The sequence below is a fragment of the Spodoptera frugiperda genome, unplaced genomic scaffold (assembly GCF_023101765.2).
Source record: "Spodoptera frugiperda isolate SF20-4 unplaced genomic scaffold, AGI-APGP_CSIRO_Sfru_2.0 tig00001987_1, whole genome shotgun sequence".
Lineage (NCBI taxonomy): Eukaryota > Metazoa > Arthropoda > Insecta > Lepidoptera > Noctuidae > Spodoptera > Spodoptera frugiperda.
This window is the reverse complement of record NW_026095741.1, coordinates 62,908-134,996: the sequence shown is the minus strand read 5'-3', so window position 1 is coordinate 134,996 and position 72,089 is coordinate 62,908. Positions and strand designations below refer to the sequence as shown.

The window sequence follows — 72,089 nt, the reverse complement described above, 5'->3', positions numbered from 1 at the left end:
CGGGAAACCTCGCTCCTACGCACCTATGCAATTTTAAATTACACTCCAGGGGTAGGATAAACAAGACTACGTGGAGTCGGTTTTGGAACTTCTGTTGCACATCATATTAAATTTTTAACCAACATGAATATATCTTCGTAAGTCATTAGGCCTACTTACGTTATGCGAATCTTTATGCCAAAACAAATTGGTCTTTAAAATTTAATATGCTGTGCAACATGTTTATATCTGTGGAGGCTTGTCATTAGCAACTTAATTATATATTTTTGTTACCTATTCTGTTATTAGTCTGTAAGCCTTCTTAAAATGAATAAAATAAAAATAAAATAAACAAAAGTTGGTGATAGAACTGAATTGCTACAAAACCGATTGAACGTAGTCTTGTTTGTCCAACCCCTAGAGTGTAATTTAAAATCGCGTAGGAGCGAGGTGGCGCACGGGCTGAGGAGCAGGAGGCTGCTAGCGAGCCACCGTGGCTGAGGCTGGCCAACAAGCCGGAAGCCCGCAGCGCCGGATCCGTGACAGAAACGTGACAGACGTGCGTGATTGCTTGCATGCTGCTTGTTTTATTACATTATCCAAGTCTTCGAAGATATTATATAAAATTGCTAGTTAATGTGATTAATTTTGTGCCATGTATCACTTTATCTAAATTGAGTAAACGTTATATATAATTGCTAGACAGTACCTATAATTATATAATATCCCACCCAAAACATAAATGTGAAAGGCGGCCAAGTTCGATAATATTGGAATGCTTCGCCTAGAAAAGAAGTGAGATCTAAATAAGTACCAAGTTCCATACACAGACCTCAGTTAAAAATGATATAACAAGTTGGCAAGTTTTCACACACTTTGTTATAAACCTACTAAACGCAATGAGTCAAGTATATAATTTTCTATTAAAACTTGCCAAGTTATATCATTTTTAACTGAGGTCTGTGTATGGAACTTGGTACTTATTTAGATCTCACTTCTTTTATAGGCCAAGCATTCCAATATTATCGAACTTGGCCGCCTTTCACATTTATGTTTTGGGTGGGATTTCATTTATTTTTGTATGGTCTATTTTCTTTTTTTCTTATTTTACTTTACTTTGATTAAATACAAACCTTCGTAACGAATTTTAGGTCGGTACGACCATTGGAAGATATAGATAGTTTTTTGTTTTAGTTCCTTAGGGGTATGAATTTACACCTTCATTATTTTTAAAACCGACTCACACTTGGCCATTTTCAGATTTTTTCCTTTACCTTGACCTGAAGACCTACCTCCATGCCAATTTTCAAGTCAATACGAACATTGGAAGTGGTCTAGGTTTTTGATGAGTGAGTGAGTGAGTCAGTCAGTCAGTCAGTGAGTGTATAGTAAAAATAGCTATTTTCTAACGTCAATATCTTAAGACCTACAATAGGTACATTAATGAAATTTTGTATTTTAGATAAGTAAGTAGATCTCGACAGATACTAGAAATTTCATATGCGTAGATAAAATAGATTTTGAGTTATAGGTGGGTCGAACTTGGCCCGAAATGGCACATGTAATATAACCCACGGCCGGTGTGTCGGTTTTTTTGCTCGAACTTGGCGGACACACTGCCGTGTGTCTAGATCAAGATTTATTACTTTGGCTGATCATAGCGAACCGCTTATTCCGTCGTTTTTACCGCTCATTCGATTACTCAATTATTTTTATAATTGACATTGTATGATAAAATAACCCAACTATTTGTTTTTTTATTAGGTACTAACCATGTTTTACTGTCGCAATAATTAATTAACGGCCATTCAATTAAATAACTGCTCAATATGTTTTTCAACTGATCATAATAATATCTCGAATATTTAAAAATAAGCTCAAAAAATTAGTTCCCATATTTAAATATCGAACAATAGCTAGCTCGTGTTCTAGTTTCCGAATGTACGTTACTCGCAGCTTAGACACAAAGTGACTGGAATGGGAAGTGACGTATGCATAGTTAGGTGGTTTTCACACGTTGAGTCTAGTAAGGCATGTGTGCCTTTGTCCGTACGAGCTAACTACAAATACCTATGTGTGTGCTTTCGTGTCTTTTGTTCATTGTAGTATACGTAGAGATGTATACGTCTAGTTCAGGAGCATAACAATGTTGGAAACAGTCGTCTCGGTCGACTATCGCTTAAATATTATTTGGCTTGTAGCACAGGCTACAGATTACAGATAAAGAATTAATTTATTACTTGTTACCTGCCTGTTGCTACATGCTAACGCGAGCTCAACAGCAGTAGCTCAACAGAGGGATCTCCTTAATTATTATGGCCGTATTTGGGTCCAATAGATATATTTATAAGATGTCATTGCCAGAGTTACTCAAAATGGAGAAGTAAAACATCCACGCGAAGATCGACATCCGCGCGGACGAAGTCGCGGGCGGAAGCTAGAAGGTAATAATTACTTTCGGGCATAATTGATATATTATGAACACAAACCTAACAGATCCTTATTATATATTATGCGGAGAAATATAAAATTCTATTATTCCATTAGATATGACAAGTTTCAAAAAACACGCAATTTCTTTAGCCGACTCAGGAACCGAACCTGAGACCCGTTACCTACTCAGCAGTTACAATTACGAACTTCGCGTGAGTTGAGCACTTTTGATTCTTCATGCTTTAAAAATAGGTAAATATTATATTGTACTCCATTTAGGTTTATCTCTGTCGTAATAATAAATAAATATCCTTATTTACATTCATAGATCTGTACATAAATACAGAGTTTATTGACTGCACCATTTATTGAATAGTGAGTGGGCAAGTATTCACGGTCTCTGATTGGCTGGAGCTTTCTCCACCCGGCAGTAGAAATAAATTGCAGAATTTTTATTTGTTATTCACAAACTATGTATTTGTATCAATCGCTTACATATATGTATAAACGTATATATCTTTATTTGAAGTGGTCAGTTCCAAACTGCCTAAACCGACTTTTGAGTAGTTTATGCTTGTACCATGGGTAATTGTTGGGGAGCTCTTTTCAATTAAACACTTTCCCACACGGGCTGCAACATCTTTGTATAGGTACCTCTAGAACTGTAGTGTACGAGACGGTGTCCGCTTACCGCTTGTGTATCAGACAAGCCGTAGACTTTAGACATAGAAAATCTTCGTAATTATTACGTTCTGACAGTCTGTCAGGTAATCCTTTTTTCAGGAGGCAGGGGGGAAAATTATCCAATGACTTCTCTCGCCAGGGCAAGGCGAAAAGGAGTGTCAGACTCTTACTGACTAAAAACCACCCCGTTCCTCTCCTGCTTGTCGAGCCCCCCGGTAAACCCGCTAGGTAGTCCGCAGCTCTAGGCTGCGGCATGTTTAGTGGTAACTAAACATATAAACAGAAGCATCCCAATATTTTAAAGTATCAACTTTCCAATGAGTCACATGTTAGGTCATTTATCTGACACGTCAACCAGACCAGGGTCTGGTTCTCGTAAAATATAACTAATGGGTAATTGGCTTGTAACTTGTTAAATATTCTTAAGGGTAAAGTAACGCACAACACAATACGACACGCCACATCTGGTTGCCCGGATTGCAAGGGGCTCTGGCGAGGAGATGTGAATAATGTTATGTAAACGATAGGGGACTTACTCTTGGACTGCGGAGTCGGAAGGTTGTCTGACTAGAATTGGTTCCTTTGAACCCAGTTGTACTAAGTAAATTCAGTGTGTAGTGTGGAATTTTGGTGAGTAGCAGTGTGAAAGTAAGAAAAAGTGTACGTGAATATGGTTTTATTACAAGCTAAGGCCTTTATCCTATCTTCTTATTTGTGTCCCAGTGCCCTGCACCGTACTTGTTGTACGCGCATCTCCAGGGAGCGGGGGTAGGCTTCACCAAGTATCTTGGAGATTCTCCATACATTTGTTAGCTATGTTCGAATGGAGCACTAGGATCAAAACACGTGTGTCTCGTCAACATCCACACCCGCCATAGGAGGTATGTATATCTATACTAAAAAATTCTACGGTTGACGAAACATGTACTGTCGAAACGGGGTTCTATTAAGGAGGTGAAATGATGTGTAGGTCTGAATGGCCACTTCGGTGTACACAAGTGCATCTGTAACGGTAATCTTCCACGTAGCTTACACCCTTCTCTTTGCTCGCTCCCTTTTATTTTATGAGTAAATGTAAATAAATTAGAATATATCCCTTTAATATATCGATTCCTCATGAATTCCCATTTAACCTATCAGTAACAAGATGAACAAGTTAATAAAGTAAGTTATGTTATTTATTGGGAATTCATTAATTATCCCGTGAAACGTCAGAAAAACGATGGGAGAGTGACCAGTGACCCTGAACGAGCTCTACAGAAATGAGCGAATGGAGGGGTGAGCCACTCCATTCGTTCATTTCTCTAGAAAGGATAAGCCACCCTAAGACAGGCTAGAAACAATGTCACAATGTTTAAGATCTTTTTTTTTTCCGACCAATGGTTTTGCATATATAATGGGTAAAGTCGAGTCACCTGACTGTGCAGTATGCAATATAGTAGAAGATGTCCACCATATTCTGTCGGAAAGTGTTCGGGGCGAAGTTGAAAGAAAACAAATATTTCCTAAACTTAATTATGATGTTGGCAAATTTAGCAGTGTTTTGTCTCCACCATTATCAGACAAAGCTAGAAAATTATATTTACATACTTGTTAAAAATATTTTTATTGATAGATATTAAGTTCTTTTATCTTTATATTTTGTTAAGGTTCCTATGAGAGTAACATAGTCACTGTGTGATTAAACCCTCAATATATTTATTAAAGGTTAAAAAAAAGTAAAATTTATTACCTTTCAAAGAATTACAGTTTTACATTAGGATATTCATGAACCAGCAAAAATAGTCAAATTTCAAAAATGTAAAATCGACTAATGAAAGATTGATTAGTTTTTAATGTTTTACATACATACGGAGGTAAGCAGAGACTATGGAATGCCAATTTTTAATATTTTATACTATTGAAAATTCGAAGCAATTGGTTTTAAACTGAGACTATTGTTAAATTTCACAATAAACGTCTCGAGTCCTTAGTGAAACAAAACTGTTTGTAAATAACTCGTGAATATTAATGTTTAAGACCATTTCGTATGGTTCCTAAGCTCCATATAAAGTAAGAAGTAACGGTAAGTACTCGAATCTTACAGAGTTCTTTAAGTACCTAGACGGAAACTTGAACAATATTAAAGTTTTCGCAATATTAACCGTCACTACCGGAAAATATCTTAGAACACTTTATTGTTTGTCTTTCCAGTATTCTTTAGTTCTTATGACAAACTTGAAAGACTTAGTTGTTGTCTTGTGTACCAAGTAGTAGTATTGCTCATTTCAAATAGTATTTTATGAACACTACTTTGATTTATCTTGTTTATTACTTATTCAAGAATGGACTGTTTATTTGTATTCTTATACGGTACATATTTCCTTACATTTCTTACTTGTTTTATTACAATTAATCATGTTGTACTTTATATTGTTCTTATGTGATATCTCTTTCAAATCTTTGCTTAACTTAGCTAGAGCCCATTATGAAAAATAACTATCAGGAGGTGATTTGTTAGCGGATTTAAACACTGAGCGTTTAACTTCTTTTTTAATCGAGTTATACCTCTAACAGTATGGTATATGAGTATATTTATCACGATGCAAACATTACGTTTGGTTCCATTAATTTGTATTGAAATTATTAAGAAATTTGTGTCTCTGTAGTCGGAGTGTTAGATACGAAACAATATGGTGTCCGTTATCCGAACCAGATGATGTCAAATGTGGTCATTTCAATCTTACAGATTTTTAGTTCTCCAGCTACTATAATTGTGCCGCACATTTTTAAATTTGTGCGCCATACAGTTTTTTTAGATATTTCAGAAAAACACTTCCTGCTGTGGTAACGTTATATATCTTTATAGTATTATAGTTTTTTTAGAAAAATCTAAAAAACTATAAGGGGCACCAATTTAAAAATGTGCGGCACAATTACAGAAGCTGGAGAACTAAAAATCTGTAAGATTGAAATGGCCACATTTGAAAACATCTGGCTCGGATAACGGACACAACAAAAAGTCTCATAATCTATTCCAGCCCTCGCATTTATGTAACGTATAATGCCATCATAAGCCAAACGCAATTTCGATCTAAAGCTGATTTACGATTTATGCTGAAAATTGATAGACTCACCAATGAATGTGAAACTAAATAGGCGTGTAATATTTTGTAGAAATTAATTTATTTGGAAACTGGTTACTGAATTGATCGACATAGGTTTGAAGATTTTGATGATTGATACAGTTTGATGCGTATGTGTAGCTGAATAAATATATGAAAGGAACAAAACTTATCGACTTTGGGATATTGAAACTAACAGTCATAATATGAACTATGAAGTGCACGTAATATGACAATTCTATTGTCAATATATGAAACAGAATTATGGAGTTTGCTGATAGATACTTATTTTGTTATTCTGGTCAGAATAGTACCTAATTACATGGTCGAAATTTGACTTTGGTTTCATCTATGTTACTTGCTTGTATTTTAGATCAAATGATACTCACTGATGTTGTTCGAGTTTTCCATTAATATCGCTCTCGTGGTCTCGCAGGCTCGCAGCAAACTCGGGGTGACGAGTATGGTCAGTCTTTCGCATCGCATGAATTGATACACTTTGTTTACCTATCGTTTCAATATCTGTCTCAAATTATTCCTCTCTCTCACTACTTCGTAGTAGGTATTCTATTTTTTACTTTAGGTTGTAGAAATTATTTGTGCATGAAATTATATGGTTTTCATGAAAAAATTAACATGATCATCTCGACGGCCCCTACGTAAACTATCGAAACTACAAAAAAGCCATTTTCATTTTATTGCACTAATAGTATGTGGAGATAAAGATCTATTATTATATATATAAATTATGTTCCAATTGTATACCTACAACTATTTTTCAATCGAACAGAATCGTAACTGCATAAAATGAACACATTAAAACATCGAACCTGCCGTTTTCGATGATATACGCGGTCAGCGCTGCGCGAGCGAGACACGAAACTGCCTGTTTCGTCAGTGTTCCCCGAAATGTGAGTGAGGACTCACGTGTATTTTGAGGTTAGGATTACGTTAGTGTTTTTTTTACTTTTAATTCAAAATGAATAGGAGAGGTATACACATGGTAAATATAATATACTATCGAAAGTGGTAGATTCGATACTGTTCTAGTACAAAGAGCAAATTTGTACTGTCGAATCTACCACATTCGATAGTATTCCTTGGTATTTGTACTGAGCAATTTATCGAAAGTGACACATTCGATACTTTTCTCTGCTATGAACACGTCGAATGTACCACTTTCGATACTTTACTACGGCAAAGTAATAGATTGTCCTACAATTTCGATAGATATAATATGTTTGTCTTGGATTTTCAGCATCTCCTGTGCGATGTCAATTCACCGACGAAATATTTAAATGATATTTACAAAGAAACTGATGCGGTTGACGGGGATTTTCTGTATAACGATTCTGAAATCGTTCCATCTCCTAAATCTGTCCAAGATTTTTATTGTCCAACAAACCAAACCTTTTTTTTACATTTGATGGGTAGACGTTTAGCCGCTATCTCACCTGATGGTAAGTGATGATGCGGCCTACGGTGGAGCACGTCTGCCCATAAGCAACCTATTCACTCGGGCCTTGAAGACACCCAGGTCATACCCATCAGAAACAGACTCCGGCAAGGAGTTCCACTCCCTAGCAGTTCGCACAAGGAAGCTTGAAGCGAAGCGCTTTATGCGAGTGGGTGGGATATCTACCATGAAGCGGTGACGCCTCGCCGATTGTTTTGTGGTTCGATGATGAAAAGGACTAGGGGGAATCAAGTTGTGCAATTCCTCCGCACACTCTCCGAAATGTATCCGGTAATAAACGGAAAGGCTTGCAACCTTACACCTGTGTTCGAGGCTTTGAAGCCGGGCCTCCACAAGCGCATCATCGTTGATAAGCTTCTTGGCACGCCTTTCGATTTGTTCTGGCGCATCGACCTGGCATTTAGCCGAGCCGTCCCAAAGGTGAGAACAGTACTCCATACAAGACCGAACCTGCGCTTGGTACAGGCTCAGTAGCTGTTCCGATGTGAAATACCGTCTCACCCTCCAGAGGATGCCCAACTTCCTGCCAGCCAGATGCGCCTTCGACTTTATACAACGTGTAACAAAAAGGGGGTATACATATCAATTGCACGGTTTCTAGATAACATAACAAACGATACGGGAAGGGTTTTTAAACTCATGTTTTCATGGTACCATGTTATGAATTTTTCCAATCGCGCCGACGCGCGAATCAAAATTAGGTAGACAGGTACTAGGTGATCAGATTGACAGAAAAAATGTTTCGTAATATTAGCGAGTGATCCCTGCAGGGTTGTGACACGTTTGTATGATTTGAAATCAAGAACTATGCGATACCAAGTATTTGGTACTAATTTTTTTTAAACATATTTTTTGCTGAAACTTTGTCTAGAGATTCTATTCAACCTGTATTCATCAGGGCTTCTTGATGTATATGGGTATTTTGTTACACCTTGTATACGAGCCGAAGTTAGTTCGTAGGGTAGGCGATAGAGTTACGCCCAGAAGCTCAAGATGATCCGATATTGGAACGGATACATCTCGGAAAGTAGGAGTCAGCGGAAATTGGCTCCGTTTGGCAGAGAATAGACACGCCTGGGTTTTGGTAGCATTGAACTTGACCAAGTTGGCGTCACCCCAATCGGAGACCGCCTTCAAGGAGGAGTTCAACCATTCGACCATGGATTCTCTTAGAGACTGGATCTGTGTTCCGCTAGTCCGCGCATCGGACACATACCTTTCAACAACTGTGCTGTCATCTGCATACCCAAATTCGTCGTTGATATGCAGCAAAAAGAGCGTTGCTGAAAGTACTGTCCCCTGAGGACTCCGGCGTTGATGCTAAATTGGTCAGACGAGCAGCCATCAATGACTACTCGGATTGACCGATCCCTCAGGAAGTCTGCAATCCATCTGCACAGATCAGCGGGAAGTCCATATGCAGGAAGCTTGCCGATAAGGCTGTCGTGCCAAACCCTGTCAAAGGCCTTCGATATATCGAGTGAGACCGCTAATGCCTCCCCGTGCTTCTCGATGGCCTCGCTCCAAATGTGGGTGGCATACGCAAGAAGGGGACCTTCTGTGGATCGGTTGCGGCGAAACCCATACTGCTGATCGCTGAGGAGGTCGTTACCTTCAAGGTATGCCAGAAGCCTGTTGTTAAGTACACGTTCCGACGTGACTGAGATTGGTCGGTACTTGTTAGGGTCGGCACGACTACCTTTTTTGGGCACAGGCTGCACGTTGGCCTGCTTCCATGCAACCGGCACTTGACCAGTCTCAGGCGCACAGGTTTTTAAAACCACGGCTGAGATTCCGTCGGGTCCACTGGCCTTGTTCACGTCAAGATTACGCAACGTCTTATATACCTCCTTCTATCGGATGCGAATTTTTGACATATTCGTCTCGCAAACTCTATGGAGAGAAGGAGGCAAAGCGCCACCAGTATCAAGACGTGAAGATTCCGCAAATAGAGAAGCAAACAGGTTTGTTTTCTCTATAGCCCCAGGAGAGGTGGGACTGAAGGGCGGCAGAAGTTCGATTCAACTTTAGTGCAAAACCGTGCAATTACTACGTTTTTAAGTTCTTTATTTTTTAATACAAATTGCTTGATTAACAATATTTGATTGATTTTCTTCATTTGTCACTAATTCCCCAGAAAAAATAGCAGTAAAAGCTTGACATAAATAAATAGTTGGAAGGTATCTCATATCGAAACTAGTCTTATGTTACCTAGACTTGAGCAATGTAACAATGAATACAATCGAAAGTACCACATTCAATAGTTTACTAGAGATACTTGTCGTGGAAAAGTATCGAAACGGGCACATTCGATAGTAGATTAAAAATTTTTGTCATACAACACTATCGAAACTGGCACATTCGATAAAAAAGTAACCAGAAGTAACCAAGAAAAGTATCGAGTGTGTAATATTAGAAAAAGTATGATAATTATGAAAAACTACAGTAGATAGTATAAAACACTAATATTTTCCACGTTAGATATACTGGTAATATTGAATATACGAATTTCATGTTTAACAAAAATCTAAATCGAAACTTAAAATCGCTCTCCTGTAAAGTAGAGGTTTTGCAGTTTCGATAGTTTACGTAGGGGCCGTCGATCTATGTTACATTACGAATGTTACCTATTGCGAAAAGGGGTAGGCAAATTATATCATTTAATTTATAACTTTGAATATCACTTCTCGTTGTAAATTACATTATGAACGAAAGCTAGTTGTTATATTTTGCAACCAAAATGTTGTTGGTCCCGGGGTTCGAACCCAGGATTTGTATTTCGGTTAAACCTAATGACGAAGCTGTTGCATAATAGAGGGTCTTCTAACATTGTGAAAATGAAATAAAACTACAATGTGTAATGGTTTGCATATTATTTTGATTAAAATAAAAGAACTCATTCAAAGAAAGAAAAATGAAAACAAAGCAATAAAAGTACTCAATAACACTTTTTATTAAAATTTTTCTTACTTAAATGAAAAACTATACCTAGTGTTACATAACTTTAGTAGTAAAAGTACATGTACACACGTAGACAGACATACAAACACACAACACCTTTCATGGGTAAAACATACAGGGTCATGCACACATACTATAATTAAGCGTGGTGTCTAGCGAAGAGAAACGAATAAGCCGCCTTTTTCCATGTAACTCGAAACAGGCAAAAAATGGGAATGATCGACCCTGTTTGATCGATTTCGTCATAAAATAGAAGAAAAGGATGGGAACAAAAATATAGAACTTAGAATATTGAGACAGTGCATGATATCAAGATAACAAAAGAGTTTGTGAACCAAAAACAGATTGTGGTCTTGACATCAATGAAATAAAAAATATTTTTTTCGAAGAGTTCTCGCATTGAGGTTACATGGAAATTAGCGCTCAGAAATTACTATAATCTTAATCTAACCTAACCTAACACGATTCTATTTAATAAATTGTCTAAGCTAAATATTCACCAAATTTAATGAAAGCATAACTTCCTTAGATTTAGTAACTACATTAAATAGTTATCTATTTTAGGAATTAAAATACATAACCTATAATTTATTGTTATTTAAATATACATTATAGTTAGAAAACAATTTAGTTATTTAACAATAACGTTTAAATCTACAATTTGCACCATAACTATCACTAGAGTTGGAACATCACCTAAAGACATCTAAGAGCCACCAGTTATAACCTTGATTATTTGTGGTGCTCTTGCTGATTATGAACTTTACAATAAACATTTGAAATCAGAACTTGTACATGACATCTTCCACCTATTTACTTAGGGCCTGTTTCACAATATCTGGATAGCCGCTATGTCCCAGATAAATTTGAATTAAGAACGTAATTTGTATGAACTATCTGTCACATAAGTTTATCAGATACTTATATGAAGGTGGTGAAACAGGCGCTTAATAAGGTATATAATTATGTAGAACTTATAGCTAAAAAAACAGATAAAAAATAGGAGACTGTAGTAACCAGTAAGCCAATTAGGTACCTGTCCCCTGTGCCAAAGTAAATAATGTATGCATGTGAGTACAAAAATGGAAATAAATATCAATTATATTATTACTTTTAATTTGATGGAAGTGACAGAGATGTGATAAAAAAGCATAAAAACTAAAGACAACTTGAAAAATGAGTGAAATTATGGTTAAATTGACTTTTATTATGAATCATATTTCCTCTCATAAAATATTTATTACTGTAGAATCTGCTTGGGACCACAATTATTAATATTTATTTCTATAATTATAGTCAAATATTTTTAATAAATGTACTCACCACACTGCCAATAAAAATTTTGTTTGTCTATAATCAAAATTGCATTGATTCATTTCGAAAATTTTGTTTCGTCTGTAAATATTTTTTATCTGTTAAATATATTATGTAAAATTTTCATAATATAATTATACTAGATTAAAAGACATCACATACGCGAACATTTTCCGTAATAAATGGCTTTAAACAACTTTAAAACTAATTAATAATTTTAAATAAAACAATTACTTTTGAGGTACTTTAAATATCCTCCTGCGGCTTCGCCCGCGTGGATTTTAAAAGATTCCTCTTCATTTTCTCCTATTGTCTCATTCTTTGTATTTGGTCCTGCAGTAGAGCCTACGCAATAAAAACAGAGAAACGTTAATTTTTCCTGTTTATAATATTATAATAGATAGTAGTCATTTATTTAGAGACACTCAACACATAGGTATTTAGCATTTATCAAACATCATCGAATCATTCTTGACATCAACTTTCAAACGTGCCAATTAACAGTTGGCAGGGGTCAGAGCCAATGTATGATATGTTTTTGATAATTTGAGCCAATTAGAAAATATTGTTCGAGAAAATTTCTTGAATTACAATTTTCAGTACATACTTTGACTGAATCTTTATAATATATTCCAGGTAAATTTATATTACGAAATGTAATATAATTCTACCTGAAACAACATGAAATTACATCATTAATTACCAAATGGATAAACAGGGAAGGCAATATAACTCCCGAGACAGGTAAGAAAAAATCAAAAAGTAAGGAAATTATCCTTACTTTAAAGTTACTGCACGGACCAAGTCTTGTAGGTGGAGAAAAAATTATAAATAAAAGGAAAGAGGAATAATAAGAGATGAATCTTAATCACGTAGTGTCATTGTTACTGGATCTGTCTTATTATCGAAGGTTATGTGTTTGTTATTCGAACCAAGACCGGCAAACCACCCGCGTCCCTAACTCACGTTGAGACGGCGACGAAAAATTACCTAACAAACAACTTTTATTATTTTCTTAACGAAACCTTCTATAAGTTCGTTAAATGCAAAATCTTATTTATTTACCTATATTTCTTGTCTTTTTGATTGAACACTGTGTCGTTTCATCTAAACTTATCCAAATCTGCTCAATAGTTTTTACATGAAAATGTTATAAACAGGTCTGCCTGTAGTCGTAAACAACTACCAAACAAGACAATTAATGTCTCAACATCAAAAAAGATCACGTCCCTACTAATTATAATTAAATAAATATTTAACTAATATAACTAAAGGACCAAATATACCACGTGGCACTGACGTATTTCATCAAATGACCTTGTTTCCAATCAGATGCGGTGATCTTGACAATGAACCTGTCTAATAACAACAGATAATACGACTAACATTAATGGAGCTAGACTCGCCGCGACTTCCTAGAAATCCAACCGTATTTCCGAAACCAGCTTACGGTAATAGTACTACATTGAAAATGCAGAGCCAGACAGAAATACTAGTTTATTAGTGAATGAAATAGTTCCATGAAAACTAGAACACGTGTTTTGTAATTTACCTAATGGATACATTATAACGGTTGGATGTTATACTTTCGATTAATTGATTTGGATCTCTAACGCATCATTTAAAATAACAAGATATGTATTTGTGCATACACAGTTTCATTTACTTTTTAAGATAGTTAATTAAGAAGGAGATTATTTTAGTTTATCTATCCACATAATATTTTTTTCAGTTAAGCCTTACTTCTATATTACAACATATTGAAATGATTTGTACACAATTAAACAACGTGTTCATAATAACCGAATGGTACAACAATATTTTTCTATCAATGAATTTTGTATCGAAAACAAAGACTGACAGAACGGAATCGAAACCAAAAAAAATGTACAGGAATGAAACTCATATTTTGCGCTCGTCAAAATTGGCAAAAAATGTTTGCGACATTTTTTATTTTCACAGATTTCAGGGTCGTGGCACCGATAAAAAGTGCACGCTATGAAAGTGAATTCGGTATTTTTAAAAGGTGAGTGACGTCAAAAGCGTCGTGGGACGGCCCGTAGTAATCACAGCTGGCCTGAAACCTTTCAAAAGGCTTTTATCGAAACGGACTCGAATATTAGTCGTAGTTAGCAAGTTTACAAACAACACGATAATAAAGTGCACCTATCTGCACATACTCGTTTGTAATGAACCGAATGTATTTTCAATTTGCCGCCATTCATTCAAATATCGTTTGTTTGTTTATTAATGAATGAATGGGTGGAATCGCGACATACATCAGCTGTCGGAAAATATTAAAGGCTCTTTCACGAGAAATACTGTGTTTGTAAACAATTTATAAATGTCGTAGTGGCCAATGTGAAGCTCGGTATTGTATGTAAACAAAAATATTGAGTTTCCATTTTATTATTAATATTACGATTTCTCTCTCGTAACAGTGAAATGTAGTAAACCATGGAGGTTTTTGTACTAGTTTAATTTGGTTCTAGGGGGGTGCTTGTAATATTGATCGTCCTCGTCTCTGTATTGATAAGTATAAGTTTTATTACTATGATTTTTCTACTGTAGTTTACAAATAAGGTGGAACTTTTGCCAATGAATAATTTATTACAGAATGTTTTTGTTATTTCAGATTGTGAAGTGTATTTGATATCTAAATCTTAAAAGGTTTGATGTCGTGTTTAGTTTAGATTACTTTAAATAATATTATTGTTTAGTACATTCATTGTTTTTATAGATTATTTATGTTTTTTATACATAAGAGTAACTGTTTATTACGTAAAACTGACGTTGTTATTAAGAAGTAGCGCGGGAATATTGTTTTTTTATATGAGACTAAGTATTTGCATTTTGGGGTTTTTTTTTCATGTATTTTCATAAAAAATATAGTAAAAATTATTATATTTTACTTTTACGAAATATTTTTATGTAATCCGTGAAAATGTGTAGTAAACTACCTATTGCAATCATTATTTGATGTTAAACTTTGTTTTTGTAACTTTTATAGACGAATTCTATGTCCGTAACTCGCGCTGTTTTCGTACGCAGAAAATCGCGATTTCTCCGTTGTTAAGCTATTTATCTACTTTTTTTGTTACGTAATATGTTAATAGCGATGCAAAGATGTGGATTCTTGTGAATTAATGATGTTTGTATGATTACTTTGGTAAACATCGTGTTTATCATGAATTACTCGTTAGTTAACAATAATTTTTAAGATTCTCGTTCTATACATGACTAGGCTAACCATAATTTCAGCCTTCTGACTGTTGGTTCTCACTTAACTACGCTGTAATCTGTTTTGTAGCATCTATATGTTTGAGTGACAGTGTTCAATCTTAAGATTACTTCCAAGCGTTTGTGCCCTATTAAGTTAAAAACTGTTTTGTATTATAAACTCGGTGCGTTTCTAGCCAACTATTATTGATGTTTTGTCTTGGAATGTTAGTCGTTAGTCGCCAGCGATTTTAGAGGTACAGTGAATGTGTCGTATTTGTTTATACTCTTCCTGACACCCGATTAACTCTCTACATGTCCTGTTTCGGAACATTTCAACTTTAACTATTCTCTGTTATTTGCGCGGCCGTTTAATTTCTCTAACAAAAGACTTCAACGCGCGAGGTTCATATTAATTGTGTCAGTTATTCTGTTCGATTTCTTTATTAGTCGGACGGATTAGACGGATGGTTGCACCTCACAGTGTTTTATTATCGCTAGCATTTTACTACTATTGCGGTGCTGTGAGGTGCGTTATATTGCTTTTTGGGAACGTTCCCCCGAAGACTTGTTCCTATTGTGCATTTATGATTCATGTTATGTCTCCGGTGATATTGCGGTCACAAAACATGCATTACCATTCGCTTCGCTACAAACATGCTGAGCTTAAATCGCAAAAACGCTTCGCAGAGCCTTAATTCTAAGTCATTGAGATATGGTGAAGTATGTCAGGATAATGAAAGGGACTTCAGAGGACTTCTATCTACCTCACGAGTGCCGTAACTTTCAGATGTTGTTTTTTATATTATTTGATTCAATTTTGTATGTTATATTTTGTCATTGCCTCTGGTCCCTGTGGACTTTGAAAGTTGAAGATGTAATATACTTACTCTATTTCTAATAATTAATTATCTGCTCTCTGGGAAATTACTGCAAAAGAATGCCTGCACGCTGCCCCAGCCGAGTCCTACATAAATGAAGGCACGTACCTGGTCGTAGGCAGTATGCAGAATGCACGGCGTGCAGCCGGTGTGCGCGGGCAGCAAAGTCGCGATTAACTGCAGAACATCTCCAGCCGGCCTATCGGGGTCAATGGGACAGTGGGTGGGATACACATGGGGTGCGAGCGAGTCCGGGCGGCGCGCCGCTAGGCGTCAATGAGCGAGTGTATCGCGAGCCTGCCGAGCGCGGCCGCGACACTCGCGCGTTTAATCCAACTCGTCTCTTTTCGGTCGATGCGGTAGAGAAGAGGACACGCGCATGACTAGGTCGACGTGCGGACGGCCTGGTGGCTACAGAACAATGCGCAGCGCGGAACAAGCGCGCAATAATCGATAGAAAGGGGCGTGGACTGCGGTGCCTAGATCCAACCCCTCGCGGACATATGACACCCTTTATTTATATGATGACGTTCGAAATCGACGTCATAACGAAAATTGAGCGGGCGCTTTTGGGCAGAACGCGCGAGGAAGCCGACAGGCGCGGGAGCGGCCGCGCGGCCTTCGCGCTCGCCGGAGGAACGTACGCGCAGCCTTACTGCGCCGCCGCGCAACTCTAAAACAGAAGGTCAACTGCGAATTGTCAATTGTAAAATTAAAACAGTTTCTATTTGATTACAGTTTTTTTCATAAAACTAACTCTTTTGAAGCAATTTAAAACAACATAAGCATGAATATTTTTATTTCCAATATGTTATACACTATTCTAATATCAGTTATTAATGTAAACGACAATGTAGTTTCTTCTCATTGTTGACATGATAGTTAGCAAGTTAAAATTATCTTACGTGATCAAGTTGAGTGAAGGCTGGCTCCTTGTCATTCAAACGGCGACCCCACACATGATATAGGTTATATCTTGTCGCTTAAACCAGGACGCATTTACGTGTGACCTTCGAATGTATTATTGAAATGACTGGGGTTTGAGTAATGGCAGGTGCGGACGTCCCACCTCGCGGAAATACGTCTGTCTCACTCAGTGCGCGGCGGCTGCAGTGCGCAGACGCGAGCTGGCCCCCGCCTCGCTTTCACACTTACGCTACTTTTTAACTAGTATTAACTTTCGTTACAGATAGTAAACTCTTTAAAAGTCGTGTGCTAACTTTTCGGCATCCTGTACATCAGTAATTTACACTCTAACTAGTAATATATTAGCGCGCTGGTACAATTTAATTTAAATCTAGTTTGTGGGTGTGATTTGTAGGCGGAAACTTTAGTGGTGGGCAAGTGTCATATCATGTGTATTCATTCTATCTAGTACTATCGGTGCATCACGTGCAGTTTGCTGTTCTGTTCGATAGGTTTTTCAATTTTGTAAAACTTTGCAAGTTTTTATTGAGCAGTGGTTATTGATAGGACCGTGATATAATATATTGCTACCGGTTCTTAGAAATAGACTACAATGAAAAGTTGGAAACTTTACATTTGATTAATAGTTTATACTTTTTATACAAAAACTTTTTGATTGTGATACATATTAGAAATAACCTGAAATAATTAATTGCATAAAACAGCACTTTGAAAACATCTTCAGGTTTTTAGAACTCGAAAACAAGGCTTGCAAACAACTTTTACTTTTGAAAAATGTACAGCTATATATATCAACAAGTGAACGACTATGCTCTCCGGCGGACGTGACCCAGTATCATCGAATTCGTTTCTGAGCACAAAAATAGTGAGGCTGGGTAAAATTAGAATGTTCGAGTGACGCTGTGTTCACATTTAGATGAACTGTCGCTGAATCTTTGTTTGTAAACATCGCGCTCCATGTTGTCAGATATATGTATTGGTTAGCAAAAACTTACATCAATCATCATATTTATAATTTATATTCTTGATATTGTTTGTTTATGATACATTTTTAAACGATCTCTCTTTAATAATTTTCCATTTACAAATTCCATACCTAATTGAAATACTGTCGTGGTAAGTGTTAACTCCATGTTTAGTGGTGGAAGTCCTATGGAGGATGATGATGAGTTTTATCTGTATTTGTTTATGCTTATGGATAAACTTTGTTCCTATTCTGACTGCACTACTTTCACAAGTGTGCTACCGTTGAATGGCATAATTTTATGAGTCTTATAAAATGCAATATGGAAATATAGTGACAATGCAAAAATAAATAAAACCTAGGTTAGTCGTTTCACAGCCCATCAACAGCCAGCTGAGCAAAGGCCTCACACGAAGAAAGCATTTTATTATTACAGCGTTGCCCGTAGACACTAGGATTTTCACGCGGGTCGTGGGTGTGTTTAAAAACATACAGAGGGCCTACTCCGGTTCTCGAATCCGAAGTTTCGTGTAAACTTCGGCCGTGGGTTTTATTGATTTACTAATAAAATTACTTAACATAACGTTTTATTTTTAATTTCAAATCAAAACCTATTTATTTATCTTCATTTCATTCGTTCATTTTTGTTGACAAAAGTTTGCAATAAATGGAATTGTAGGACGAAATATGCTAAGTTTCGTACGAAACTTCGTTTTTCGTTGAATTAGAGTAGACCCCCAGTTCACATACACATGACACCCAGACCCGAAACAAATTTTAAAATTCCCAAAATTCACATTAGTACTTACTTGCTAAGTTTCAAACCCGCACGCCGTGCATTACAAGTGGCCGCCGGGACTTCCACACGCCGTGACCTAGTATGGCCACGGTAAGTCGTTTAGTCGGGCAACAATTAGGACTTCTGTATACGATGTGTTGTACTGTTGATTATTTATTGTTTCGCATGTAATTTAGAATTCAATTCCAGAACGTAAAAGAAGAGTAATCTTTGAAATATTTCTTATATAATGGAGTTATAAACGACGTGACCTATAGTTATTTTATAATCAAAATGATACAAAGTTGTTTCGTTTGTGAATGTTGGCATATATTACCATCGCCTAGCATGTCCATTATCGTACCTAAAAACTCATTGTTATTAGGCATTCCGCATAAAAAGACTAAAATTACGTTTTTTAAAATATCATTAATATGTCATCGTATCAATCATCGACTGAAACCCAGAAAAGCTGAACATTGGGCCGGCAGACACCGTCATGCCGTTCGTTTGCTCACCTCAAGCCCTGCGGGAATTTACCAAATGAAATCGGTAAGGGGTATAGCCCGTCACACACCTAGCTATAATATACAGAAAGTACCTGGTTGACCGAGCTTCGCTCCGTAGCGATTTTTGAAAATTGATAAAAATGTAGATGGCGTTAGGTTTGCTAATGGTTCTTCTATTCATCAATAGATGGCGTTAGTCGTCGATTATGAAGAAAATTTATTATTAACTTATTGGCTGTATCTTAGGAACCGAGCTTTTCTTGGACCTGGAACCTAAATAAATCGACATCATACATCAAATATTTTCTTCTACTTCATCTATCTGTATAATAGGTGAAGTATTGGAACAACTATTTCCCCACACGCCTCGCCTCTTCTTTGGCTAGCATGACTGCTATGCAGAAAGAGGCGGTAGAATCCCAGTTCTATTCGCTCCGCACCAAGACACCAATCACATCCACGAGGGAGGACAACGGCGGTGCTCATCATACAGGGTATACAACCACCGTATGCTCCACTACGTGCTTCAGGTAGTCCTCGCAGTGACGACAACCGGTTGTTTCCTCCTGCATAGTTAGGAACAGGTACTTCCAGAAACTTCCATGTCCGGTGACCACCTGGGTAAGGCTGCTGACGTCTCTGCTGCTGCTGCTGCGACGGGACTTGCACCTGCAATAAAAACGAGCTCATTAATATCAATGTAAAAGTCCGTGATATTATTTATATTTCACTATTACAGTTATGCTACATTTTCATTTAAAAATAGTAGCATTTTAGGTAAACATTGCAATTTATAGTTTAAAAAACAATATCTCATATCGATCTTATTACTTCATTCACTGTAACTCTAAAAGAGGTTTAATAGTTTTGAATGCTCCAGGCACTCCACTAAGTAAGTGAGTAACCGTAAGTGCGAGCCTGCGGACGGCGAGCAAGGCTAGCTCACCGCCCGACCAGAACCAGACCCGTGCGTGCGGCGCGTCGCGTTTCGCGCGCGCCTCAAAGAGCCATCAGACCACCACAGATGGGGCCCAGCAGGGCTGATGCCTGATCCGGAGCTGCGGACTAGCGGGTTTACCGGGGCTCCGGCTCGAAAAGCAGGAGAAGGAACGGGGTGGTTTTTAGTCAGTAAGAGTCTGACACTCCCTCTCGCCTCGCCCAAGGCGGGAGAAGTCATTGGATGATTTTCCCCCCTCAAAAAAAAGGCACTCCACTACTAATAGACAGTTTATCTCGAGGCATGATTTCAAACTGAAACAATTGTTGTCCTAAAGTATAGTTGATTAAGGTTTGTTATTATTTTGTGGTTAGTTTAATACCAATATTGTAGTTTTTGGCTTATTCGCGTAACTGTTAGAACTTACCTCGAATCCGAAGTTTCGTTTAATTTTCGGCCGCAGGTTTTATTGATTTACTAATGAAATGACAATGCCAGAATAGAGCTTTGCCCCACCAAAAATATAGTTTACAGGCATGCCAAATGTAGCATTCTATTGCCGCTCTATTAGTGATAACTAAAAACATGATTAAAAGCCTTTAGAACTTGCGGTTTCTATATAAATCTAAGAACAAAATATTACATTTAGGTTAGGTACCAGTTTATGTAAATTGCAGTTATAATGGTAGAAATAATTAAATTAAGTGCTTTATATTATTTCAATGCTATCCTAGGGTGTTTAGCTATGAAAGGAAGGAATGTCATCACCAATATCAACTTTAGTAATACTTTTAATTCATAGTCATAACAAAACAACAAAGAACAGATAGAGCGAATGTTAAATTAATAATGACTTTTTGACATAACTGACGCACGCACGCCAATGACGTTTCGTTACATCTAGTCACTAACGTTCACGAAATAATAATTAGAATATGCATTCATTATAATATAATATTATAAAAGAAAATTAAATTACCCTTACACATACATTAATAAATAAAATCCGTACACATTACATTAATAAATCTTTTTTTATTGAATGACTCGTTTTGTTCCTTGTGCAAGCGGACAAAGAAACGCAAATGGTCGCGATAAATACAGGAAGTAGGCCTTTGGTATTTTTAATTCTTTTTTCCCTAATTTTTATCTGCAAGTTTATAAGAATAATAATTAAGTAACCAAGGGTCTTATTTTCATTGCATAATTTTGATTAATTTACATTTCTTGTACATTGATGAAATTGAGTGGGGCAGGATCTGGCATTGTCATTTCTTAAAATAACGTTTTATTTTTAATTTCAAATCAAAACCTATTTATTTATCTTCATTTTATTCGTTCATTTTTGTTCACAAAGGTTCGCAATAAATTGTATTACGAAATTTGCGAAGTTTCTGACGAAATTTCGTTTTTCGTTGTATTAGAGTAGAACGCTACGTGGCGAGCGATGCCGCCAACCAGTTCGTAGTTCGAATGACAACGAAATCACTTGGCGACCAACTGGCAGTAGGTGACCATGTCGCCATGGCGTGCCGATCTCGAGCTCGACATGAGGCTCATACTCATGAGCAGCATTCCGTTCCTCTTCATTCGAGTTCCTCATTACACGCACAGTTAGTGGCAAAAGTATTGTAAATATAACTCAAATGATTGTATTACTATTTGTTTTGGTCGACATACTATGAAGATGTGTGATGTAATTTTTCATTCAATCGAGAGTTAGGTCAAACCGGAGCGATCAGGATTTTAGGGTACAAAATGTTTTTATACTTACAGTAGTAAAATAATATACAAGAAATATCTATATACTTACTTTACGACTATAGACGACAAACAGAAAACATGCCAGAAAATAAGAATTTTGTGTGAAACTGACATCTAATTTATAAATAAATTAAAATAGCAATAAGTGGAATTCAATGCAATGTTTTGTGATTTCAATTTCCTAGTCAGGCAAAGTGAACATTAGATCCATGAACAAGAACGTTACCGGTTTTTTTTTTCGACCTCGACCTGCGTCTGTTAGCCATACTCAGACTGGAGTGAAACACAAAGGTTAATTATTTCTATTAAATTCTGACAAATGTCGAAAACTCAATGAAAAAAAATTACAGATTGAAGTAAGTCTACTACTATGTAGGTCTACATAATATCTTGAACGACAAATATGTTATTAACATTTTGTATACAAGCATTCCTTAAATTAAAGTATCCTTTTTTTCGAATTTTCGACCCTTTCTCACGCGGAACAGGGAAAAAGAAATCACAAAATATAAAATCGTGAGCTACAAGGCGAAATGACGATTTTATTGTTTTGAGATTGTACTCGTAAGTAAGTCCACGTTTACGATTCGGGTGCCAATTTTTTTTTTTTTGATGCTGGAAAATCATCCAATTTCTTCTCCCGCCTTGGGCGAAGGCAAGAGGGAGTGTCAGACTTCTACTGACTAACCACCACCCCGTTCCTTCTCTTGCTTTTCGAGCCGGAGCCCCGGTAAACCCGCTAGGTAGTCCGCAGCTCCGGATCAGGCATCAGCCCTACTGGGCCCCATCAATGGTGGTCTGATGGCTGTTTGAGTCGGGTCTGGTTCGGGCGGAGAGCTGCCCTTGCTCGCCGTCCGCAGACCCGCACATACGGTGGCCGGAGATCGTCCCGCGATCCCCGACGCCCGGAGTGTCTTTCGAGACGGCTGGGGCGTGAGGAGGTTTGTTCTCTCACGCGCCCCGCCTCCTCCTTATCTAGCATGACTGCTTCGCAGAAGGAGAAGACCGCATCCCAGTCCCCCTCGCTCCGCACCATGGCCTGAACCAGTGCCGGGCGCGAGAGGTCGCCGTCGCCAACAACATCCCTGAAGACTTGGCGGTGCTCAGCCCATGCAGGGCATACCGCCACCGTATGTTCCACCGTGTCCTCCGGGCGGTCCTCGCAGTGATGATTCCCGAGTGTTTTTTCCGCCCAATAAGGAACAGAAACTTACCGAAACTCCCATGTCCGGTAAGCACCTGCGTTAGGCGGTAGGTGAGGACGCCGTGGCGCCTCACTAGCCACTCCTCAAAGAGGGGACTTACCGCTGCAATGACAGCGAGCCCAACCCTCGGTTGCGACAGTCGTTGCTGCCATTCCACCATGAGATCGCGCCGGAGCTATCTGTACCAATGTTTACGGTCACATGATATAATAATTATTAATGTAGATGCAATAATTATTGTACAACACTAGCAAACCCCGGCGAACTCCGTTTCGCCACCAGATGGGCTTTTCTCTTGTTTTTTTTTACTATACCTAAACCTCACGGAGCGCTAGACCTTTCTAAATTGGGTTGTGCGTTCCGAAGTTATAGCGTCAGGAAGGAAACCCCAACTTATTTTTATATAATAGATAATATCATCGATCTATTTGAAAGAGTAAATGCAGGTTACCTAATGATGTAGGTACCTTCATCCTGGGTCAGAAGTTTCTTAGACACTATTAGAGAGTATAATAATACTAGCTACTTCCGCGCGGTTTCACCCGCTCTGCTTGGCTCCTATTGGTCATAGCGTGATGTTTTATAGCCTATAGCCTTCCTCGATAAATGCACTATTCAACACAAAAAGAATTATTCAAATCGGACCAGTAGTTTCGGAGATTAGCGCGTTCAAACAAACAAACAAACAAACAAACAATCAAACAAACAAACAAACAATCAAACAAACAATCAAACAAACAAACTCTTCAGCTTTATAATATTAGTATAGATTAGTATAGATAGGTCTGAAAAAGTCATGTTGCCACACACTTGCCAAACGACCGCTCATGTTAGCCTGTCTTAACCTCTGAGCCACAACGATACGTTACTTAAATAAAAAAAACATCAGGGCAGGCACGGGCATCGAATCCGCGACATGTCGCATAGCATTCAGTAGTTTAGCTACTGCGCTAACCAAATAAGTAAGTATTTCCCAAGCCAAACTAATATTTGTCTAGTGTTCTATGTGACCTAGATTGTAGTGCGCTGCTCTTTCCTAGAATTGTGAATTCAATTTCAGAACATTCTCCAATAACTGAATGCAGGCTCTGTGATTGGCTGTTGCACTAACGAATGGCCAACCAATGCCCGAAGCTTATTTACTTTATTTATGCGTATTGAGTCTCGCCAGTGCAGTCAGAGTTTGAAGTAACAAACAAGGGTGCTTTGTTGCTATGTTTTTTGATGGGGAAAATCATCCAAAGACTTCTCCCGCCTGTGGCGAGGCGAGAGCGAGTGTCAGAGTCTTACTGACTAAAAACCACCCCATTCCTACTTCTGCTTTTCGAGCCCTGGTAACCCGCTAGTTAGTTTGCAGCTCCGGACAGAGCCGGATTAACCCTAACATAGGCCTGTAGGCAATACAATTTTCGGACCCCTTTTCTATACCTACTTTGACTGACTAAATCATATGAATCATGTGACTCTCGTCAAGTTTTTTATAAAAAGAACTAATACTCAACAGTCTAGTCTATTTTTATTTGGAGTTTAAACACACACAAAGCACAGCGCCGTGTGCTCAGGGATGTAGTTGGCGAGTGCGACCTTTCGCGTCCGGCATTGGTTCAGGCCATGGTCTGAAGCGAGGGGGGCTGGAATGCCATCTCGTGCGTGCGGCGCGTTACGTTCCGCGCGCGCCTCTAGGAGCCATCAGACCACCACAGATGGGGCCCAATAGGGCTGATGCCTGATCCGGAGCTGCGGATTACCTAGCGGGTTTACCAGGGCTCCGGCTCGACAAGCAGGAGTAGGAACGGGGTGGTTTTTAGTCAGAAAGAGTCTGACACTCCCTCTCGCCTCGTCCAGGGCGGGAGAAGCCAATGGATGATTTTCACCCCTTAAAAAAAAGCTTACAAGTTGTGAAGTAAATTAGTGCCCGACCGAAGTTCTATTTTTGGCGAAGCCGAAGCCAAAGGTTTATAATCTCCCATTAATAAATTTTGTTCAATACTGTCTACATCTACAAGCTATTATAATGAATATTAAAATTATTTAAAAACTTCAATATTGAAGGTTCATGATGACTGTCTCATTACAGAAGTTGATTTAATGATAGTAATAAAAGTTTGTGATTTATTTGTACAAAATAATCATATCTTTGTTAAGTAATTTACAAATTACAATTAGACCAATCAATCAGTCAATGATGAATCAAACGAAACTTTGTTGAAAAAACTTGTCTTGACGCGCATGCAATGTGATATTGACAGAGACTCCCCGCGGTCTCTCTCATTCAGTGTTTCGTAACAGCAATCTTGACGGTTGCTCGGACCTTCGGCTTCGGTTCGGTTTTTTTGGCCGAATGTGGCCGATGCCGAAGCTTCGGTCGGACACACATAATACGATCTTAAATTTCTTTATCTTTCGGAGGATTTTATTCGCCGCACTGATCACCGGTCAATATTCGGTACTTTTGCGTTAGTTAGTAAAATTTTACTATTTAAATATTCAATGAGATACCCAATTTACATTAAATATCTATATCTGAAAAACACCAGAGCGATCACACGAATTCACTCGTTTTCGGATATTGACCCACAATCAGTAATACGCATCGCAAGTCGAGACGCACGGCTAACGCCATCTCGTGGGTAATAGCTGAACTAAATTGAAATAGGCGCGGGGAGTAGCGGAACTACAATCAAACTTCAGATTAATTTCTAATTCATATTGCAAAAAATACTTTTATTTAGTCTTAAAAATATCTTCTACATAGGTACCTGTATTCTAAAATTCTGTGATTTTTATAATAATAGCTAGTAGTATTAGTAGTAATCATGTCATACACTTTTGTTGTATGAAAATTATTTTATGAATTTTGATAGATAAAGAATCAAAACTAGTACTTAAGTTATTAGCAGTGATAGGAATAGCTAGTGCTTGTAAGACTAAACTTTGAACAGTGAAAGGAAACCAAGACTTCCTTAGTAGTTACTCTTTTATTCCCGGACATCTGCTTAAATCGTGTTTAGGAATACCATAAATATACCTATATTTCTTACAACAATATTCTCTGTGTTTCAGTTTTCTTTTACGTTTTAGTTTTTTATATACCTAAACTAGTTCAGATAAGTTGATAGTTGTAACGACTGTGTTATGTTATGTCTAATTTGTAAACTTTAGATAAACAATACGAACTTATTACTAATAACATATTTTTTAAATGTATTTAAGTGTTGTCTGGGAAAAATATTACAGTTCTAAGGAAGTCTCCGTTTCTTTTATTTGTTCTTCAAAGTTTAGGCTAATAAGCACTACCTATTCCTATCACTGGTTATTAGTCACGGAATAGAAAAAACTAGGCGAAGTGGCATCCAACAAAATTACTATGGGAAACAGTGTCGCCAAACGCACACAAAAAAAAATGCTAATCATATAATATTGTACTACAAATAAGTAAATATTTTCACTTGTCGTTTCAATTTTAGTCAAAAGTCGCATATCCTACATCTGGAAATACAAACCTTAAACCAATGATGTATGATTTATTTTACTATAGTGCAGAGTATACTTACGACGTTATAAAGTCTAGTAAATTCCGCTAAACGGTCATAGATGGCGGTGTTAGCAATTATACATTTTATATTGTTATGAATAAGGGTGACAATAGCGTCATAAGTCAATATTTTTTCTATTCGGTCAGGATTGGGATATTGTATTTTTAATTATATTATCGATATCGACAAATACCCAACCTCTTGTAGAATAAAAAAAAATAAAACCTGTTAACTATTTTAACTAAGTATACAACTATAATGTATATACATATATTGTATATGTATGTGTATATGTACTGTACACTAATTAAAATTTATCGCAATATCCTCCTATATCCTGTAATCCTTAGCAAAGGTGAATTTTGTATGAATTTTGTTTCACAAAATCTAAACTGGGCTTTGAACTTGTTTTTGATTGATGATGAACAATTGGAACTATCTGTAAAATCTGTAATCGCGGTACTGAGCGCGCCAGCTAAAGTATTCGAGATGGCTGTTCACAATTGCTTTTACACACAGTTGGGTCCTTATTTGTCTGATACGCAGCACGGCTTCCGTCCTGGACGCGGTGCAGCGGGGAACTTGGTTCAACTTATGACACAGTTGGTACCAGCTGTCGACGCTGGTCATCAGGTGGATGTGGCCTATCTTGACTTTAAGAAGGCGTTCGACACGGTCGACCATGACGTACTATTATCGAAGCTGGCAGGTATGGGTTGCACACTTCACACAGTAAAGTTCTTCGCCAGTTATCTTCGAGATAGGCGTCAGTATGTGGACTGTGGCGGATACTTCTCGGATCCATACTGCACCAGATCGGGCGTCAGTCAAGGTACAAATTTAGGACCCTTGCTATTCATTATTGTGGTAAATGATATATCAGAGGTAGTTAGCTCCAAATGCTTGCTATTTGCTGACGACCTTAAGTTATCTACAGTTATAAAAGACACTGAGGATTGTGACAGGCTGCAGCACGACTTGGAGAGGGTCACTGAATGGAGTCACTCCAATAAGCTATACTTCAATGTATCAAAGTGCTCAGTGCTTTCATTCTCACGTACACGAAGCCCACACCACTACCAGTACATCATGGACGGAGAGCCGCTGCAGCGTGTCACGGAGGTAAAGGATTTAGGCATTACTTTCACCAGTGATCTACAGTTTCGTAAACACGTGGTACGAGTCTGTAAAAAGGCATACAGGAATCTGGGATTTTTGCTGCGTCTGGCAAATGACTTCACGAACATCCGTGCATTGAGGGCTTTGTACGAGGCTCTTGTGAGGAGTCATCTCGAATATAACGCGGCCGTCTGGAGCCCGAGTGAATTGAAATACAAGACCATGCTAGAACGGATACAGAACAAGTACATCCGATTTATGTATTTAAAATTATATGGAAGATACCCGGGATACCCGTTACTGTATCCTACCTTGTTCTGTCTCGGAATGGTGGGCTACTATAAATTAGAAGTTAGACGTGAAGTAGCATTGGTGACGTATGTTTTTAAAGTTTTAAGAGGTAGTATACAAAACTCAGGTATACTATCCGAGATAGGATTCTGTATACCGGATAAGTATGTAGAGCGGCGGCACAGGCCGCGGCTGCTGGTGGTGCCGCGTGGGCGCACCAACCTGCTGGGGCGCGCACCGCTCACTCGTGCGCTGCGCACTCTCAACACAGTAGCAGATACCATAGCTATATTCACCTGTACACTGAGTGAGTTCACAAGGACCACGTACTGTGTAGCATGTAAGTTATAGTTAGGGAAAGTTTATAATAAGTTATATTTAGAAATAGTTTATAATAAGTTATAGTTAGATATAGTTTATAATAAGTTACTTTGTCGCATTAGATTTAGTATATCTGTAATGGCAAAGGAAACATGTGATAAATAAATAAATAAATAAATATTTGAAACTGTGCCTTTTGTAACTGAACTAAACTGAACTGCAATTAGCAACAAAAATAAAATTAAAGACAATAAAGTAATAAGTTATTCTTCGACTTAATATTAAGCATAATGAAGGCCTTATAACTGTATTTTTAACCACCGACGCAAAAAGAGGGGTGTTATAAGTTTGACGTGTCTGTCTGTCTGTCTGTCTGTGGCATCATAACTCCCGAACGGATGCAGAGATTTCAATTTAGTTTTTTTCGTATGAAAGGGGACTTATGTGCGAGTGTTTTTAGACATGTTTGATGAAAATCGGTTGAGCCGTTTTAAAGTTATGGGCGGTGAAAGTGGGGAGATTAGCCGAAAGTCTGCAAATATGCTGGGGTGGGGTCTCAAATTAAACCGCACTGAAAGAAGATATTGAAAGATATAATTTTTTCGTACATATTAACAAAAATAAACTAAAAATTTTAAAAAAATATTAAATTTTTAATTTAACGTTTTATTATAAACAAAAAATCTTGCACCAATGTAATCTTTACCTTAACAATAATCGAAATTATAGTAAGTATATGTAATATACTAAGCCTAACATAACCTAACCTACCTATAAAAAGTATAAAATAAAAAAATTAATTAAAAATTTATAAAAACCCCCGACATAAAAACTTAATTTCCCTTTAAAAAGTAAAAAATAATAAAAGAAACTTAATCTTAAAGTACCTAAGAATGTACTAATAATTCTAAAAAAAAATACGTCTCGTTGGGGGACCGTATTCATACGGACTGCACACTTAACTTTAATGTTAACACCAAGCATGTGATACTTATGAGCGGTCCCCCAACGCGACGTATTTTTTTTTAGAATTATTAGTACATTCTTAGGTACTTTAAGATTAAGTTTCTTTTATTATTTTTTACTTTTGGAATGTGGATCCACGCGAGACATAATGCTTTTTCTATTGTTGTCTTTTATACGGCATACGAGAGGTTAAGTCACTTCAGAGTCAAAATGTTTCACATTGCAAAACGTGCACTCTAAATCCTTTAATTTACAATACCTAATAACTTAAAAATACATTTGTACTGTCATTTAGACCACTGTGTGTAGGTATCTCTCAAAATCATATTACTACTGAAAACTAGTGATGGGGAATTATTCCTGTCTTAGAGAAATTAAAGATTCCTCCTTTGTCTCTCACTCCGACCCGTTTAATGTTCCATGTCGAGGCATAATAAAATTAAAATTCTTTCATTAAATTACAAGTACTTATCAAGTCAATTTTTTTTACCTGTATGACAATGATGTTGTTGATTCTGATAACTCGTGCACATTTGAATGGACATATCTCTCAAAATCACCCATTTATCCTGAAATACATACAATTAAGTACTGAAATCGTAAAGTACAATATTTGCTTTGAACCAGCAATAGCATTATTATTTTTGTACCTGAATGGTGTTATTGCTGATTGCTGATGATAATGATACATATAAATGTATCTAACTGCTACACAATTTGTATAACCGCTCAGTATTTCACGTAATATTCGTCAAATAAAACTTTTCTGATTAACATTCAATTAAACCACAATTTATCACAGTTATAACAAACATTTCTGTTTGACGTTCAACTATGACTACAACAAACAAAAGATACGATTTGACCACAGAGTATGTATATATGTCAAAGACTTAAGAAATATGGACGGGAACTGTATAAATACTTAGAGTGCCAAAATGGAAATTTAAACATAACATAGACTCTGCCCATTAGATAGTGTTGTGACAAAACCACTCAAACGAAAACATTTAAATCTAAAATATTTTCGAAAGTCAAGAGAGAGAGAAAATTCTAAAAAATATTTTCGAAAAACTAGGTATCGTAAGTGACCCGGTTGTGGCCACTTTAAGAATTTTGTCGACTTTGAGGCTTTCTTTAACTTATAGTTTTTGTTATCACGAACATATTTCTTGTAAAAAGTTTTTTTTTTTTTTTTTTGTAACGCGATGGAAATCCTCATGGACTTCCCACGCCGTGGGGACGACGGGGGGGTGTGCCGGACTCTTACCGGCTAAAACCACCGCGGTGTTCCTCCACTGCCTGTGGCCGTGATCCGGGCTGCCCTCACGGATTCACCGCACCCGGCAGGCTTCGACCTACCGCTCGTTTGCGGCAGGTCCCGCCACGTTGGCGGCCCTGGGAGGCTGCTTCCCTTCCTCGAGTAGCGCGCGTGGAACACTACGCTAACGCCTACTCTCGCCTATACAGCGGACGTCTGACTCCCCCAGTCAGTCGCCCGCAGGCCTTTCCTATGGAGGTCGTAGATCGGCTGCCGCCTCACGGCGCTGACGATTGGCGCGTCTACGGCGGGAGGAAAAGATCTTGATTCCCTCTCCCTTTCAGCCGCTTCCTTTGCCAACATGACTTGTTCACAGAAGGAAGCGACTCCGTCCCATGCACTCTCACTGTCGACCATAGCTTGTATAACAGTCGACAGTGAGAGGTCTCTACCGTCGAGTACTGCAATGAGTTCACGGCGCGGCTCTGTCCATGCAGAACATTCTTCGAGCGTATGCCGCGCCGTATCCTCCAAACCACCATCGCAGTGATGACACACCGATGTCTGCTCCCGGCCTACCGCACGATCCCCATGTATAGCCACCGGCAAGATGTGTTAGGATTCCCCAAATTGGGAAGCAACCGCGAAAGTGCCGCTGCTGCTCCCCTCAATTTGGGAACTAGTTGCCGGAGGTGGGGTCCGAAGCTCCAACGACTGTCAAGAACCAGACCAAGATATTTCATTGTCGAATTGACTGCGATATGAACCCCTCCAACCACAATGTGTGAACCTGCCGGTGGACCCCGCCGAGCCCCATGGAAGCAAATGGCCTCGGATTTATTAAGAGTCATTTAACATGTATTAACCTTGCCTAAGAATACCCCTTTTTTAAAGAACGTCCAATAGAAAAATAACTGTATAAAAAAGAAAAAAAAAGGGAGTTTGTGCCATTTTTGGCCAGATTCGTGCCGTTTCTGGCCACGGTCGTGTGCCAGTTCTGGCCATCAAAAAATACTATAAAAGTTATAAAAATTTATTAATTAAATTGGACATTTTACAAACAATGATTTTTATTTAGTTTGGAAAATATGAAATATTATTACTTCACTTTAATTTAACTTACAAATAAAGAGATCAACATTTATATGACGTTGGTAAAAGCTGCAAAGTAAACTGACCTTCCCTTTGTGTGAAGGCAATTTATTGCATCTCTGAAAATGAAAAATATGTATTTGTTGATATGTAAAGCCAAGGAAAAAAAGCCACGATAAAATAAAGGGGAAGAAGTGGGGTGTCTATGTACTCCAGTTTTGGCCAGCCATGTGGCCAAAGATGGAGAAATTCATAATTTTGTCTCCATTAGTGGCCACCTTCTAAAAACCTCACTTCAGAAACATATGGCGACTAAATAACTTTAGTTTCACTTAGACAATATATTCTTCATGTAGTATTAACATAAACTACCAAACAATAAGCAAAGATTTAAAAAATAAAAACGAAATCCTCACCCGCTCGCCTTAGCCTTTTTGTTAAGATCTTAACAATTTCACCCTCAACTAAAAAGAATTACTTGGTGCATCGAAGTGAAGTTTGACACATTAAAGCTGCCAACGGTATCAGTGTCTCTAATATTCAATATTTTAAATACTGTACATCACAGAGTAATTTGTTTGTCCATGCCTTAGTTATAAATATTTGAAGGCCCAAATGGCCACAAAGGAGTCGGTGGCCACAACCGGGTCACTTGCCCTACTACTAAATTTGAAAATTTATTCATGATTTTCGTAAAAAGGGGTCTAAAGTTTATTAATATAACATAGATAACGAGTCCGCAAGGCAGCAAGGGTAGTGGCGGGCGACCCCATGGCAAGACCTGACATGAAAAACCCACATTTTGGTGTAGATCCCCAGAAATATGCGTGGTTTTAAAATTAGACACACCAACATATGTTCAAATTATTGTATACTAGCGACCCGCCCCGGCTTCGCACGAGGGGAGATTAATTTTTTAAGCTCTCTAAAAAAAAAATTTTGGGTATGTTTTTTTATAGGTGTTTTATTCGTGTTATATTTCTTTGTTTCGTACCTGCTTAACTCTTTTATTTCTGTTTTTAATTTTAACGACTCTTTACCTTAATGCTTCTGTGGCGACACTCTGATAAGTGACAGATGACAGAAGTCGCACATAGACTATCAACGAGCAAATCAACGGATGACGTCATAAATATCCCGCATCGCACATATGAAGTTTACATGCGAATTAACACGGATAGAAAATCCTAACGAATGACAGTTAGGCAGAAAGTCCGCCAGGCTGATCACCTCGCCTGGTCGGAGGATCCTCCTTTTCTTAGGGAACTTTACTCGCTGTTCCCTAAAGTGGTGACCCCGACGTAATTGAAAGCAACCTTCACGGAGCAGATCAGCACCGTCATCCTCATCGCCATATCCCTCACCCATCACTTCTCCTCTGAGCGGTAATCAAATCGCAGCCAACCAGCATCCTCGGCCTAATCAGGGACCAACACACGCTACATCGAAGATATGCAGCCTGGTTTTTCCCTACGGCCACATTAGCGTCAGGGCACAACACTTTCCGCACACGGTCGGAGGACGTCTTCCCTCCCGTCAACGCAGACGCCAGCCACTACGCACCTACATCGCAGCATCTATTCCCCGACTCACCGTGGGACACTGCGAGCTTCACTACTACCGACTCACTGGAGTATCACCCTGCACCGCGCACCCGACTCACTGGGCATTCAGCGGCACAGTTCCGACTCACTGGGACTAGGGACATTTTACACTGGCTCTGGCACCGCTCATCTCAAGCATCGACAGCCGTCTCAACAGGATCTACCTCCGGTCTTGGGGGGGGGGGGGAGTGATGTGGCGACACTCTGACAAGTGACAGATGACAGAAGTCGCACATAGACTATCGACGAGCAAATCAACGGATGACGTCATAAATATCCTGCATCGCACATATGAAGTTTACATGCGAATTAACACGGATAGAAAATCCCAACGAATAACAGTTGGACAGTAAGCCCGCCAGGCACGATCACCTCGCCTGGTCGGAGGATCCTCCTTTTCTTAGGGAACTTTACTCGCTGTTCCCTAAACTTCACTATTTAAACTTCACTATTCGCGAGTGAGTCGCCGGCAACCTGCTTCATTTCATAGATGTGCTGTTTCGCCGAGCGACACAATTCGGCCGGCGGCCATCATTCATTTTAAAATGTATCAATTACAATTTTAAATTCGTAATAACTCCACAAATATCACTACCACGAAAAATCCTATCTATTTTCCAGAATAAAATATAGCCTAAGTATACGGTTTCGGAAGAATCCCTCTAAGCAATGGTAAAAGAAATTTTAAAATCGGTCCAATAGTTTTTGAGCCTATTCAATACAAACATACAAAAATACAAAGGTTTCCTCTTTATAATATTAATATAGATAATAACTTTAATTTTCAAACTAAAACATAAACAAACTAAAGTTATTATTATGTTATCGGTTTAGGGAACAATGAGTTAAGTTCCCTAAGGTTAAAAGAACCCTCCGACAAGGCAAAGCGATCATGCCTGGCGGGCTTTCTGCCCAACTGTTGTTCGTTGTGATTTTCTATCCATTTTAATTCGCATGTAAACTTCGCATGTGCGATGCAGGATATTTATGACGTCATCCGTTGATTTGCTCGTCGATAGTCTATGTGCGACTTCTGTCATATGTCACTTGTCAATGTGTCGCCACAACGTCATCCGTTGATTTGTTCGCCGATAGTCTATGTATGTGCGACTTCTGTCATCTGTCTCTGGCATTGTCATTTTCGTCAATATCAGTATATAATTTACTGCTACTATTTATACATGAAGTAGCATGTAGCAGTAAATTACTGGTCGGAATCAAGGTCGGAATTACTTGAGAACGCGAGCTCAGTAGTGGTTCAATAGAGGGATCTCCTTAATTATAAAGGTGCTCCCACACCGCAGTTATATAAAGGTGCTCCCACACAGCGGTTATATAACGTTATACAACAATGTGTAACAATAACATTTGTGTTTAAACAAAAACGCGGCCTTATAATTTGTTTCCCCCCCCGCTCCGCGTCCATTTCCATGGACGCGGAGCGGGGCGGAGAGGAGCTTAGCGGTGCACGAATTGACCAATCACTATGCTCGAAATCTCCGCACCGCTTCAATGGAAACAGCATGAGCGGGGCGGAGCAGAGCTGAGCGGATATTCATACAAATATATAGCGAGACGATGCGGTGCGGAGGACAGCGGGCTGGTGCTGTGCGGAGCAGCGCGGTGCGTCAACGTAATGACGCGTCTGAAGTTAGGTTTTGCGAACTTTTGCGCAGGTACATTCGTGAAGAAAACTATTACTGCAATATAATTTTTTAGAAACCCAATGTACTAATAAAAATTCCCTAATCAGTGACGAAGTACAAATAAACCAAATGTAAAACCAAACTAAACAAACTTAAACACTAAACAAAAACCGACCAAGTGCGAGTCGGACTCGCCCATGATATCTCGTTGAAACCAATTTTCGTTGGGTAGTTTCCGTTGAAATCTACAGCATATGTTATTTTTTAGTTTTCTCACTCTCTTATTTTAAAAGTTAGAGGGGGGAGGGACACAAATTTTTCCTCTTTGGAAGCGTCTAACTTTCAAACGATTGATTTTGACGAAAAGTGGTTTTATGAACCTTAATGTCTTTTTTAAAGACCTATATATATATAGACACCCATCACGGATATGTTAGCTGAAAAAAAATATACATATAATCAGTTCCCTTTAATTTTTTAATTTATTATTTTTATTCAAAATTCGAATAGCGGTTACCGAAATACATCCACCTACAAAGTTTCAACTATGTAAACCCAACAGTTTCGGAAATAAATGACTGTGACATACGGACGGACAGACAGAAAGACAGACATACATGACGAATCTATAATAAGGGTTTCGTTTTTTGCCATTTGGCTACGGAACCCTAAAAACTAACAAAACACTTAAAAACTTAACAATAACAACAGTAAAAACTAAATATACGAAAAGTTTTGTAACCGACTGTACAAGTAAGACAGGTATAGTGACACTAACACGACGCCAATGCTAACGTGTGACAGAGACATATAACTGAGTACCGAGTATTGCCGAATAAGCACGAAGATTCACGAAGTAACCAAAAAGTGATGTCCAAGTCCAAGTAGCGTGTGTGAGAGTGTTGTTTAATCGATTTTCTTAAAATCGATTACTACGAAACAAATTACATACTTATCAAACAAAAATATATTTATTTTCAATGTTATATTGATGTTTAATGGCGCATTTACATTAGTTGGATAGACCGTATTCGGTTGCAGGCCGTACTCGGTCACCAACTAATATAAACAGGTATTCGTTTGGCCGTATTCAGTTTGGCCGTATTAATTCGGTTTCTGTTAAACCGAATGCGGCCGCCGCCTTCGGTGACCGACCTACGACCGACCTAATGTAAACGCGCCATTAAATTTTCTTAAACAGTCGTTACTCAAATAGTCATTAATGATAATATAATTGATATTCAAGTAAATCATAACTTTCAATTGAGAAAATACTTTTTTTTAGTTTTATTTTCATGTCGAAATATTTATTAAATGACAAAATTAACTATATTTGTAAATCTTATTTCGTTTAATATATTAAAAAAAAAAACAATAAACTCTAAATAAAAATATCGATTGCGATATTTGATCGATAAAGGGTCTATTGTATTTAAACATGGTCAATCTCTCAATATGATTCCAAAAGTATGCTCCGCTCCGCCTCACTCCACTCCGCTGACCATTTTTCACCGCACCCTCTCCGCCTAGCTCCGCGTCAATGAAAACACTGACCACTTTTCACCGCTCTTCACCGCTACTCTCCGCCCCGCTCCGCGTCAATGGAAACGCGGCCTTACAGTGGTTGTAGAGTATGTTATGGTGCTCCCACACAGCAGTTATATAACGTTATACAACATTGTGTAACATTTATAACAGCATGTAACATACTGTACAACCACTGTTATAATTTGTTTAAACACAAATGTTATTGTTACAAATTGTTGAATAACGTTATATAACCGCTGTGTGGGAGCACCATAACATGCTATTATAAATGTTACACAATGTTGTATAACGTTATAATTATTATAACTGCTGTGTGGGAGCACCTTAACGTTAGAGACTGATTTAACATTTGTGTTTAAACAAATTATAACGGCGTCGTAATGGTGACGGCATCGTGTGCTCGAGCGCTTATGAAAAAGTTATCAATACCGTAAAATGGGGTGAATAGGGATTTAGAGGTGAATAGGGACAGAAGAGGGGTGAATAGGTATAGGGAAATTCTTCATAGTATCTATTCACCCCTCTTCTGTCCCTATTCACCTCTCGAACCCTATTCACCCCACTGTACATAAATTGTAGGAAATTTTTTCTAGTTTAATTTTGTAGATAAATATTTTTTCGTAAAATGCGTCAAAACGGAGATATTAATAAAAAACCGTTTTTTAGGCGCCATTTTTTCAATATGGCGGCGCGAGTGGCGGGTGTACGAGGTGGCAAAGTTGAAATTCGAAAAGAGCATACCCAAATCTATAAATTCACCAATTTTCAAATTCCCGGAAAATTTTCCAGGTTTATCTACCAAATGACTGGACTATAATTACGCCAAACAGAATACGGCTAAATTATATTATATTAAGATTTAAAATTTTACACAAATGGATAGGGAACCATCCTAATAACGTGCCATACTATTGCACTACTGTAAATTGAAAATCAAACGACAGTTACACTTTTTAATTTTTCCTTAAAAAGACCAAACATTAACATTTTTTAGACCTAATAAAACGAAAATGACCTAAAAGTAAATCGTTACAAATTCATTATTAATACTCTTCACCGCCCTCGCCTTCGCCTTCTCCAGAGTCCATACCGACTTCTTCATAATCCTTTTCGAGTGCAGCCAGATCTTCACGAGCCTCCGAGAACTCTCCTTCTTCCATACCTTCGCCGACGTACCAATGGACAAATGCTCGCTTTGCATACATCAGATCAAACTTATGGTTGAGACGCGACCACGCTTCAGCTATGGCGGTGGTATTTGACAACATGCAGACTGCGCGCTGTACCTTAGCTAAGTCACCACCAGGCACCACGGTGGGAGGTTGATAGTTTATACCCACTTTGAAGCCAGTCGGACACCAATCAACAAACTGAATAGTTCTCTTTGTCTTGATAGTCCCAATAGCAGCATTAACATCTTTTGGAACTACGTCCCCGCGGTAAAGCATACAGCACGCCATATACTTGCCATGTCTCGGGTCACATTTCACCATCTGGTTTGCAGGTTCGAAGCACGCATTAGTTATCTCCGCTACAGATAGTTGTTCATGGTACGCTTTTTCAGCGGAGATAACAGGAGCATACGTTACGAGGGGGAAATGAATGCGTGGGTAAGGTACCAAATTTGTCTGGAACTCCGTTAAATCGACGTTCAGGGCACCGTCAAACCTTAACGACGCAGTGATGGACGATACAATTTGACCAATCAGACGATTTAGATTAGTGTATGTAGGTCTCTCAATGTCCAAGTTCCTCCTGCAAATATCATAGATAGCTTCGTTGTCCACCATAAAGGCGGCATCAGAATGTTCCAACGTTGTATGTGTTGTTAAGATAGAGTTGTAAGGTTCCACGACGGCGGTTGAAATCTGCGGGGCAGGGTAGATCGCGAATTCTAATTTAGACTTTTTACCATAATCAACGGACAGTCGTTCCATTAGCAGGGATGCGAAACCGGAGCCGGTACCGCCTCCAAAGGAGTGAAAAATGAGAAATCCTTGCAAACCGGTGCATTGGTCTGCTAGTTTTCGGACCCTGTCAAGCACCAAGTCCACAATCTCTTTGCCGATGGTGTAATGCCCTCGAGCGTAGTTGTTGGCAGCATCTTCTTTACCCGTGATCAGCTGTTCCGGGTGAAATAATTGACGGTAAGTTCCTGTACGCACCTCATCTACTACGGTAGGCTCGAGGTCTATGAACACTGCCCGAGGAACATGCTTGCCTGCACCGGTCTCACTGAAGAATGTATTGAACGAGTCATCGCCGCCACCGACGGTCTTGTCAGAGGGCATCTGTCCGTCAGGCTGGATGCCATGTTCTAGACAGTACAATTCCCAGCAAGCGTTACCAATTTGCACTCCAGCTTGTCCGCCATGTATAGATATACATTCACGCATTTTTTACTCTAAAATTGGATAGTTACTTAAAAAATAGACCTTTCACTTCAAAGCTTAAATTCTGCACCTACTGGATCAATTCCAAAGTTTAAACTGTGCAAAAAACGAATGACATACTAATTTAGAACTAATGACATATTAAATTCAAATTGAACTTTTTAATGTGCAATAAATGATGGTTATTTTTCAGCCTGTTAGTGAAAGATTACCCCTAGTAAATATCGATAAAGCACACCATTCATTAAACGAACTACCTACTGGTAAAGCCAATCAGTTTAGCTGTAAACCAAATCTGAGGGCGGCCCCAGGCAGAGGAGGAACACCGCGGTGGTTTTACCAGCAAAATGACTGACACGCCCCAAAAAAATTAAAAGCTGTAAAATTCTTAATATTATGCTGATTATAATTAATTAGATAAGTTTTAATCAGGTGTAAGTACCTGAATGATGAACAAAATATTTTATTTTAAATTGTTTTACGTTTAGGCGGCTGCTTCTACTTCCACACAATCCTACACGGGCAGGTACCGCACCTGACGTTCACAAAGTTTCATGATACAACTCCTTGAAGCATTTTACAAATTATCGATTGAAATAAAAACCGGCCAAGTGCGAGTCGGACTCGCCCATGAAGGGTTCCGTAGCAGCAAGTATATGACATAATAACATAAAAGTTATAAAATAACTTGGTTTTACATAGTGTTTGTATGAACGACAAACTTATATTTGCGTTTTTCGAATATGTTTTATTTTCTTAAAACAAATGATGATATCTGGTTCAAACCAATTTTCGTTGTAAGTTTCTATTGAAATCTACAGCATATATTTTTTAGCTTTCTCACTCTCTTATTTTAAAAGTTAGAGGGGGAAATGGTTTTAAGAACCTTAATGTCTTTTTTAAAGTCATATCCACACAGGATAGGTTATCTGATTTTTTTTTTGTATTATTTCCATGTATGGAATGCTCCGCTTTAATTTCAAAATTTATTCATTTTTATACAAAATTCGAATAGCGGTTACCGGAATACATCGACCTACCTACAAAATTTCAACTATGTAGGCCCAACAGTTTCCGAAATAAATGGCTGTGACATACGAACGGACAGACAGACAGACATGACGAATCTATAAGCCTTATAGACCCTTATAGTATAAGGGTTCTGTTTTTTGCCATTTGGCTACGGAACCCTAAAAATGATAATTGTCAAGCAAGTAATACGTAAAAAAATTAAACATTGTTACCAGTTTATTCTACCAATCAAGAAATTTCGTTTGATAGGCAACGGACCACGGAATAGCTGTATTCCGTGTAACGGACACAGTGGTGCGTATTTTGAAGTTAGGAACTGTGCTATTAATAAAAAAAAGCTAAATATAATTTTCGACTCCTGCTCATTTCAACACTTCTAACTCAGCTCAGCTAATATTTTCATAATATTAACATACAAATGAGGCTCTAACCATAAAAACATATTTAAAACCGAGTTTATATGCACCATAATTTATATATGGATACATTTTCGGCACAAAAGTTGTACACTTTATGGACAGACTATGTCTAATGCCTAAAAAACCTGCCGCTTCTTTTCTGCATCGACCTTTTTTTTTTTAATCTTTAATAAATATGTTGGAGGGTTTAATCACACAATAATTATGTCACCCTCATAGGAACTTTAACAAATATAAATATAAACATAAAAGAACTTAATTTCTATAAATTAAAATATTTTTAACAAGTAAATACACTTTTTTAACTTTGTCTGATAAAGGTACAGACACAACACTATTAAATTTGCCAACATTATAATTTTTAGGAAATATTTGTTTTCTTTCGACTTCGCCCCGAACACATTCCGACAGAATATGGTGCACATCTGCATCGATCTACACGTCAGCACTTCAGGTGTCATCATCTCGTACGCTCGTTTGCAACCTATTCCATAAAAAAATGTAAAGAAAGAAGAAAGCTAAAAAGCCAATAATCGCTGTCAATTGTCAAAGTCAAAATTTTTCCCTGTCGTATAGTCTATGGTAAGGAATGTTGGTCAGAGACAATGGATATGATCGATCACAGCTAGGGGTGAAAAACGATTTAAAACATCGATACATTTCGTTCTTGTATTTTTCTTTTAATAGTTTTTTAATATTATTCAAACTCTAAAGACCCGATGAGTTTTTAGTAACATACTAGTATAGTATGTACAAAGAATTTGGCACGAGTACTAAAACTCCGTAGTAGGTTTTCAAATTAGGTAATTATAGCATTAATACTTATTGGTATGATATGCTTTCCGATTTGGTATATAGGGTGACCTTGAATTAACAGTGATAATACAACTTATTTCCTACAAAATTAGGTCGAGGTCCCTTGTCCAAAAGTAGCTAGTTAGGCTTTAGTTATTTGCGGCATTATTTTATCGGTATTTTTGGTATTAAAAAATAGGAAATAATTCCCTGAAACACTACCTTAATGACTTTTAAAGAGGAAACTTGTAGTTTTTTAAATAATGTAATTTAAGGTTTTGAGATTATGTACAGAAAAATCATCGACGTTTCGTCTTCATAAGTCAAATGTTAAATAAAATAATGAATTTAATTTCTGTTTCATTCGGTATCTATGTGGTCTATGGTTTCTACTAATTCCATATTGCTACTAGATTGTGCTAGAGGAACTTGATCAACTCCGACTTGGATAGGATAGGTTATGTTAGAACTGTGACTCTCATCGCGAGGCGAGCGAGCGTAGGGAGCGGTGCCACAGCAGCGACTGCCGAGATTTATAGAACTTCACCTTACAAATTAAAAAATAAATCTCAAACACAGGGGGTTTCCTCACATTTTCCCTTTAGGTCCCTAGTAACCCCCCTACCTAACCCAACCTCATGCCGCAAATAACTAAAGCATAACCGTTTATTGGTGTATTAGCAACTGATTAAAACTAAAACAACCAGTATTTTTCTTATTTATTGATGTTTTTCTACTCAGTTCGGGATTTTTTACCAAAACCAAAAATGTTATATTCCTCCAAAACCAGCCACTTTCAGACGAAAGAATTCAGGGCTAATTTTGCAGGAAATTTGTTGTATTATGACCTCCTGGGAATATGTCGATTTCAAAGTCGCCCAGTATAGTAAGTATGTCGTTTGTAAGTATTTAACCGTAACATTCATTTCATTATTTTGTACCAGCTATTGGATAGTACCTATACGTCTCACGTTTATTTTTAGATGGTTTCTGCTCTGACGTTCAGTGATTTCAGCTTTTGATACAACTCAAACGTTCAACCATGGACTGTTTCCAGTCTTCCTTCGTAAGATCCGTGTGCGTGACAATTCGTTGTGAGAATGTGGTTTCGGTGAGGGTACTCTGGACCACATTTTCTTTTCTTGCCAATTGAATTCCCAGTCCTTCGACCTTTACAAATCTCTCTCCAAAATACAAATCCCCCTCCCTATTAATTTCCATTCCCTTACTTATTTTTCTCCTAATTATTAGTTTACTTTATAAGTTAAATTTATTAATTTCATTAATAAATTTAGATATTGATGGGTATAACCCGGGTGTCTTCAAAGCCCGAGTGAATAGGTTGCTTATGGGCAGACGTGCTCCATCGTAGGCCGCATCATCACTTATCATCAGGCGAGATAGCGGCCAAACGTCGGCCCATTTAACATAAAAAAACTAAAACTACCACAAAGATACAACTTACAATATTATACCGTCACCACTCGACACTGGCAGAATAGTTGACTACTTTGTATTGGATAATCGGTTGCCATCAAGAAGAAAAAAACCAAAATGGACTATTTTTGAATTTCGACAGTATTTTTATGTGTTTCTAGATAATAATTTGTAGTTATCAGTTTTCCAGGTTTTACAATAAAATGAGTTTCTCGATAGCTGTAAATATCGATACTTATTATATTGTCTATATCGATGTTTATTAGCTACGGATTTAGGAATTACTCATCACTAGTAGAATAGATATTATGTACTTGTACTGACTTGTCTTGTCTGACTTGGTGACTTGTCTTTTCCTGTGTTGAAGCGTGTTGTCTATTGTCATTTTTGTCAACGGTTTATCATATTATTTTGATTTTCTTGTGTATCTTGAAGTTATGCTATGTCAATGGCAAAGCGTAAGTATAATAAGTTTAGGTAGAGTCAAAACTCAATGGTCATAATATCATGAATTCAACGAATTCTTGGACAATGGAGAACGTAAGTTAATGTTTTTTATGTTCAATCTAATTTTTATTTTGTGTTATTAAAACATAATATACTAGATTAAATAATAATAAGCACTATGACTAAAATATTTACAACTCAAAAATCAAATTTTTTTCAATAAAAAAAAAAACAATAAAAAATCTCCTTTAGTCGTCGAAGTGGCATGGATGGCAATGCTTATCTTTTGACCGAAGGAATAGCCAGCCTTCTGGTCACGTGTAGAATCGATTAGCTTACGTGCAATCGACCCCAAACGGCTCAAAACAGTAGTATCCAACTAGATTCGATTGAGGTCCTCTACCGCAGAAGAGGCCGCACCAGCGCATGCAGCAATACTTAGAAGATGAGATGGCGCAAGGTTGTCTACACATGTAACATCCCACACCAAAAGCCTACCCATCTTCCAAGGAGCTTCTACTGTATTAATAAAAATAATGTGACTCTCTCTTGACTCCTGACCACCAGTAGCTTGTATTTATCCCGTTACTGGTGGGCTACTGCTTTTTATATTTTTAAATGATTTTTTTTCTAATTAAATATTTAAACATTTAATTAACAAGTATGATAAATAAATAAATGAGAATAATGTGACTTAATATAATTCTAATAGGTATCAGATATACTGTGGCTACTGACTAAAATGGTCAGTGAGAATAGTTAATGATAAATAAGTTACATTGTCCAAATTTTGGAATGCCAATTCTTCTTTGTGATTTTATTCTGGTTCATTACTTACTTAATTTATGAATTGGTGTAAAATGCTTTGTTACTTCTAAACTATTCTCTGGAAATATGACAAATATCTATTAAAAACTGCATCATTTGTTTTCTAGTTCTAAAAATGTAAGCTTACTTAGGAACGGTCAGCAGAAAGCAACTTACTTTTATTCTATGTAGTAATAACTTCTTTGTGTGGTTATAATCTAAACTAAATAATGAGAGGTACACTTAAACATTCATCAGGATTAAATACAATTACAAACTACCATACTCAGAGATGTTTAATGATCACTTAAACTATTACTTAGTAACAATTTTGTTCTTAAAACAATTGCTAAGGACTGCTTAAGTAACCATTAAATGACACTGAGTACTGCAGTTAGACTTTAAAATAAATGTATCTCTATAAATATAAATGTGTCTGATAGTTGTTGACTTATAACCATAATACAGACAGTACACTTGGTATGAGTTTACTTAATGTTTAAAGTAATTGAAACAAGAGTGTGTTTGGTGCTCTGATTGGCTGTCTAAAATAAACCAACCAATCAGTGCCAAATGTGCTTTCTTTTTGTAACATAAAGCTAACTCATACTAAGGGTACAGACTACCTATAAAGTTGTTTTATGTTGTGTAAGGATAAGGATATTTAATTAATTGGTATAATGATTATGATTTCCAGATTTGCAAAAGGAAAATGACCTGCAGCGGCTTCCTGTTGTTGATTTGGGAGGTTGGGTGAAAGTCTTAAAGATACTTTGTATTAGGTATGTACAATTCTCTATTTAATGATTTACAAAACATCATTCTATGGTCAATATGACCTGTTCTGTCTGCTGCTAATTTTGGTTAAACAGCTTTAATACCTAAATTGTCATTGGATTCAAGGCAAGGAAGAATCCTTGGATGAATAGACCCATTCAAAAAGTAATTAATTTGTACATAATAATCAAATTATCCTACTTAACTATCTCAATTATAATAAAATCTAAATGGTTAAATTCTTGATATTTGCATTCATTTGATAATTATAGATTTATATAACTAATTTTATTTCCATCTTACAATTTCAGTTTAAAATGACTCCATGGGCGTGTTCAGCTACTCGATAGGAAACGGATATGCTCATCAACGTTCTGGAGGAGCATAAAGCCTTGCGCTTGCCTAGCCTTCGCGGGCGGTTGAGGAGCGTACACCGCAAGCTCCAAGCGAAGCGACTTTGGGAGGAACTGTGCGACCTGTGATCTCCTAAATGCCATGGGCGGTTACACAAAAAGTCAAGTGTCACGCAGTGGCAAAAAGTAGGTCCTTTATTTACTATTATTTATTATTTATTGAAAACTAGCTGATTCGGCGAACTTCGTTCCAACATATTTTATTTCTCTAGTCGCGACTGAGGCAATATGATCCAATTAGTAAAATCAATTAAGCTCGATCACTGCCTGCGCTCTTTTTCAGTTTCCCTTTTTGGAAGATTGTTAATGTGATTTGCATTTCGCGTACGCCAACCGATATTTGAACGCCTTACTGGTGGCATTTTCTTATTAACACAACAATTACCTTCAAACTTTTATCAAAACCCACAAATACACTTTTTGTGTTAGAAAAAATCTTTCTTTCTAAATCATTGCGTAAAAAATTGTTTTGTGTTATCGCACTGTCTGTCAAACTTTTTTTAATTTCTTGTTTGCTAATGAAGAACATGCTGAACGAAGGTTGCTTCCAACTGGTGACGACAGCCTAAATAATAATTGACAGTTACAATTGTCCCAAAATCGGAGGTAATTGTGTGAAAAGCATATTAGTTTTTTTAACCTTTATCAATGTAGAGAAAATATGTCTTTTCTATATTTTTTTTATACAAACAGTCTGACAATAAGGAAGACATTAAAAAAAGTCATCCAATTTGGTGCAGTCGTTCAGAAGTTATGCGCGTACCTACATACATTTTGGCGATTCATTTTTATTTATATAACTAGATAGACAAAAAGCGACAGACCTAACAGATTTTTTAACCCTTACAGGTATGGTTTGTCAGAAAGCATCTTGCTACAAAAGCCACTGCTGACACCCAGAGGCCGGCTAGTCATTGACCGGAAGTGGCTACCGAGTACATCCCCACTCTCCCCTTGGCAGTTAAAAGTTTTAAACATAATGGGAGATGGGTTTGGGCTCCGTCAGATGGAGGCCAGAGTTCCGCCTTTCCCTGTGAGTACCTAATAATAATGTTATATAATGTTGGGCATGTCATAGTCCTGGTGAATCCATAAGACATATAATTTCTGGTTGTGGTCGTTTGGCTAATGGTGAATATTTGCATAGACATAATCAGGTGGCCAAGATTATCCACCAGTAACTTGCTTTGCACTATCGACTTGTTGAGTTTAAGGTTCCGTGCTACAAGTATGTGTCTGATCCAGATCTTGAAAACGGCCATATCACGTTGTACTGGGATCGATCTATCATCACCGACAGGACTATTGTAGCCAATATACCTGGTATAGTGGTGATTGACCGACAAGCACGCCGCACGATTTTAAAATATAGACTAGTAACATATTGTACAATTGTATGTTACATTTTTAAGATATGAATAGATATATTTTTAGGGAACAGAGAGTAAAGTTCCCTAAGAAAAGGAGGATCCTCCGACCAGGCGAGGTGATCATGCCTGGCGGGCTTTCTGCCCAACAGTTGTTCGTTGGGATTTTCTATCCGTGTTAATTCGCATGCAAACTTAATATGTGCGATGCAGGATATTTGTGACGTCATCCATTGATTTGCTCGTCGATAGTCTATATGCGACTTCTGTCATCTATCACTTGTCAATGTGTCGCCACATCACTCCCCCCCAAGACCGGAGGTCGATCCTGTTGAGACGGCTGTCGATGCTTGAGATGAGCGGTGCCAGAGCCAGTATAGAATGTCCCTAGTTCCAGTGAGTCGGAACTGTGCCGCTAAATGCCCAGTGAGTCGGGTGAGCGGTGCAGGGTGATACTCCAGTGAGTCAGAGTAGTGAAGCTCGCAGTGTCCCACGGTGAGTCGGGGAATTGATGCTGCGAGGGTAGGTGCGTAGTGGCTGGCGTCTGCGTTGACGGGAGGAAGACGTCCTCAGACCGTGTGCAGAGTGCTGTGCCTAGACGCTGATGAGGCCGTAGGGAAGAACCAGGCTGCATATCTTCGATGTAGCATGTGGTGGTCCCAGATGAGGCCGAGGATGCTGGTTGGCTGCGACTTGATTACCGCTCAGCGGAGAAGTGATGGGTGAGGGAGGTGGCGATAAGGATGACGGTGCTGATCTGCTCCGTGAAGGTTGGTTTCAATCACGTCGGGGTCACCACTTTAGGGAACAGCGAGTAAAGTTCCCTAAGAAAAGGAGGATCCTCCGACCAGGCGAGGTGATCATGCCTGGCGGGCTTTCTGCCCAACAGTTGTTCGTTGGGATTTTCTATCCGTGTTAATTCGCATGCAAACTTAATATGTGCGATGCAGGATATTTGTGACGTCATCCATTGATTTGCTCGTCGATAGTCTATATGCGACTTCTGTCATCTATCACTTGTCAATGTGTCGCCACATATTGATAATAATATTATATTATAGGATTTTTAAATGTCAAAACCCTAAACAACAGTGAAGTGTGCAGTCTCCAAAAATATTTTTTTCAAAATGGAGGTGGTGATGTTGTCTCAGTGGACAAAGGACTTACTCCGCTCTCCTTGGCTAATAAGGACTGGAGAGAACCTATAATACTAAGCACTAAGGATCGCAAGAATGTATGGCAAAGTAAGGAGTTGCACGGACGCTACTATCGAGCCCTACATGGGCCAGATACAGATTTCTTAGCGTCCGGATCCTGGCTACGTTTTGGTAACTTATTTGTTTTATCTGTGTAATTATGGACGAAGTTATGTTGACGAACAACTATCGAAGGTATATTATAAAGGATAGAACGGCTGACATTTGTCGGGCATGTCATCGCCCCGGAGAATCCATTCGACATATAATTTCGGGTTTTTCTCACTTAGCTTACGGAGAGTACTTGCATAGACACACTCTTGTAGCCAGGATTATTCATCAACAACTTGCTTTAAAATACAAACTTGTTGAATCTGAAGTAAGTACCGTATTATAAGTATCTGCCTGACCCAGTTCTTGAAAATGGAGATGTCACACTGTATTGGGATCGAACTATCATCACAGACAGGACAAACTGTGCTGTTGCTGTTGCTAACAAACCTGACATTGTGGTGATAGATCGACCAAGCCGTCGCACAATGATAATTGATATAACAATCCCACATGACGAGAATCTTGTGAAAGCTGAAAAAGATAAAGCCAGTAAATATCTTGATTAGCTCATGAGGTTGTCGACATGTGGGATGTAGATTCAGCCATCATTGTGCCGATAGTCGTATCTGCCAATGGCCTCATAACCAAAAGCCTCGACCAACACGTAAGTAGGCTAACGTTAGACGGTTGGATCAAGAGCCTGATGCAGAAGGCAGTACTTCTGGAGACGGCGCGTATTGTCTCTCTTGAGCCCTGACCACCGGTAGCTTAGATTTATCCCGTTACTGGTGGGCTATTGCTTTTTATATTTTTAAATGTTTTTTTTTTAAATTTAATAATTAAAAATGTAATAAACAAGTATTATAAATAAATAATTTATATTATATTATGTTAGATTACGGAGTATTTCTTAATGAACAACACAGTATTTATATCTAAAAAGAACCTTTTATTATAATAAAGATATACATAGCAAGAATGACACAGTTACAATGACAATCAAAAACAGTCATGCCACCTAGTTAAATTTTCAGGAACAAATATTAAAACTAAACTTGTGTTACTCAACATATTATATTATATTATAATAAACACCTCTGCCTACCTCTTCGAGGATAAAAGGCGTGGCGTTGTGTGTTGTGTGTGTATTATATTATCTATATACTATAATCTGTAGAAGGGTCAATTCTGTACATTGAAAATATTGAAAAATAATAGCAGGTGGTGTTGCTGGATCGATACCAAACCCAAATATGTGATTAATTTTTTTGTCTGTCTGTCTGTCTGTATGTTCAGGCATCACGTAAAAACTAACCGTTCGATTTCGATAAAACTTGGTATAATTATACCTTATTATCTTGGGCATAAAATAGGATACATTTTATCCTGAAAAAATACGTAAAAAATCTAAATTTTTCAGTTTTATACTTGAGAACGCGAGCTCAACAGCAGTAGGTAGAGGGATCTCCTTAATTATTGTGGGCCTAGCCATATTTGGGTCCATTAGATATTTATAAGATGAAAGATGTCACTGTCAGAGTTACTCAAAATTGAGAAATAAAACCTCCACGCGAAACCGACATCCGCGCGGACGGAATCGCGGGCGGAATCTAGTTGATAATGTAGGTACTTATTATTTTATCGTTTTTTTCAGCCTCGCATCGCATTCTTCACGTCGTCGTCCTAGGAGAATGCGGTTTGCTACTTACTGGCTCTGACGTCAAACGTAGACTGTCTGAGTAGGTACGAGGACAGGCGTGAAGAAAGGGAAACCATAAGACATAGGTATCTTGTCAGAAATAAGGGCTACCATGGAAGAAATGTGTGGGATATCTCTATCCAAATCCTACATTATTTGGCACAATTATCAAACAAAAAGCTTTTTTATGCTTTGCCTAGTTATCGCCCACATGTCATTAGCGAATTTGTAAAAATCGAAACCCAATAGGCAGTAAGGTATAAGTGCTTGGCGACATGTTAATTTGGCTCCATTGGACTTATAAGTAAGAGCTTATTTATACAAAAGTATTGTTTCAAATGGTTATTGCATAATATATATCATCATAAAACCAAGTCTCGCACCTCAATTTTCCTACCGTAAAAGAAAGTGAGATCCATGTAATAACAAGTCGGTTATTTTATTTAGTCCCTATTTAAGGGACCTTCTTGCTTAAGTTATTATGTAAATTATTATCATCTTATTTTACGTTTTAAATAAAATAGATCGATTTTGCCATATCACGTAATCATGCAATAGACCATCGTAATTCGTAATGATGAAATAGACTAAACAATATACATAATACAAGAAATATCAACAAAAGTAATAGTGTTTTCATGTGATGGTCAAGTGTATTTTATTTTTAAAACGTAAAATTAATGTAAAGTAGAAAAACTAATGAGGTGCGAGACTTCAACATTTTTTACCATATGTTTTTGATGGCATCTCACTTATTTTTGTAGATTAAATTATTCCATTAAGGTGAATGTTCCGAGCTCTTCATGGCTCGTTTCCCGATAGATGGCGCTGAATTGAACATTTTCAGTTTTATGTTGTTTTGAGTGTCATTTGAACAATATTAAGTAACAGAAATAGAAATGCGAAAATCAGGCATCCCACTTTATCGGAATAAGTCAAATTATCGCCTCAAAACCCATCCGATTTGCCATAAAAGCGAAATATTAAAATCCAACTCTGTTTACAGTCATTTATACACACATAGACATAGCGCCTACTTTAAAATCAACCTTTCTTCAAAATTAACCACTAGATGGCGTGCATTTAAAAGTTAATAGGCTGGTACCTGTAGAAATTATGTCTTGGGGATTAGGAACTAAAGAACACCATCTGATGCTATTATGTTCTAAAAATAAAAGGTATAAGTAGTGTTATATTTAGGTACTAAATAGCATAAAACAAAGTCGTTTTCTCTGTCCCTATATCCATATGTATGCTTTCTACACTAAGGATTTTGATGCTGTTTCTTTTAATCGATAGAGTGATTCAAGAGGAAGGTTTATATGTATAATACATGTATATTATAGTAGGGAAACTGATAATTTTGCACCCGTGCGAAAACGGGGCGGGTCACTAGTTTGGGAATAAAATGAATGTCAAGAATGCAATGTAAGACAGTTTTATTTTATTATCTTATACATTATTTAATAGAATGTATATACTAACCTGCAATTATTACAAGTATTTATGTGACATGAATGCTTGATACGTGACTGATTATTAAAAAATAATCTCATTCAAAATAATAATTCAAAACTATAATTCATAAACAAGGCAACCAGAATAATAGATTGCAATCAAAGCGGAAAAATGTTTGAGAATATCTAAGCATCCATAATCACTATACTACATAAGGAAATAAAAAAGCAACAACTTTCCTTTTTGTTTTTCAGAAACCTTAAAATAGGTCAATGTATTCATATCACATTATGAACATTATGTTCATTACGACGAGTACACCATTTCAGTTTTCTGACATCAAAAAAAACATTACTGTAAACATTGATAATGTAGATTCTAAACGCACTACTATAATAGTACAATAAAAAACATTTGTCGTGTTGTTTTCACTCATCCTTCTTCATTATTGCCTGGAAACTACCGCTACACAGCTGCTGCGAAAGAAAATTACTATAATTAGTATATTTTGTGTTTAACTTTTGATGTGGATGAAAACAATATCCCACAAGAAAAAAATATAATATAGATTGAAATCAATGGAAATCATAAAATAAAATAAAAAAAATTGTGTACCTTTCATACCTAGGTATACATTTCGCATTTTTTGAACATGTCTCAAAACTATTTCTGGCAGAATACATTCTTAAAAAAGTGTATTAACTTTGGCATCATATTGCTGATAAAGTCATTATATTATCTCGACAAACTTCTATAACAGTCAAAGGTTCATTGACTGAAATAAAACATATGAAGTAGCATTTATCCATGTTACTGACACGCATATGTCCTTGAACCTGAAATAGATTTAATATTATAGTAAGAAGATGCTAAAATAAATTATAAAGTGGACATGCAATAGAATTTACTTGATAGTAATATTCATGCTTTTTATTCATAACTAGAACATTATTATCCAATGATAGAGCAAAATTGAAAGGAAATCGTTTTTCTTGGTATGGTCATGTGAAGAAGAGGGATGAAACGCATATTACTAAAAGAGTTCTAAGTTTACATGTAGATGGCTCAACAACTGATGACTATACGTACTTGAAAACTAAAGTTTGTTTACAATGAAGCTGGCCACAACTTGAGTTATAATTTACAGGTTTACTATCTTGTCGTCCACATGTATCCAACTGAATGCGCTTTTCACTCGTTTTGACGATTTACGGGCGCCTAAATATTCGTGGCGTTGATACGCCAGCTTTCTCGTAGGACCCCGACATAGTAGGTACCTAGATGTAAACGGAATCCGAAATACACAAAAACTAATTATATACAAGACAATATTATGTTACTTTTATAAACTCAGTACCTATTCGCATAAAATTGAAACGAAATTATAACAAAACCAGATCAAATCGCTTGTAATTGCAGCAAAATGTAGTCTCATGTCATGAAAATTATTGCAAAGTAAATATCCATACCATAGATAAAACAAAATTTATTAAATACGTTCCGAAATTCAGAAAAATTATAGCAATAAAATTTTACTTACCCAAATTATGATATAACATCAATTGAAAAATCGCTGCAGAACAACCATAATAAAATCATAAAATCGTATTACATAATTATACTCTATTTACTATAACATTAGAAATTTAAAGATACTTGTTTTACCGTCCGTTCAACTGATTTTGAGTGTATCGGAACGCGCGGGATTCATGTAGCAGACGCAATATAATGTGACAAATAATACTAATGTTTGTCCGTCCAAAGTTATTTGTATTTCTAATCTGAGAAAACAATATAATATCGATCGGTGATTTCTAATATGAGGATTTTAGTTTGTAATAGCCAGCTAAACTCACGGGCTGACTTGCTAATATTTATTAGTTGGTAGGTATTTTTATTTTGAAATAAAATTACTTACTTATAAACAACATATACTACAATACTTTGCAATAATCATATTAAATTGGAAAGAAATACATACAAGAAATATTACTTCGAATCAATGAATTTTCATTGATCAAAAACATACAAGAAATTCCGCGCGTAAAGCCTAGCGTAATGCTACGCAAACTCTTCGAAATGTATTTTATTTCAAGTCAACCATCTGATGGTACTAAATAAGTTTGGCAACGTGTCAAAGGTCATGTTCGACGGAACGGCAACATCGTATTTTGTCTACGAACGAATTTAAATTTTTTTATTGTTGCCAGTGACAAAAATAATAACTATCGCTAACATTTTTTTCACACACGACCACAATGTTTTATATTTTCGTTTACGATAGTTAGTTTTAAATTATTGTAATGTTTTTTAATGAAAAACATTGTTATAAAATTAGTAATGATTCTTCAAATTTACATTATCGGGTGCACGCCATCTAGCGTTTAATATTATAACCTATTGCACTAACACTAGTAAAAGAAATGCCAAATTTTTCACGGTTATCAAGACTGTTTTTCTCCATATATAATGCGAATTATTTACCAAAAAGTTATATGCAGATTCTTGACCGTACAAAAGTGATAAAGTGATTAGTTTTGTGCAAAAAGTGTCTATGTACGGAGAGTATACCGTGAACGAAAAATGTATGAAAAGGCGATCGGAACATTCACCTTAAACATTAAAATGTAACTGCACGAATAACTTTGTGATTACATATTTACCTATATGGGTTTTTTTATCATCATCTTGTAATAAATTATTATAGGCTATATAAAATATTATAGGCTATTATTTAATACTTTAAAGAAAGAAAGAAGAAATTACAAAGAAATTAATTAATACTTTATTTTTAATTTTTACCTTTATTAATAATGTCGGCAACTAATGATGGTAATTGCTCCCCAATAAACCAGATGAAATCGTATTTATCGTCATTTATAGTCCTCCCGGTAGCTTGAGGTGATAGAGATGTTGGGTGTTTCAAATATGTATTTCTCCAAAACTTTAAACCGGGGTTACTTTGATCAATTTTGAACTTTGAAGGTCCATAAAATGTTAAGGACCTTCAAATTTAAATGTAAATTTGTGGATGTAAAAAAATACAAATAGTCTAATAATCAGTATCTTTAGTACTCTCGATTCTTGTAATAATAAGTGAAAAAATGTGGCGTGATTCTGAGAAAAAAAAAAACTGTCCGATCAAAGTTATACGTAGGATGGGGTTACTTTGATACCCCGTTTTTTATTGCATAACGACAAAGTAACCCCAATTATAATTCCAATAAATTAAAAAAAAATCTAAATCTACCAACAGGAAAAATAAATATTCACATTTTTGTCTTATGGGGTACCTTTAATTAAATAAAAGTCATCAAACTTAACATTTCTTTATTAAACATGTTGGTGACACAATTCTAGCTTAAAATCAGGCCTTATTTGTTATTTCCATTAAAACTAAACAAGAACTTAGAAATAATAAGTCTTCATACAATCAACAAAGTAGAAACCTATAAAATAATTAATGGTTAATCTTCCTTCCACTATTTGACTGAGGGCTTCTTCTATTCGCGCTTGTGAATAATTTTTGTATTCACGCGACCCAAGTTTCTTTTGATATACTTACTCGCGGCATCTTCCTGGATGATAAAAAATTGATTCATTTAGCAAAACAGCAATAAAAGTTTGTACAATTTATTTATTTATTTGTTTATGTAATATGGATTCAAATAATTTTGGTAAAGATGAGAGTATCGCTATGGGTCTATATTGACTTAGGTGACGTTTCATCCGCAAAATATTTCATCTGCGGATGAAACGTCACCCTTTGAAAATTGTAAGGCGTCGAATCATCCGCAAGTTTGGATGAGTCGTCGCATAGTTAATATTGATGTGGTCATTTCGGCCAAATAGACAAACAAATATTTGTGTATAGGATCATTGTCTGTTCTTTGGTTTCGCCGGTTTCGCTAGCAGCTATGTGTAATAATATCGTGGTTAAATCGAACAAAAATACTTCTATGTATAAGAATCGTTTTTTATCTAAATAAATTACAGGTAGTTACTGTTTTACTGTGAAAACTGAGTGTTGTTATAAATATGTTATAAATATATATACATTCAAATATATTTTTATTAAGAATTATACATTTATGGAGAAAATATTTATTAATAACGAAAAATCCATTAACTTAATCTCAGCATTAAGGTACAAAATAAACTTATATTTATGACCAAAAAATCAAACATTTCGAAATTTTGTAAACTATGCGTATCACTAATACGATAATTTATCTATACAAAGTCCGAGGCTAATTTCATTATCAATGAACTCTCACAAACTGCTATTATTTGTTTTTTTCTTTAGTATGCTTTCTTCTGTTCTCTTTGATTTTTCCACAGATTCAAATGATATTTGGCATCTTTTTTAAGAGTTTTTAATAAAACGGCTATGTTAGGTTTGCTCTTTATTGTCCTATTCAGTCTCGAGTTCCACCATTCTATAGCGTTATTAGTTTTGTGCCGGATATTATAAAAACACCATTTATCAGACAAAATGGATTTCTTCTCATCTTTATTTCTCATTTCTTATCATCCTTTTGCATACACTCACTCAAAATATAAAGCCAACCACCTGAAACTTCAGTATTTGGGAGATATGCCAACGCCATACGTCTCACGTGAGCCCTAGACATGTTTGATTTTTTTGTTATTCCAATCAGTTTCGCTTTTTGTTGGACAGCTTTTTTAAAATGAATAATACACCCTCGAGTAGTTATTTTATCAAATACAGCTTGAGATGTCTGTCATCGCACTGGTTTTAAAATCAGTAGTAATTGTCTCGGGATCAAATTCGGGAATTTGACTTTTTATGAGTTGTAAGAATATATCATAACTTGATTGCTTTTTATTTGGCAATAAGGCATATACTGCTGGTATTATATTTGTATGTGTAATAGTACTGCCCACGCCAACATGTAACGTATACAACTGCTTGAAGGGAGGGACAACGGCTATAAAAGATGAGTGTGGAACCCAATACAAAAAATACACTTGTACGATATGACTATATACAGAAAGCACAGTTAATAGAAATCTCTATTCCTAGACAGCACGTTTCGCCGAAAACTTTGTTGTTAGAAAACATTGTTTGTAGACATCTCTGTTCATAGGAAGCACTGTTGACAGAAATCTCTGTTCATAGAAAGCACTTCTTGCCGTAAACTTTTTCATAGAAACCACTGTTTCCAGGTACCTTGGTTCACAGAAAACGCCTTTGGAGAAAAAACTATTAATATTTATTATATTACTAAATCTCACTTTACTGCCTCTGTGCCTCTCTATCCATAACAAAAAACACGTTTATTTCATACAAAAATGCCATTTTAATCAAAAATGAAGCAAAACGAAAGCAATATATGAAATTGAAAGCAAAACAAACTCTTTAGCTTTATAATAGAAACAAAAAAGTACTCGATATAACTTAAAAAATATTGTTTATACAGTAAACTTAAATATTATTAATTTATCAGGTGCAAAATATGAGCTAATCCACCTAAAAAGGCTAATAAGTCCATCTCACTATTTTGAGACAAGTGCTTTTGCATTCTGTTTTCGTATTGAATTTGTGGAGATCGACGACGCTTTGGCATGGGCTCTGACGCCCTGATGCGCTCAATTTCACATTCTGTGTATTTTACCTCTTTTGAAAATTCTTTTATAGTTAAACACATTCCATTTCTTACGGTTAAGAAGTGTAGTCCAGCGTTGATGCCAAGATTCCAAGACGTTTTGTGTCTTGGGAATGTCATATGTGCGATCAAACACTGACCACATAGCAGGTGGGAATAGTGGCTTTCTTTTTATTGTTAATTTTGTACTATTGGCATTATTTCTTAAATACATCCCAGAGACATAATATTTATCGAACCACTTCGCTACTCCTGCGGCTTCCTCTGGTAATACTTTATCTTTAACAAGTTGACAATCTTCAGGTATCTCGTTGGGATCTAGGAATACCAATGCCTAATTTTATGCGCAAATAAAAAATCATTCCCATACTTCTTTGCTAAACCCTCGACCTGTACATGCCGCCAAATGCTCTGCGTAAGATGGAATAAACATAGTCTTTGTATACATTCTGGAAATTGCTGTTTAACGGCATTGATAGCAACTATTTCAAAATCAGTTAAAATGTTCTCAGGAGACAAATTAGTCTGAAATGTATTAGCGCCATATCTTTTTAATAATTCTAATAAAATTGTATAACATGTTTCTGTAACACTAAAGGTAGAAATTTATTTGTGCCATTTTCTGTTCCTATTGAACCATGTATAGTATATATTTGACAGAATAGCGCTGGACATGTAGAAAACGTGCCATCCATTACCCAACATTTTGCATTAATAAGTAGTTTGAAATTATTTTTTGTGCAAAATACGACTTCACTCTCATTTTGGTTAATATATTGGCCGATTAAAAATTGCTCTTCTCCAATTTTTGAAAGATAGTCCGGTATGTCGAAATTAATTGTATTAGGGATTTTCGGTTGTCCTTTATTCCTAATGCGGTGCACAATCATTCGTGCTGCTGCTTTATTAGGCAAGTGGACAGCACTCGTACTTGGAACATCCTGGAGGCAGCGGTTAACGATTTGTGACGGAGAATCCATGGATTTTTTTGCTATATTTCTTATTTTTGCTTTATATTCCATTTGTATTCGCTTTTCTGGCTCTGGCAAATGTCTATGTGCGTTGTTTAGATTGATGATCGAATGTTCATTACCGATAATTAATGTTTTAACAGTAGTACCACAACCTTTAGCACTACTCCGCGCACATCTCAGTAAGTGATTATAGCGATTTTTTTCGCTATAATCAGTGATTGATCAGACTGAAAAGATATCAAAACTCTAATTATACACATTCAAAGATAATATTTTTAGAGCGTGTTTGATTAACTTGGTTGCTTTAAAAACCTGAACAATAAATTAATTTTTAGTTACCGGGGTCTTGAAGTGGAAATATTGAACTTGTTTTTGCACTAAGTAGAGTTAATTTTCTTTACCTAAAATTAAAATGAGTTACGTTACTTTTCACCTGAAAAAAAGCAGATTTTTGCTGAGAAATATTGAATTATATTACTAGTTTTTCATTCATAAATAAATAAATATTTTTTTAAATAAAAATGCATAATATTTGAAAATTTAAATATGTATTCATAAAATGACATGTATGAACATATTATTACAAACTATTATTACTAATACTATTTTAATAAAATTGAGATCGTGGACTACTTATTGCTTAGCTAAAACTATGCTTAATAACTATCATAACTTTCTTAAAATCACAGCAATAAGTGAAAAGATGTTTATTATAACAAATAAAATTAAAAATTGTTAGTATGTTTATAATTTTAGGCTCAACAACTATAATACCAATGAATCAATGATGTTTTTATAAAACTCTAAGACAGTCTTTGCTTTCAGTTCTATGCTAATAGTGTTACTTACCTACCTTATAATATTAATAGTAACAGTTTTAAGTTTGCAAATCACAATTTTAATTATTGGTCTGTTCATATCAGTGAATAGTTAGCTTAAAATTAAATTTAAACGTTGTTTAAAACTGAGTACTAAATCTAAATTTATCTAGTTTAAAAATAACAAAAATCGGTTAGGCTGTGGAATGAACTTCCTGCCGAGGTTTTCCCGAATAAATGGAGGTTCTTTAATAAAGGAGTAAAAAGGTTTCTACAGGTTGACAATACAAACTTTTATAGGCTATGGTAACTGTTTGCGATCAGGCGGGCCGTAGGTTTATTGGCAAATACGTAAGCCCGCCTGAGTAATCCAAAAAAATCACAAAACATTCTTATAAAAACTATCATAGTATGACTTTGGAATCACATTTTTGTCTATGAGTTCTTTAATATCTTTTTTTTGCTTTCGACAAACTAAGTTTTTCTGTGTACGCTCTATTCAAATTTATAGCGATATATATTATCAGATGTGGGTTCTGCTGTACGCCTAGTCATTCTCTTGTTCACCCAGCATTTTTTAACTCAGTCTCTGCAAAAGATGTTTTGTAATAAAAGACTTTTGGGTGATCCTTTTCAACTTTTGGAACTTTTATATCGTGCCACCTAATTTGATTGTTGCCTTCATCTAAATTAAAATTCGTGCCCCAGGATTCTTGCAACAGCTTTAAATCATAAAATCGGTCGTGTGTCATTTCATGCACTTTGTATGCTGGTCCAGATTTTTTGGCAGTCCGAATTAGCGTAACATACTTGTTGAAGCATCGTCCTTGCTCAAACGCGTCCACGAGAAGTAGGGGCAACAGTGACGTAGTAGTGCAACTCGGGTTAGAATAACAATAATCTCTGTATTGATTAATCAATCATAGGCCACATAATGGAGTTTATCTAAAATTTCATCACACCATCTCGTGTAAAGAATTCGTAGTAAATGCTTATATAATTCAGCTTTACATGGCGGTAGGCTTGATGAGTCAAAATTACGAATTTTTTTTTCAAAATTATCTTCTGATATTTTGGACCGTTAAGTGTTTGAACCGGTGGAACCGAACTTCATTGACGTTCCAAGAATCACGAGCACTGTAAATATGACAAATCAACTTTTCTAAGGTCTTAAATGACTCATTCAATAATTCCTCATCATCAGTTATAATGTTTTGACAGGCTGTCTGATACTGGTTCTGATTGCTCTAATAGTTTAAAAGGTCAAAGTTTACCTTTCCTGAAAAAAGCTGGTGTGTAGTCGCATCCAGTGAGAGCATGGAAGCACGGTAGAGCTTTGGATACAGAATTCCCTAGAATTTCGTATATTTTCTAACATGTCCAATAATTTTTTACTTTTAGATCGGTTTGGCTGAAGGTTAATAATCGAATAACTGCTTGGCAAATTAAATTTGAGTTTTTACTTACTTAAATAACATACAAAAATTTCAGCAATACTAAAACATTTCGAAAAAAAATTTTGGCCCTTGGCATAGCTTAAACATCAATAAAAATGACTGACAATAATAGGTTCATGTTACAAAAGTTCAATAAAAATAATAATAACTAAAAATAACTTCTTAAAATAGATATTCTACCTGTACAGGTGTAAGTGAGAAAGATAGTTGGTAGATATATCTAAAAACTAGCCTACCAGAAATTCTCTCTCAAAAACTGTGCCAGCTCTTATAGGACTAAGTATATTCCAAATTTGAAGCTTCTATGTCTGTTAAAAGTGCCTTATACTTTTGATCAAGCCTCGGAACCGGTTTTGTGGTCCTACGATCGCACAATTTTCGTAAAAAAGGGGTCCAAAGTTTTTGCATCACGTATTAATATATGTATACACTACCGCTCAAAAGTATTTAGCCACCCTGTAAAATACGTCCTGTGAAAGTTTGAATAAATGAAATTGCTTAGTAATATTTTTGAGTATTTATTTACACTATTTTAGGCATAAAACATAATATTTTTCTTAAATTTTAGACTCATCTACATGTCCACCTTTGTTTTTAATTACGGCTTCACAAAGCTTCGGCATCCACGCTATTAGTTTCTCCAATGTTGTCTTGGTTATCTCCAGCCATTCCTCTAGCAACTTTCTCCATAGGTCTTCCTGAGATGTTGGACAACATTTCCGCACTTGTCTATCTAACTGATCCCACAAGAGCTCGATAGGATTGAGATCTGGAGACTGCGGAGGCCATGTGAAGAGTTTCAAGACATTTTGTTGTTCCTGTCCTTCTAAAAACTCTGCACAGAGTTTCGACGTGTGTTTAGGATCATTATCCTGCTGAAATACAAATCCTGGACCAATTAAACGGATTCCTGAAGGTACAGCACTATTTTCTAGTATGCTTTTGTAACCTTCTTTTTTTAAGATTCCCTGTATCCGCACAAGATCCCCAACGGCAGAGCCACGAAAACAGCCCCAGCCATCACAGACCCTCCGCCGTGTTTAACTGAAGCCACAAGCGTCGATCACCCTTTCATTAGACTGCTGGCATACGAAAACTCTTCGCTTGGAACCAAAAATATCGAATTTCGATTCATCCGTCCAGAGAACCTTCTCCCAAGCTGCTGCTGTCCAATTCTTGTGTTCTCTAGCCCAATGAAGTCTTTTCTTTTTATTATAGTCCAGTCAATTTAGTATTTCACCTCGGAATTCGAGAGACCCAGCTGTAATTTTGTATATACTTGTATATTGACCCCCTAAAACTTGTCTCAAAACCTACATATGGTAGGGTGTAAGCAACTATTAAATTTTAAGGTCCAAAGGTCCCAAAAAACTTTTTTTTGCGCTTTTTTGGAAATATCTCATTTCCTATGGGTTTTAATACCAATATTGTAGAATACAAAATTCTCTACAACTTTTGTGTAACTTTTTTTTGTACGGTGTTTTCGTTTTCGAGATAGAGAACGGAAAGCGCGCGGTCACTGCATCTCTTCAAAAAAATTTTTTTTCGTCTAACATATCCGTGATGGTTGTCTATGGATAGGACATAAAAAATACGTCATGGGTCCTAAAACCATTTATCGTCAAAATCAATCGTTTGAAAGATAGACGCTTCCAAAGTGGAAAATCAAGTGTGTTTTTTAAAAATGTCCGTGTCGCTTGCGCCGCACGGAAAATCACGGTGATGGCGGCCAGTGTCTGTCAGGCTGTAACTACATTGGTGACGCCCCAAAATAATATCGACATCAAGAATATTTTCTTTTTAATTTCGTAATTTTCTACAGATTCTATTCAATTGTTGCCCATTACACAAATGTCAATTTTTAAAAAAGCCATTAAAGTTTTAATTTATAGTCTGGAAATGGTTTAACAAGATAATTATTAATTTAAAACCGTTGCTTTTTTATTATTTCGATTCTATTAGCGCATCACTAGCCCACTTAAAATTCCGGGTTCGGTGCAGTGTGACAGGGTTGTAAAAGCACCTCATTTGATTAAGTACCGCATTTAGATTTCATTTTTATGTATCAAAATGATGAGCCTGAGTTTTAAAAGTTTTATTGTTGTAAACTATACATCCTGAAATATTATAAATATCAATTTTCATCAGTTCTATTTCTATATATTTAAAAATTGGACATCGAAAAGATAGAACGGAATATTACGGGCTTAGCGCCACGGGCATCAGCACCTAAACTCGGAATATTACGGTGACGGCAGGAAAAGGGTTTAATAAATGCTTTTACTTTGACTTTTTGTTTTTAGCCATTCTATTATATTCGCTACTAGCGACCCGCCCCAGCTTCGCACGTATGCAATTGTGATAAATTATGCGTGTATTATATTTGTATTAATTGATATACAAAGTATATTTATTTTATTTTATTCCTCTTTAATCACACTACCTATTTAAAAAAAACACATCAAAATCTGTCGCTTAGTTTTAAACATATACATACATACTGCATAGTTGTAGTGATATGCACATAAAACTGAAAGATGATTCAGGGTAAAGTAAAAAAAGAGAATGGTATTATTATATTCTACCATCAAAAACATTCTGTAATAAATCCAAGTCTCGCACCTCATCTGTTTTTCTACCGTAAAAAGTTTTGAGATATATGTAATAGGTACCAAGTCGGTTATTTTATTTAGTCCCTACTTAAGGGACCTTCTGTCTTAAGTTATTTTGTAAATTGTTATAATATCAAAATAATATTTATTTTATGTTTTAAATAAAATAGATAGTCTTTGTCATCGCACGTAATCATGCAATATACCATCATAATTCGTAATCATGCAATACAAGTACTTGTGTTTTCATGCGATGGCCAAGTCAATCTATGTTACTATTATGTTAACAACAACAGTTGTTATAACAACATTGACAACAATTGTTGTTGTTACAACAACAATAAATTATAGTCAATACTGTGACTGTCATACTTTTGAAGAAATCTCTTTAATATTTATAGAAATATATTCCTGGCTTTCCCAATAAATATATTAGTCTCTACCTACTAAGAATTCGGATATTTTAATATTAGGTATCTATCACTGGAAGATGTTTAATAGTTGTACTCTGCTGTTCATTCATGTGTGTATTATAATGTTTTCAGGGAACGAGAGTGTTGGTTGTCATTAAAAGAAGAGAAACATTCATCATGGATCTTCAAAAAAGTAAAAAATGTTTTCTCTTCAAAAGAAAGAGTTGCAATGAAGAAGCTTTGGGAGCAGTAATGATCTGAATGTCTCATGCTTAATTAAGTCTAATTCTATATAAACTTACTTTCGTAATAGGGCTTAGGTGTCACACACTACAGTGTTATTCCAAGAACCATGTTACTGCAATGACGAGGCTTCGGGAGCAAATAAGGAGTCGCGTTAATGCTAAGAATAACTTTAATTGATTGCTTTTTACAACTAACTTACGAGATTTATAAGGGCGAGTTGTTACATACACTATATTACTCTTGATATTATTATGTTGGTCTAATTGTCTTATGTACGTTGTTAAACACTTGCCCAAAAGCGATGTCTGCTCATTTTGCTTCATACCTTTATAATACGTATTTTATTATTTATCATATTTTTTAGAAGTCGTGATAACGTCAGTAGTCGCTGGCTTGTATCATCAGTAATTATAATAATATATTCCTATCATATATTTCATTATATGTTTCATTTATATATATTTTAGTAAATTAATGAAGACAAACTTTGATAGATTTATTTAGGAAGCTACTGAGTTTATGGCTGTCTAATGTTTTCTATTTACTTTTTTTTTTTGCAATTATTCTCCATAAATGTCCAGTGTTGGAAATTAAAAAGTATATTTCGTTTATTTCTATTTATATGGTGCTTTGCTCTTTAGGGTGCTCCATCGTACTAGTAAACACAAAAATAAGCTTCAATGTTTTTAAAAGGGCTACATCTAGGATGAATTATTCGTATGACGCATTTGTATTTCAAAAAATAAAAATATTTTGTTTTTTATTGATGTATTTATTCTTATGTTACCGACTTGTCCTCTGAATATAATATGATTCTTTGAGTATGTATATATGTATGTATGTATGTAGGGTAAACTGATTGTCATAGGACAATTAAGCAAATAAAATAGTTGATATTTATTTATCTTTTACTGTTGTACTAACTTTTGGTATACTTGGTTGAAAATCTTGTAAAAGTTTGTCTCTGAATTATTATTATTGCAATAGTGTTCTAGACTCTTTGGTAGTTCGTGGCATACAAAGTTTTCGGTGGCTATAGTCAGTTCTAAGGCAATATCTTGAATGTCCTTGTCTTATCAACTAGATAGCATTTGAGTCCATGGGAGATAAAATAAATTAACTAGATCTGAGATTTGTATCAAATCATTTGGTATCCGTAATTGGACTTCTGGATCAATTATAAGTGCTTGATGAGTAGAGAGCATTCTTTGCTAAAATCGATGTTTTAGATACTGGTGAACGACGTCTTCGTCAAAACTAAAAGATGAAGATGTGAATGCGTTGTACTACGTAAATTTTGGAAATCTTCAATTGGTCTTAGTTTTTGAAAGCTTTTAACTGCGTCAGTTTCGTGAATCCAACTATTTAATTGAATAGGCATGTTTCCTTCTAGTCAAATTCAATACTTTTTTAGAAACGTCAAATCGATATTTTCTATGAACTTTGTATAAAATACTCTATTATGATGTCATAAGTTTTTGACGTCAAATAGCAGACATTTCTAGAAATTTAGCTAGAAAAAATATTGTAAAAATTAAGTAGTTCATCAAATTTATGAATGAGAGTGTGATTATTTTTGAATATTTTATTGTATTGAAAAGTTATAATAATTTATTTTTGACCCAGTCATCATCCCTATTGAGAAAATAAAAACACGTTCTTGAGTTTGTAGTCCAAGATCCCAGAGCCGTAAGACACAACTTATTTTCTAAAACATAGGTATTGTTATTTTTTTTTATTTGTGACAAGCCCGCCGCAACCTCTCTTACCGCTGCCACACAGGAACATGATTCACTGTCTTGGATTCCGCAACGAAATAAATCAAATAATGTTATTATTAGAGGAGAAGAAAAAGAAAACGATAGTTTCCACTTGCCTCGGTGAATTTAATGCCTGCACACAATTAACCCTAAAGGCACAACGGGAGTAGCCCAGTCGCCAAGCACCACTGAAATTTGACTTAAAGCTATTTGGGTCCTAAGCGTGAGCTGTTTGTTAAACTTGCTTCCAATAACAGGTATGGCAAAAACGCCTAAATGCACGGAAGTTGTAAATTGAAAATGTTTGTGCAACTTACCATCTGCGCAGGTACCAGATGAGAAAGGTTCTTAACTTACATTTTTATGACTGATTTTTAAAAATGTTTTGTAGAATATTACTCTGAACTCGTATAAAAAAGTTAGCGCTCGTGCACACGATGCCGTCACCGTACCGTCGCCGCACCATTACATTGTATATACGAGTCGCGCGAAGCCCGCCGCCGCGACGACGCCGCGCCGCCGACGCGCGCTTGCGTTTCCCTCCCCGACTGTTGGATTCATTCCATTACCGGCCGCGTACGAATGTGCAGGCCGCAAGATCGCAGGTCGCCAGTGCTGCCCCCGTCAACGTCATCGTTATGTTCGAGAAGTTTTTATGCTCGAGAAGTTTCCGAACAGCTTTGATGACTGCTTGTGGGTTTGTGTATTGAAATCGGAAATCAGAAGTGCATTCCTTAACATTACTTTTAAGAAGCTCGATAGAAAGCGATGGAAATGATTTCAACGCTCCCGTAGTTTTTAGCGGAATATTCTTAAAGAAACTTTCGAATTCCAGAGCAACTTTTAAATTTGTACTGATGCGTCCGTTTTCAGTATTTAAATTAAATTCAACATTACGTGGTTTATTTCTACCTGTCTCGTTATTAATTATATTCCAGGTAGATTTTATTTTGTTTTCCGCGGTCTTAATTTTACTGCTAATATGAAGTGCTTTAGCGTGCTTACAAACCGATTTAAATATTTTTGAGTACCTGGAGACATGACTGTGGAAAGCCTCACTATTATTAAATGGTTTCATGCCGTAAAGTTCAAACAACTTTTCCCTACTTATACGAATACCTGGTGTAGCCCAGTCACAAAAAACAAACTTACATTGAATATGTTTACGTTTTAAAGGGAACAATTTATCATACTGTGTTTTAATAATGGATAATAAGTTGCCATAAATCTCACTCGGGTATTCATTATCATGTATTTGATTGCCTAATTCATTTTTTTAAGTTCTGATTTAATAACTCATTTTTTTTTTATTTGTGATTTGTCTGAACATAATTTCCCTATCTTGTACAGTCGTGACAGTGTTAAAGTTGACTGTCAGCCCACTGTGATCAGATGGTAATCTATTTACAATGTCCTTATGTAAATAATCACAGTTGCAAAAAATATTATCTATACATGTCGCCGAGGTGGATGTTACTCGGGTGGGCTCTAGGAAAATATTAGACAAATCAAAAGATTTAAAGAGGCTCAACAAGTTAGTACAATTATAGTTATTTTCCAGGAGATCAACATTAAAATCGCCACATACTATAACATGTTTACTACTGGAACATGTTTTCTGTAGTACATCTTCCATTACTGAATTAAAAATACTAAGATTCTGTAAAATAGGAGGCCTATAAACACATACTACAATATGCCTATCCAGCTCAACACAGGATAACTCTATTGTGTGTTCTATTGATAGTGATGCAACATCTTGTCTTACTTTATATTTCACTAACAAATTGTCTAGATTCCTTCATAAATTCATCATCAACTGAAATACTCGGTATCTGTGCATGCCTGATGGAAACTGATCCACCAGCAAGAGCTGATTCAAGCAATAAGATAGTTCCTGTAATGTTTTGTGTATTTAAAGAAGTCCCTGGCTGTTCTATGACGGAGTTCGATAACATGACAGTGTTTAGTGCGTCCGATGAAGTTTTTGTTTGTTCCAGTGGTATATTGGTCATATCTGCAGGCAAATAATTAGATCAGAAAATAAATGTCTTTCAAATGGTTAGATTCCAGTGCAGTTGAATCCAGATATTGTTGCAATATCCAGTCGAGCTACTTTTGTAAATGCTTCTTTGACCAAACCAGCAATGTCGTATTCCGTTATCCAGCATCCAGCATTTATTCTCATCCACACGTCGCATCGCTGGTTGTATGCATCTTTAAATGGCTTCATAGACGTCCTGTCTAGAGGCTGGAGCTTGTGGGTACCGTAATACGGGGTGAATAGGAACATTTTGTTGTGTTTTCACGTAATTTAGAACTGTTTACACCATTAATTTTTTTTATTAATTCGTTATTAAAGCCAATAATGCTCTATTAAAACCAAAAATATGAAAACAAACTAATAATCCTAATAAAAAATTTGTTTCTATTCACCCCCTGAGTTTCTATTCACCCCATTTTACCGGTGTGGGGTGGTGAACTAATCAGCGGGTCTACCTTTATTAGTAAAATTTTTTTGGTCATAATTTTATTTTGCATAACAACGCATGGCAGAAACTTCATTTCGCAGAAAATCATTTGGTATACCATCATTTGTAATACATTAAAAACGCATAATTTTGTAAGTCAGAATCATCTTTAGGCATAAATTGATACGCATAATAATTGAAAGGTAGAACCATCATATTGCAGAATGTTCACTGTCAGAATCGTCTTTTGGCATAAATTTCATAACCATAATAATTAAAAAGTAGAACCATCATATCTCAGAATGTTCACAGTTAGAATCGTCTTTTGGCATACTATTTTATATCCATAATAATTTAAAGACCCACCACGCAAGCATGCAGCATGCAAGCAAGCAAACAAGCATGCAGCGTGCAAGCAAGCAAACAAGCAGCATGCAAGCAAGCAAACAAGCATGTAGCAAGCAAACAGCATGCAAGCAAGCATGGTTTCTGTCACGGCATCGGCACTGCGGGGCTCCGGCGGCGGCGGTCCCGCGCGCGATAATCGTTTCAGACGGCTTTCGCTTGCTCCTCAGCCCGCGGGCCGCCTCGCCCATCCGCGCCTACGCGATTTTAAATTGCACTCTAGGGGTAGGGCAAACAAGACTACGTGCAGTCGGTTTTGCAGCGATTCGGTTCTGTCACTTCACTAACTTTTATTCTACCATCTTCTTAATATGCCAAACAATCGTCGCTCTAAATAAACGTTATGTGAAACAAAATTATGCAAAATTAAGCTTTGCTAAACGTAATTATGCCAAATAAAATTCTACCATCTTAAAAGTATGCCTTTGTAAATTCGGACATATAAACATTCGGCAAAACAATAATTATATTAAATGATTTTTATGCCATATGTATATTCGTTTAAAGAAGATTCTGCCAAGTGTGTTATGCCAAACAAATTTCGGAGCATTAAAATTCTGCCAGATAGAGGGAACCTCTAATCAGCCTTTCATTCATTCTTTGCCTAAGAAAGACGAAGAATGGCGGAATATAGTGATCGTTAGTACTCATACAGAACAAAAATGTCATGTTTTTGCCCCTCTCAGCAGAAGTGAGCTTACCTACTTGACGGATAGCTTTCGGAGCGAGAATTTTTAGGTGCTTGTGCATGCAACTGACACTAGTTTCAACACAGTTATAAATTCTTGAGGGTGTGAATTTGTGCTGAGTCAGCAGCCGTTCAACATTGTCGTAGAATAGATCCACTTGTGGTTTGTTAAAGCCAATCATGCTAGTCGGTTCCGGTGTTCTCAATAAAATGTCAGAATGTATTTTCATGAAGTCATAGTAAAAATGCTTACCAGCACTGCCTTTGTTGAATCGATAAGGGATCTTCATGATTTCAGCTAAGTTATAGGCTAACTTCAAAAACTCACTTTTCATGAGCGGCATACGTCTGATTGATAAATCTTTAACGTGGTCCACCAAGACTTGTTCATACTCTGCTGAGAAGGTGTTAGTGAAGCTACCCATCTTTGGTTCCATCTTTACTTCTTCTCCTTTATTTAGCGCCTTTATTTTGTCATGTTAAGTGCTTTTCGGAATATTATATCGCATTGCGGCTTGTCGTACACTAAGTTCTTTGGGCGAAACATTATCGATAGCAATTCGTAAGCTCTGCGGCTGCCACGATCCTTTTATTTTTCCTTCTCTTCAATTTCAATTATCTTTGTTCTTCTATACTCTAAAACAAAAACATTCCATATCATTCAACATGAAATAATTAGAATAAATAACGTAAATTTCTGACCCAAAATATAAATATGTTTACTGTCCGGTGCTAAGGGATGACTTTAGTGTCCGGTGCTATGGAAGAGACTACTTCGTACATTAAGTGGTACCTACCAAAATTGGTTAAAAAAGTCTAATAATATTCTATCAGTTTACAAATAATAATAAAGTACTACTTTTATATTTAAATACCATTCAATATAAATGCATTTAAAGGTCAATGGGCAAGTAGTGTGGGAAACACCCCACGGCGGACAGAAATAAAATTGTGCGGATATATGAATAAAATGTGTCTAGTTTATCATAGTGAGGATTGCTTTCTTGTCCCCACAAGAAAGCAATCCTCACTTTGATATGATGTGGGAGTTTAGAGAAAAAATAACTTATACATGTCGGGGATAGGAGGTATCTCACTTTCGATACGTCGCACAGTGGGGCAGGATTATTAAAATGTGTCGTTAATTCATAATGATGATTTGGAGTGCATATTATGATGTGACAACATACATAGGTTTGGCAAAAATAAGAAACTAATTTGTTTGTGTAAAAGCTTTATGTACTTTAAATATATGATATGTAAGGAACAATTTTAGTACGAAACCATCAAGGTCGAAATTATATTTATATGGTTTGTTACATGTTATTGTATATTAAAACTACCCTGGGAGAACAACTGAATCATGTCAAAATGAATCACTATCGCTAAAATCGGTATCATCGGCATCGTTACGGTCAGAATCAACTTGTGTATCATCATCCATAGAACTTTCACTTATCAGCTCTAATGATGGAGGTATCAGAAGATTCAGAGCTTCTTTAGGTAGTGAAGTTATTTTTTTTTGGGCAGCTTCCTTTTGCTTGTTATGACAGGATCAGAAGATAACAGTAAAAGGTTGAAAATATCACAGTTTGATTTCTCACGACTACATTTTCGAGAGTGATGTTCCCTGAATTTCTTGAAATCTTTATTCCGGGCTTCTTGGGCCTCTTCTGTTAATTGGCCTATCGGCAACAGCGCAGTCTTTATTATTTCTGGCCCGTGAATAAAAAAATTGTGTACTGTGGGTGGCATGTCATACCACGGGTACAGTTGCACAAAGTATTTAGCAGTGTCAATTGCATATGAGCGGAATTTTTCTACATCAATTTCATAGCCAGATGACATGACAATTAATATAATATGCATTTTATGTATTAACTGTGTTATTTCGGCAGACACAGCAGCATTCTTAAAAAAGCGCCTTGCGGTGTTCCCGTCATTACTATTTCCAAATCCAGGTTTGGGCTTGTCCACTATCAAACCTAGTCTCTCTCTGAATTGAGCCTGAATTATTCTTTTAGTTTCTTCAACCTTTTCCTTGTCTGAAACTCCTGTAACATTTTTCTTATTTTTGCGGGCCTGCTTTTTTTTTAATAGGCAGTCTGTATGCCAGGTGGAGAAGACATTCAAAGAAACGTATCCATCCATGTAAGTCTGAAATACCGAATTCTAAATGTTCTGTTTTTATAGGTCTAGTCAACATTTTGGCTATATCATTGAAGTCTTTGCATGAAGCTCCACATATGTAGCACATCTGTGTTGAAGTTGTGTTCGTGACCGCATTACAGACTTTTCCGTCAATCATCGCAAACATCAGGCTATGTTTGATTTTCATATTATGTCCATCTAGTCGTACAATAGTTGGTCGAAGATTTTTTATTTCATAGTCGACCCTTTTTTTTTCTTCCACGGAAACTGCGGTGCTTTCCTTGACAAATTCTATTTTTAAGGGTCTGCAATACCTCGTCGAACTTGGTCTAGGATTTTGCCAAATCACCACAGATCCAGATGTTAAACGGAGGGGTACGAAACATACTATAAAAACCGCTGCATCACTAGCATCGGGACCATAAAAAGCCTGTTTATAGGAGCTGTGGCCACTACTACCGTCAAACCCCCATTTTGAAAATAAAGACAAATTTTCTAACTCTTCACGGTCTAGTGCATGCAAGACCTCACTCTGAACTAAGATCAAACGTTCAGTGGTAAGATCTAGCATTGTCTGCTAATCAACATGTACAGAAGTTTCACTTATATTGATTTTATTGGGCTCTGGGTAGCATTGTTTTTTTACAGTCTGTACAACTTTATAAGACGGATAGATTTTCGGAGATTTCGATCTTATTAAATTGTATTGATGACGGGATAAATTTGCATCCACAATGAGTGCCACACTATCCTCTCCGGACATCATAACTATTTCAAGTGATTGTTTAAAGGCTTTTGAATATTTAGTAGGCCTTGTTGGAGAAGATAAAATATCCTTAATTACCTTTGAAGCCGCGCCCTGTCCTGCAGCTCTCAGTTTCACTTGTGTGGCATAAACCAGCTCAGATAAAGGCGTACTCTTTCTCAAATCATAAGTCTTTTGTCGCTTCATCCTGTTTGTGCTTTCCTCAAAAGGTATTGCTGGACGACCGGGAATACTTCGTTTTATTTTAAGTGTAGGAAAGGAAAGTGACGTATCTAGCCACGTCTTATTTTTATCACAAAACCTATCTTCCATGCGATGGGCTGCTTCCCATCATGCCTTATAGTCAGATTTAAAACGATTTATCGTTTGCGAAATAGCTGTCCGAAAACGACCGTCACATTCAGTTCTTTTCTCGATTTCCTTCTGAAGTGAATCTATCTGTTCTCTAAGGTTTTTATGTCCAGAGTTCTTCATTATCATAAACAACTCACATCTTGTCATAAATAAGGTATTGGAGTCCGTACCTGAGTAAAAAAGTAACAAATTGAATGAAACAATAAGAATGGGTTACTTTTAATGCAGTAACGTAACTGTTTTACAATGTCATTTATTTGAAACGGGGCAAACATGGGCAAAAAACTAAAATACAGCAGTGACTATAACAGCCGCTAATGCAAAAAAAACCAAAATGTAAGCCGGATCGGTTCGGCAACATAACTAAGTCCCTAGTTAATTTTTTATGTTTTTAATTCTCACCACATTTTTTGTACACTCTTTGACTAATAATTTTACCCATTAAAACAAATACCAAAATATAAATGTAATGTCAAATAATACAATACATACCTGAAGTTGACGCTGTCATAGCAACTTTTGAGTTTACT

General features: G+C 36.5%; 2 protein-coding genes and 2 long non-coding RNA genes across 10 annotated transcripts; 1 reads left to right on the top strand and 3 right to left on the bottom strand.

Annotated features, from left to right (window-relative positions):
* Window positions 1–10,533: 10,533 nt before the first annotated feature.
* Window positions 10,534–30,229, bottom strand: LOC126910604 (uncharacterized). 3 transcript variants are annotated; one of them, XR_007707621.1, is made up of 4 exons: window positions 30,020–30,229; window positions 29,860–29,938; window positions 23,146–23,315; window positions 17,983–19,899 (listed from the first exon to the last, which is right to left on the bottom strand). XR_007707621.1 is itself a non-coding variant. In XM_050707694.1 (4 exons), the coding sequence occupies exons 2-4, from the start codon at window positions 29,912–29,914 to the stop codon at window positions 19,716–19,718; spliced, it is 318 nt and encodes a 105-aa protein (XP_050563651.1). In that variant the 5' UTR covers window positions 29,915–29,938; window positions 30,020–30,229; the 3' UTR covers window positions 17,983–19,715. The 3 variants fall into 3 exon arrangements, 1 of the variants encoding a protein (XP_050563651.1); XM_050707694.1 differs by having other exon boundaries at window positions 23,237–23,315; XR_007707620.1 differs by lacking the exon at window positions 23,146–23,315 and having other exon boundaries at window positions 10,534–19,899.
* Window positions 30,230–37,459: 7,230 nt separating this feature from the next.
* LOC118281144 (tubulin alpha-1 chain-like) lies at window positions 37,460–39,043 on the bottom strand. The gene has a single exon (XM_035601670.2). The coding sequence runs from the start codon at window positions 38,914–38,916 to the stop codon at window positions 37,564–37,566; it is 1,353 nt and encodes a 450-aa protein (XP_035457563.1). The 5' UTR covers window positions 38,917–39,043; the 3' UTR covers window positions 37,460–37,563.
* Window positions 39,044–42,766: 3,723 nt separating this feature from the next.
* LOC126913023 (uncharacterized) lies at window positions 42,767–63,727 on the top strand. 4 transcript variants are annotated; one of them, XR_007707630.1, is made up of 7 exons: window positions 42,767–43,136; window positions 44,548–44,632; window positions 44,939–45,166; window positions 45,890–46,073; window positions 49,312–49,442; window positions 60,386–60,609; window positions 62,851–63,727. It is a non-coding gene; the product is annotated as an uncharacterized LOC126913023 (long non-coding RNA). The 4 variants fall into 4 exon arrangements; XR_007707629.1 differs by lacking the exon at window positions 62,851–63,727 and having other exon boundaries at window positions 42,782–43,136; window positions 60,386–62,844; XR_007707628.1 differs by lacking the exon at window positions 60,386–60,609 and having other exon boundaries at window positions 42,785–43,136.
* On the bottom strand, window positions 50,779–52,718 carry LOC126913022 (uncharacterized). Of its 2 annotated transcripts, none has more exons than XR_007707625.1 (3): window positions 51,904–52,718; window positions 51,430–51,650; window positions 50,779–51,290 (listed from the first exon to the last, which is right to left on the bottom strand). It is a non-coding gene; the product is annotated as an uncharacterized LOC126913022 (long non-coding RNA). The 2 variants fall into 2 exon arrangements; XR_007707626.1 differs by having other exon boundaries at window positions 51,439–51,650.
* Window positions 63,728–72,089: the final 8,362 nt, after the last annotated feature.

What these genes read in the sequence shown, in the direction of transcription:
- LOC118281144 (XM_035601670.2), bottom strand. Translation starts at nt 38,916, where the DNA reads ATGCGTGAATGTATATCTATACATGGCGGACAAGCTGGAGTGCAAATT.
- LOC126910604 (XM_050707694.1), bottom strand. Translation starts at nt 29,914, where the DNA reads ATGTCCATTCAAATGTGCACGAGTTATCAGAATCAACAACATCATTGT. An exon ending in ACAACATCATTGTCATACAG is followed by an intron (nt 23,316 to 29,859) that starts GTAAAAAAAATT and finishes ACATTGGTACAG; the next exon opens with ATAGCTCCGGCGCGATCTCA. An exon ending in GGCTCGCTGTCATTGCAGCG is followed by an intron (nt 19,900 to 23,236) that starts GTAAGTCCCCTC and finishes TTTTTATTGCAG; the next exon opens with GTGCAAGTCCCGTCGCAGCA.